The sequence below is a fragment of the Rana temporaria genome, chromosome 2, assembly GCF_905171775.1.
Source record: "Rana temporaria chromosome 2, aRanTem1.1, whole genome shotgun sequence".
In the NCBI taxonomy this organism is placed as follows: domain Eukaryota; kingdom Metazoa; phylum Chordata; class Amphibia; order Anura; family Ranidae; genus Rana; species Rana temporaria.
The window spans coordinates 72,673,124-72,745,212 of NC_053490.1; the positions used below are offsets into that span (position 1 = coordinate 72,673,124).

Here is a 72,089-nt window from a genome sequence, read left to right on the forward strand (position 1 = left end):
GATTTCCATCTCTCCCAGGGATTGCTCAGGTATGAAATATGCATACTCACACTGGTTGAAGCTGGGCCAATGCAACTAGGCAATAAAAATCATACCTAACGTTCAGCTCATACTGGGATCAGCCTAAAACCGATTTAACACCAAGGTTGTAAGTGTCCATAGACCAACATTCAAAGTTGTCACAATGTAGGAGATTGATCCCAGTTATTTTTCATTTGGAACAATTCAGTACAAGAATACAACCAATTATTAGGAATTACACAGACTGCATGAAATATTTATATAAGAAAACCAAGTATGCTCTGCATATACTGTAACATGGAAGCACCCTGGAGCAAGTGTTTAATTGTAAAAATTGTTTATTATGGTGAAAGTCCTCTTAAAAGAAAATCATTGGTGGTCAAACATAATTTTTACAAGTTTAAAAACGAGCTTTTACAGATTGTTGTCCCTGCTCAGACTTCTGTTACCTGACCATGGTTTTTGAATTCCCTGAGGACTGCAAAACCCTGTATGCAACAAGGAAGAATCTTAACAGCACATATAAGCGAGCCACACACTACAATCTGATTGTGTGATCTTCTTTAGATTTACCCAGAAGTTTTTTTTTAATATCTAGTTTGAGGACCTATCTAACTGCATATCTAACCGTATACACATAGTAACTATGTGTATACGGTTACACAACTCACAGTAGACACATTGTCTGGCCATTCCCTGTCCCTGCTGAAGAAAAGTATCCCCACCACATGCTGCTGCCACCACATTTCACAGTGGGAATGGTGTGTTCAGGGTGATGTGCAGTGTTAGTTTTCCCCCACACATAGAATTTTGCTTGTAGGCAAAAAAAGGAAAATCTTGGTCCCACCTGACCAGAGCACCTTCTTCCTGGTTTGCTGTGCCCCCCACATGACTTCTCGTAAACTTCCATAAAGGCCAGATTTGTGGAGAGCACGACTAATAGTTGTCCTGTGGACAGATTCTCACACCTGAACTGTGGATCTCTGCAGCTTCTCCAGTTACCATGATACTTCTTGGCTGCTTCTCTGAGTAATGCTCTTGTTGCCCGTCGGGTCAGTTTAGGTGGACGGCCATGTCTTGGTAGGTTTGCACTTGTGCCATACTCCATTTTTGGATGATGCATTGAACAGTGCTCCATGAGATGTTCAAAGTTTTTTTTTTTTTAATAACCTAACCCTGCTTTAAACTTCTCCACAACTTTATACCTGACATGTCTGGTGCATTCCTTTGTCTTTATTCTGCTGTTTGTTCACCAAGGTTTTCTAACAAACCTCCAAGGGCTTCACAGAACAGCTGTATTTAGACTGAAATTAAATTACACACTTTGTACTCTATTTGTGGACTCCATTTACTAATTTGGTGACTTCCGAAGGCAATTGGTTCCACTAGATTTTAGTTAGGGGTATCAAAGTAAAGGGGGCTGAATACAAATGCACGCCACATTTTTCACATATTTATTTGCAAATAATTTTGAAAAACATTTATAATTTCCCCTCTACTTCAAAATTATGTGCCACTTTGTATTGGTCTATCAGTTTTTGGTTGTAACATGACAAAATGTGGAAAATTTCAAGGGGTATGAATACTTATTCAAGGCAATGTACAGGGTGGGCCATTTATATGGATACACCTTAATAAAATGGGAGTGGTTGGTGATATTAACTTCCTGTTTGTGGCACATTAGTATAGGTGAGGGGGGGAACTTTTCAAGATGGGTGGTGACAATGGTGGCCATTTTGAATCCAACTTTTGTTTTTTCAATAGGAAGATGGTCATGTGACACATCAAACTTATTCGGAATTTCACAAGAAAAACAATGGTGTGCTTGGTTTTAACGTAACTTTATTCTTTCATGAGTTCTTTACAAGTTTCTGACCACTTATAAAATGTGTTCAATGCGCTCTCCAGTGACATGCGGCGAGTGTTACGCTGTGGGCTCTTGCTGAATGAAGCTAGGACTGCCACTAATGTTTATTCATTAGTGACAGATTTCATGCGTCCACATTTTGGCAAATCCAACACTGAACCAGTTTGACGAAACTAAGCAAGCAGTTTGCTAACTGTAGCATTGGAGATGGGTGGTCTCGTCTTGCATTGAAATCTGCTGCAATGACCCGGTTACTGAGTTCACCAGACATCAAAACAATTTCTATCCGCTCCGCACGTGTTAACCTCAGCGACATGTCAATGGTTGTAAACAAAGAGAAACTTGTAAATAACTCATGAAAGAATAAAGTTACGTTAAAACCAAGCACATCATTGTTTTTCTTGTGAAATTCCGAATACGTTTGATGTGTCACATGACCCTCTTCCTATTGAAAAAACAAAAGTTGGATTCAAAATGACCGACTTCAAAATGGCCACCATGGTCACCACCCATCTTGAAAAGTTTCCCCCCTCACATATACTAATGTGCCACAAACAGGAAGTTAATATCACAACCACTCCCATTTTATTAAGGTGTATCCATATAAATGGCCCACCCTGTACATTAAGGGTCTGAATACATTTGTCATGACAATACCCAGATAAAGGTGGGATTCACTTTAATATCTTGCTATTCAAATTGCCACTAGGAGTACTTGATTTTAATAGATATCCAGAGGCGGAAATATAACAAACTGAATATATTCCATTCTCCATGCAAACCCTTTAAGAGATTGAGATTGGTTTATATTGTTATAGTTTAACAATAACAGACAATGACAGGTCAAAAATGTAATTGCATTGAAGTGATGTTTCTTTAGGCTGACAGCACCTGCATTCCTCTAGATCACATAATGATGAACTAATATGGGTTAGACAGTCAGTCATGTTATATCAATATCATGGATAAAAAGTGTCTGTATGACTAGAACCAAACCAGTGCTAACAAACTAGAACCCAGGAAGAATGTATACAGGGATGTCTGTCAGGGTTCATCCTCCATGTCACCATCACAGTGTGAGTTGCCAAGGGAACCGGCTCCACTGCCGAAATAATAATCAGCAGGTGGAATAAAGGACCAGGAAGTAATTCTGGTTACAGCTGACTTTACACATTTGCTTAATGGGTCCCATATGGTGACATTTGGAACTTCAATGTGCAATTGCAAAAACATGTGTTTAAAAGTGTATGAAACACACTGCAGACAAAAGGATGATTGCTTATCATATAACAAGTGACTAAATGAAATGAGTGCTATTCAGATGGTAATGTTAAAACAAATCCTGCAATCAACATGACAATGCTTGTATAATATCTGTGAAATGCCATGTTGTTGGTAGCTTGGAAAACGTGTGTTGGTTCATCTTTTCAGAAAAAGTAGAGGCAAACTAACACTGTGCAACTACCCCCCCCCCCCCCCTATCCGTCCCTGCTGTACTTATCTATGATGCTGAGCTGTCAGGGACATGAAATCCTCACTCTTCTCTGCAGCGCTCCAACGCAGACCAGAACAATTCTGATTGGGCAGCACCTGCTCAGTGAATTGCTTTGATCTGTCCCAGAAGCATTGCACAGAAGAGTGGGGATTTCAAATCCTCAGACCGCTGGATCAGCTGTGTGGGGTACCAACAGGTCAGCATCCCCAGAGGTGAGTACAGCAAGGACCAGAGGGGTAGAAGGGTGTACGGCATTAGTTCACCTTTTTATTTTTTTACTTTAAAGCTAACAGTTGATAGAAAAGTACAACGCCATAAATGCAACCCAATTGCAGACCCCTGATGATGTCTGCCAGTATTCCTATTATTCCTTATATTGTTTCATATGCTTTACAGGTACACACTTTATACAATGGCCTGTTGCTTTGAATTAAGCTTCGTACACATGATCCAATTGTTGGCCAACCAAGCGTCAGATTTCTGTCTTCAGGGCATGTGCCTGGATCTTGTCTTGCTTACCAACGGTACACAATTGTCAGCCAACAAACACAAACGTAGTTTCACATTATGAGGGATTTCAGCTCTTGAGCGCCACCCTTTGAACCCCTTCTGCTAATTTTGTGCTTGGTGAGCATTGATTCCGAGGATGCATGTTTTTCCTTTTGTGTGACGGATTTGTGTACTGACTGTCAGAAAATCTGACAACAAATCGTTGTCTGCCAAAAATTTACTAGCATGTAATCCAACATTTGTTGGCTAAGAGTTGGACAATTGTCCAACGGTGAGACTTTAGAACAACAGTCTGTCAACAGACAATCCCCTGCCAACAATCAGATCGTGTGTACTAGGCTTAAGGCTTCATGTACACTACAGCACTACATGTACACTCAAGGCTTCATGTACACTCCTAAATTTGAGGTTTTTTTTTTTGCCAAAGCTCCTAAACTTAAAGGAGTTGTAAATAAAACAATTTTTTTTGCTGAAATGACTGTTTACCGATTCCTTTTAAAAACGATTAAAAATTGATAAAAATCAATCATATAATGTACCTGTAGTTTCTAGTTTCGTTTTTGCATGTTGTTTCCTGCCTCTCTGCTGTACAGAGCCAATACAGGGCAGTGATGGTTTGGAAAACGAAACTGATTGGTGCTGTGGGGTTTTAGACGCACAGTAATCACACCTCCTTGATTAGTGACCACAGAGAGAAAGCTCCCAGCACTGTGGTTATCAGGAAACAGACAACCAGGAAGTGTGGAGATCAGAGAAGAATTACAGCAACTTGAGAGCAAAAAATGAACAATGAGGAAATGAAAACAGCACTGCATTAAGGTAAAGGAAACTATTAAAATAAAATAAAAATGTTCTTTACAAACCCTTTAACTGCATAAAAGCCTATGAGGTTTATTTACTAAAGGCATATATACTGTGCATTACAAGTGCGCTTGGAAGTGCAGTTGCTCTAGATTTGAGGGGAGGCTCTGCATATTTCTATCATGCAAGCAAAAATGCCTTAGGTTGGGCTCCAGGGCTCTGTACCTACCAACCCATATATGTCATTACATTTGACAATTAAGCTTTTTTTTTTTATCTATTTCATTTCAGTTGCATGAGTCACTTGAAAAGTAAAATCACCTACTAATCCTTCTCCACATTCATGGGTATTAGTTTGGAAAAAATACTGCAGAAGTAATAATATTCAGTTATGAAGATGTTCAAACATATTAGCACGCTAGAAGCAAATACATCAAGGGTTGTTTACTTTGAAATTATATATATATATTTATATATATTGCTGTGCTTTATACAAGTAATGAAATGTATTGTACGTGTTACAGAGGAAAGCTGGTCTAATGGAAAAAACTAAAAAAAATGTTGTTTTTTTTATCAAAGAACTCTTGAAATCATAAAATAAATCCACATAACACCATTTCCTAATTTTACTTTCAGAGAGAAGAAATCAAATTTTGAGCCCTGTACCTCACAGTAAAACTTGTACAAGACAAATCAGGGGAAGGTTCAGTTGCATCCTCAAACAATCATTTATATTGGGGTGTAGACATGCAGGTATGTTCTACTGGATTAACCACTTAAGACCCAGACCATTATGCAGGTAAAGGACCTGGCCAGTTTTTGCGATTCGGCACTGTGCCGTTTTAACTGACAATTGCGCAGTCGGCGATGTGGCTCCCAAACAAAATTGGCGTCCTTTTTTTCCCAATAAATATAGCTTTCTTTTGGTGGTATTTGATCACCTCTGCGGTTTTTATTTTTTGCGCTATAAACAAAAATATAGCGACAATTAAAAAAAAAAAAAAAAAAAAAAAAAAACAATGGTCCAGATTCACCGAAAAAGTACGCCGGAGTATCTGCTGATACTCCGGCCGGCGTACTTTCAAATTTGCCGCGTCGTATCTTTAGTTTGAATTCTCAAACCAAGATACGACGGCTTCTGGCTTCGATCCGACAGGCGTACGGCTTCGTACACCTTCGGATCGTAGGTGTAATACTTTGGCGCTCGCTGGGTGGAGTTCACGTCGTTTTCCGCATCGGTCATGCTAATTAGCTGTTTACGGCGATCCACGAAGGTACGCCCGGTCGTCGCATTCTCTTATGTCGTCGCTAGTCGGCTTTTCCTGGCGTAAAGTTACGGCTGCTATTTCGTGGCTTATATTTAGACTAGCCATGTTAAAGTATGGCCGTCGTTCCCACGGCAAATTTTTAATTTTTTTTTTTGAGCAAGTCGTCCGTGAATAGGAAAGGACGTAGCGCACTTCGCCGTTCAAAAGATTACGTCAGTGCGACGTCATTTCGCGCAAAGCACGGTGGGAAATTTCAAAACGGAGCATGCGCAGTACGTACGGCGCGGGAATGCGCCTAATTTAAATGATACATGCCCCATTTGAATTAGGCGGGCTTGCGCCGGATGGATTTACGCTATGCCGCCGCAAGTTTACAGGCAAGTGCTTTGTGAATCAAGCACTTGCCCGTAAAACTTGCGGCGGTGTAACGTAAATGCGATACGTTACGCCGCTGCAATTCTATGTGAATCTGGCCCAATATTTTTTACTTTTTGCTATAATAAATACCCCCCAAAAAAGATATAAAAAAACTTTTTTTTTCTCAGTTTAGGCCGATACTTATTCTTCTACCCATTTTTGGTTATAAAAAAAAAAAAAATCGCAATAAGCGTTTATCGATTGGTTTGCGCACAATTTATAGCGTTTACAAAATAGGGTATAGTTGTATGGCATTTTTAATAACAATTTTTTTATTACTACTAATGGCGGCGATCAGCGTTTTTTTTCCGTGACTGTGGCATTATGGCGGACACATTGGACAATTTTGATACATTTTTGTATGATAACTATGAAATGTGATATTGTTAATGTTTGTAAATGCAGATTTATGAAATAGAAAGTATTAAAAAAAAACAACATGTAGCAGAATACAAATTGGCATAAAATGATGAAAAAAAATTAGATAATATATATATATATATATATATATATATATATATATATATATATATATATATATATATATATTGAATACGTTTTATAGCAGAAAGTAAAAAAAATATATATTTTTTTTTGGAAAATTGTCACTCTTTCTTGTTTAGAACGTAAAGAATAAAAACTGCAGAGATGATCAAATACCAGCAAAAGAAAGCTTGATATGTAGGAAAAAAATGTTTTTTTTTCTTATGCTACGCTAACAAATTCAGGACTAAAGAACTAGTTATTTCCCACCATTTTATTTCTCTACAAAAAAAACTGAACAGCAAAAACAGTGGAAAATTAGCTTCTAAATTATGTATGTGAACCAAATCACATTAAAAAAACTGTGCAGTAAAATTGTGGAAGGCAGAATACACTCACATCCTATTAATGGCAGACACACCAAAGACTATAAAGGAAAATGCATGAAAAATTGACTGTTGAGAAACATATTTTCAAATTTCTGCTTTCAATACCATTTTCTGACACAATTTTTATACATATAAAGTCCCTTACAAACACAGAAATCATTTAATCTCTGGGTCCTTTCATTTAGTGAGCAGCAGAAAACTGGAGTGATCTCAACTTATCAATGTGGAAAGTCAGATCATTAAAACTGTGCCACCAGCGCAGTTTTATTAGGTTAAATAGAAAGAAAAAAATATGAAAAAACTAAACATAAGTAAATGTAACCCAATTTCACAAGATAAAAAGTTATATTCCTCTTCCACTGTATTAGAATTTTCTGTACACAGCCAGTGTTACAGTTTAAACATACACTACGTTCTTTTATACACATTAACGTTGACAGACTTTAGAGGCGCCAGGGCTATATGGTTTTAAAGACATCTGAAGCCATAATTAAATCTTCCAAATCTTTAATCTTCAAAGTCACTTTGATTTTAAAGGAGAACAGGGCCTGACTGAATTAAATCTTAAATTAAAATTCAGAGTCTGATCTTTTTTTAGGCCCTCAATAAATATGTTCTTTCCATGTTCCAGAAAGCAAGACGTCCAGAAGGTATTAAGAGCTGCCCACTCGGTCTCTGGGAATGAGCCGGAGTTCAGAGCCGTGTTTGAGGAAAACATTTCCTGGAAAGAAAAAAAAAAAATTACAAAATGTAGGTCAAAAACACCATATTTTAGATTCAACAAGGATTCATTGTGAAATTAAAGTGCATATTCATTCAAATGTTTACCATTTAGGTTTGGATAGTGGAGAAGGATGATAATTCAAGTCAGGTTTTTAGCTACTAGTTGGGGCTCCTATTGAAATGAATGGGCATTGCTGCCGAAGCACCTGCAAAGCGGTGCTACATGGGCGTTATTAAACCCTTCTTCAGCCGCTAACAGGGGTTAAAAGCACCCCGATAGCAGCCGAAAAAATTAAGGTAAAGCACTGCTAAAACTAGCAGCACTTTACCGCTGACGCCCTCACCGCCCCTGTGTGAAAGTAGCCTTACAGAGAAAAAAATTGTTAGGATAGCGGATTGTGTGCAATAGGCATAGAATGAATGTGCATACAGCATAGCCATTTTTTAGGTAATCACATTCATTTGAATTTGTTCTGTAATGTTGAAGATGTCATGCTGCCTCCTCAGCTCTAAGCGTCAGGAACATACTCCAACATTTAAATATCCACTTGAGCGAGCTGGAGAATGAATTGGCCAGCGGCGGCATTTACCATAGAGAATAAGGTGAACCAGATGGTCCCCGGCAATCTCTATGACCTTCGAAGGCCTGGGCGTGACTTCATCTGCCCTAGGGAGACGTAAACACTGCTGTTTTTTTACCTGGCAAGGCTGAGATCGCTTTCTTTCTTTTTTTTGATCTCGTGCTCGCATGCAGATACGGTCGTGCCCGTATATGTAAATGGCATTCAAATCATACATGTGAGGTATCACTGCAAATGTTAGAGCGAGAGAAACAGTTCTAGTCCAAAATATCCTCTGTAACTCTAAACTTTAAAGCGTCGCCTATGGAGATTTTTAAGTACCAAAATATTGGCACCATTCCTTGACTGTACGCAAACTTAAAGCATGATATGTTAGGTATCCATTTACTCTGCATAGCACATCATCTTTCAAATTATACAAAAAAAAAGAAAAAAAAAAAAAAACGGACTAGCTTTAGTTTTATTTATTTTTTATTCATGAAACAGTTAAAGGCCCGAGTCCATCTGTGTCAATTGACGCAGCAGCAGGACTCGTTGGCGAGCCCGCACGGGTGTCCCCATGGAAAGCGGCTTTCCGAAGGAGCCTGAAGCGCCACTGGGGCACCCCAGAAGAGGAGGATCGGGGTTACTCTGTGCACAATTCTTTCACAGAGCAGATAAGTATATGTTCTTTTTCCATAAAGAACACAAACCTTTACTTTAAATATAATTACTAGCTATACCATGTTGTGTAGAAAATTTGAATCTTCAGATACATGTCCGTCCCCACAAACAGAAAAAAAAAAAGCATTTGTAATTGCATTGTTTATGCAGTAACCGTACAGCAAAGTCCCCACACAACAACCAAACAAATTCATGGGTGCCACATTCATTAACACAAATATGTACAACATAAGCATTAAGGGAATTTAAAACATCACATTATCGAATTAGGTAAGCTCCAAATTCATTTTAATTTTCATCTTCACATAGGATATAAAAATACAAAACTTGATAATTAAGCATATATCTACAGGCCATTATCTACCACATCTATACAATACCAACTAAAAATGCTAACATTTGTCATTTAACTATCCAAGCATTTATAATTTCTATGGTATGCAAAGACAACAGTTGTACTGGGGAAGATTATGCACAAAAACATATTTTATTGCAACGACTGTACCTTTTCTTTTGAGAACAAAAATACAATCCGTTACAGTACATTTAATACGGGGCAGGTTCATTATGGAATTAAATGACAGGTATATTAATTACCCAGCAAGAAGCCGGAATTAATTGGTTCATGCATGTTGAAATTACATCTTCATTTTAATCTGATCTGCAGGGCCATTTACCCACTGTTGCTAGGCTGCACCCTGTTGCCGAGAGTAAATATTTAATAGAAATATGAAGAAACCATCCGGAGGAATTTTAAATTATCCAAGATCAGAAGGTCTAAAATTAATTTTCCTAACTAGTGGGTTCAGGGAAATAGAGTCGGCTAAAGTCGATTACCATGCCCTCCAACAAGCTACAAAAAGTATACAATTCTACACACATGAGTAATTGAATGTGCTTGTCTTAATTTATCCAATATTCATTTTCAATTAAAACTGGCAACACACACACACACACACACGTGTAAACTATGCCTCTATTAAAGACACAATACATAACCATTTTTTTTGGTTAAAATATAAAAGATGATGTTACGTCGTTGAGTAAATAGATACTAAACATGTCATGCTTTAAAATTGGGCATGTCCGTGCAATGGCGACAAATGCTGTAAATTTTACTATTCATAGGTGATGCTTTAAAAGCCTTTACAGGTTACCACTTAGGCTGCAGTCACACCTGAGCGTTTTGTCGCCTGAAGCGCGACGATCAAATACGCTAGAGGGGAAAAAATACATTATTCCCTATGGAGATGGTTCACATCTCCACGCCAATACGCCTGACGCCGAACGCCTGAAACTCAAACAAGTTCCGGACCCTTTTTTGTCGCGCGAATCGTGCGGTTTGGGCGTATTTGAGCGTTTCCATTTTCCATAGAAAGTAATGGAAATGCTCGATTCAGCAACTAGCGCGACAACGATCGTTTGCTACGGGCGTTTCGTCGCTTTAATCAATAGAACTTTTCACCCAGGCAGAAGATTAAAAAAAATCTACCAACATAGCAACAAGTGATGAAAAGATGATAATTTTTCCTATTGGCTAAAATAAAAAATGTCGAAGTACAAAAACGTCGGACGACGCTGTATGCAAACAAGCATGAATACGCGCAACAAAACGCCGGAAAAAAACGCCAGAATAAACGACCGACGCTCAGGTGTGAATGCAGCCTAAAGATTATAGCTGGCCATACAATTTTCTTTAGGATTTACCTTCAACTATGTAGTGCGAGGGCCTGCCTGATTGCATACAAATTCAAAGTATTTAGGTATGACCTTATATTCTATGGTTTTGGTAAATATAAAAGGAAAGTTGTACAAGAAAATAGTATAATGTATGGCCAGCCTTACACAGAAGGTCTCATGCTAAAATTACTGCCCATGATCTGACATTTGTGGCGATACCTCACAACGATAATATGCTCATTTTATTGTAAACATCCCATTTTTAATGTAAAAACATTCCTTGTGACAACAATAGGCATGCAACGGGTACTTTTTATGGAGACCCCAGATACCTCCCCTCTTAAAAAGCATTTGATTATATTAAAGCGGTTGTAAACCCGCATGAATTATTATTATTTTTTTCCTCCTGTAAGGGAAAAGTCATAATGAGCTAATATGCACCGCATATTAGCTCATTATGAAATACTTACCTCGGAACGAGGTGCGTATCACTTACCTGGTTCACGCCGAGCGAGATTTCATCTTGCCTCGGCGTGTCTTCCGGGTATCGCCGCTCCAGCGCTGTGATTGGCTGGAGCGGCAATGACGTCACTCCCGCGCGTGCGCGCGGGAGATTTAAAACCCGGCAAGGTCCGGCGGCATTGCGAGGGGAATATCTCCTAAACCGTGCAGGTTTAGGAGATATTCTCCTTACCTACAGGTAAGCCTTGTTATAGGCTTACCTGTAGGTAAAAGTACAAAAAGTGGGTTTACAACCACTTTAAGGTTGATGTAATCAAATGCTTTTCATTTTTGAAAATAGCGGTGTTGACGTCCTGGGAAACCAAAAGTAATGCTTCCGAGTTCCTATATCAAAAAGGCGATCAAAGCTATTCTGGTCTTAGATCGCCTCTATGCGCTGGCTGGTTGATCATAACTTCTGGTGGGATGGGAGATGCCAGGTAAAGTCACAGAAGACAGCTGCAGGCATCATCCCGGTATAACCCCTTGAAGTCTTACAGTATACGGATAAGAAAATAGGATTTTTTACTTACCATAAAATCACTTCTGGAGTTTATTACAGGACACAGGAGAAGTATTCAGTTACATGGTTCCTCAACCTCCCTTTAGCAACATGCTAATGACCTTTTTGAATAAAACCTTTCCTTTTTCAGGACATGCCTTATTTTAAACCCAGTGACGTCCTCACTGGGTCTCTGTGCTTAAGGCATATCATGGCTAGTGCAAAGGGCTGTACATAGCTTCCTGTAAAACAGCAATCCACCCTAGGCCACACCCAGATGTAATATTCCATATACAAAAAAAATAAAATCCAATGAATGAAAGGTAGTGGGGCTAGCAACAGTAAGGCTGGGGAGAGAAGTGAAGGGCTAAATAGTTCTGGGCGTCCTCTAGCCAGGAAATGAGATGGGATCCATCTGACTTGCTGCAGCTACTAATGCACATTGTGGGAAGCTCACAGTGAAGTAAAACTAGAGAAAGCTATTTCAGTGTAACAAAGGGGCCTGTACAACTGTAATACTGATTGGAGTTCACATTTAAGGCCACCAACTCAGAGACCCACTTCAAAGAAGTGAAGGTGGCAAGAAAGGCAACCAGGGTGAGATCTTATGGGCACACTGGGTATGGAAGGAACAATATGACCGATACCTTGTACAAAGGCATTCACTAAGGAGCGAGAGGCAAGCAGTCTCTGAAAAAGAATAGTGATGTGGCCTACAAGGGTACTCCATGCCAAATGTCGATCCAGACCAGAATGGAGAAAAGACAGGGGTTGTGCCACAAAGAACTTGCTTGAATTGAACTTGCCTTAGATTACACCAGGAGAAATAGGTCTTTCAAGTGCAATGGTAGACTTTGCGAGACATCTACTTCCTAGCCTTCAAGAGCATAGGGATGAACTAATCTGCAAGGTCATTAAAGCCAGCGACAGAGAAGAGACCACAGAGAGTCTGCCAGAAGACCGAGGAAGTCCAAGATGGAGAGCAATCCGGTTTCACTGTAATAACCTCCAACTTGATTCTACAGAGTAGGCGAGGAATGTGTTTTAGCAATTAAAAAGGCATAGACTGTTCCCAGAGTCACCATCAACAACTACTAAAAAGGCTGGAGGACGACACCTGGATCAGGGGACAAACCTGCTCAGGTTGTTATTAATCCTAGAAGCCAGAAGCATGTCCCCCAGCTGTGATAGAGATTGAAACACCTCGGGGTGAAGATACTATTCTTTGGAGCCTAGATGTCGGAGACTGAGAAAGTACATTTGTCAATTTTCCTTAACTGGGATGTGGACAGCAGACAGGGCTGCAATGTGAACTTCTGCTCAAACCAGAATCAGATCCACTTCCCTGAAAGACACTAACTTGCCCCAATGGTCGATGTAAGCTCTGGCATTGTCTGACTGAATCCTGGTCGGGTGACCTCACAGATCAGAGATCAAGCGTTTAAGGGATAAGTAATTCGTCCTGAGTTCCAGAATAAATGGAAAACAAGCTTTCACCAAAGAACCAGGTTCCTTGTCCTGAGATGGTATTTAGAACTCATTTGCAGCTTAATAGGACAATATCTGTCATGAGAACCTTCCAAACAACTGGCAGAATTCAAGCACCAAACTTGAGACCCAACATGCCAGGGCACGTCTGGTTCTGCTAGTCAGATGTATGGGACAATCCAGAGACCATGCTTGCTGTTCTCACACTGCCAAAAACTTGAGTTGCAATAGTCTAGAGTGGAACTGGGCATATGGAAATTAATTGGTCACCATCAGGCCCAAAACCTTCATGCAAAGTTGGAATGCTCCTGGACTGTAGTGTCCAAACATAGGATCAGAGAGTTTGCAGTTTGTCCAGGGGAAGAAAGCCCTTGGACAGGGTCAAAATTAAGATTAGACCCAGATATTTAAAACAATGAGATGGCTCCAGAGTCGAATCCTGGAGGTTAAGAATCCACCCAAAACTCTGGGAGGTCTGCACACTTTGTTAGCGGTCAGAGTCAACTGTTTACTCAGAAGAAAGGAGGGAATGTTCTGCACCTAACACAGAGTCTAGTGCCCAGAAAGCATTCCATTTCACTTGAAATCGTGTATTATGGCCTGCAGGGCTATAATAAGGATTAGCCAATTCAGAAGCAAAAAGAAGCTCCAGAGTCTCTGCAGTAACTGTAGAAACAAAAGCAAAAATAAAAAAAATAAAAAAAGTTTTGGTTCTTTTGGATGAGATGAGATGAGAGAAGGCACCTAGTCTACTAAGGCACAAACCATCTCCTAAGGCAACAGCATAACCCCATGTACCCAAATACTTCTCCTGTGCCCCGTACTGTACGATTAACAAAGGTTAATGATATACCAGTTGTGATACTATCCTAATTCGTTAATTTGTGGGGGAAGGGTGAAAACTACTGGAGCATGATCTGATTTAAATCAATTTGCGATTACAGCTTTGAACAATTTACTTTGCAATATGTCTTCATTAAAAAAAAAAAAGTTTACTTACCAGCTGTCTGTGCTGGATTTAGCCCTACTCCATCTGTAGGATAAATTCAAATTATTAAAAAAAAAAAAAAAGCACACACATTGAAATAAACAAACATGCAATGTTCAAATTTAAATGATGGAAAAAGGCTGCACTGACACTGACAGTTTTGAATTCCCTTTATTGTCGTGTAGCTTGTCAGAAAATGCAGGCTTTGCTAAACATGCATTGTTCAAGAGCAATGATACGCAATTGATGATCGTTGGGAGCTGCTATGATATAGGTACAGATCGGCATATTTTTTATATAACACAGACACAGGGACACTTCTTGTTATATTACAGAGGAGATGGGATGATTTGATATCAGTGGCTTAACAACCACTTAAAAGCTTCAAAAACACATAACAAAATGCACGTTAAAGCGATAGGAGATTTGGGCCCAGATTCTCAAAGGAGATACGACGGCGTATCTCCAGATACGCCGTCGTGTCTCCGAGTCTGAGCGGTCGTATCTATGCGCCTGATTCTTAGAATCAGTTACGCATAGATTTCTATTAGATTAAGTCTCTTACGCCGTCGGATCTTAACGGCATATTTACGCTGGCCGCTAGGGGCGTGTACGTTGATTTACGCCTAGAAATATGTAAATCAGCTAGATACGCAAATTCACGAATGTATGCCCGGCCAACGCAGTACAGATACGCCGTTTACGTTAGGCTTTTCCCGGCTTAAAGTTACCCCTGCTATATGGTGGCGTACATGCGGCGTACCAATGTTAAGTATGGACGTCGTTCCCGCATCAAAATTTTAAACATTTACGTTGTTTGCGTAAGTCGTCTGTGAATGGGGCTGGACGTCATTTACGTTCACGTCAAAACCAATACGTCCTTGCGGCGTACTTTGGAGCAATGCACACTGGGATATTCCACGGACGGCGCATGCGCCGTTCGTGAAAAACGTCAATCACGTCGGGTCACATAACATTTACATAAAACACGCCCCCTGTTCCAAATTTGAATTAGGCGGGCTTACGCCGGCCTATTTACGCTACGCCGACGCAACTTACGGAGCAAGTGCTTTGAGAATACAGCACTTGCCCGTCTAAGTTGCGAAGGCGTAACGTAAATAGGATACGTTACGCCCGCACAAAAATACGCCGATCTACGAGAATCTGGCCCTTATTGTGTGTTACTAATCAACGCTGTTCATCCAGTTTTTCAGCTTGGTTAAGTCTTTCTACATCTGGTTGTTTGGGGATGGGGACAAAAAAAAGCAATAGAATTTGATCTGATGAAACTGAAATCCTCAATTATAACCACATTTGTACCGATAACTCTAAAGCCGGCAACTCACAAATTTAAAGCTGAAATTAAGCTAAAAAAATAAATAAATAAATATTTGGTATGCATCTCCAGGGACATAACTTACCTCTAATGAAGTGTGCCCCACATCCAACTGACTACTCCATACTGTAAAAATCTTCTGCCCATAGCATCGATCCTCAGGCAATGCAAGGGTTAACATCAGATTCTGCAGGTGTAAAAGAGTTGCGCTGCTTGACCACCCCTTCCGCTCACCTACACCATTCACAGAACTCATTATTCTTTTCCAAAATACAAAGCATTTGGTGAATGGAGGACAGGATCTGCCTCCTCCAATTACAGAACACTGCATTCTGGTGAAGAATAATATGAGTTATATCACTGCAGGAGGCAGGTAGAAAGGGCAAGCAACACAACTCTTTCATACTCACTGCGGATGATGTTAACCCCAGCAGGGCAGAGGGTCAGCATTGTCAGGAGGACCCAGAGGCAGTGCGTAAAAGATTTCTACACAATGCAGCAGCCAGTCAGACATGAAACACACATGATGGACATTCATGAGTCGTAAAATGTCCCTTGGTGCTGCATAGAAAGAAAACATAACTAAACTTTAACAACATTTTTATTTAAGGACAAACCTAAACAATCCATCCAATTAGTATGAAATCAGACAGGCCCTTGTACTACATAGCTGATGGTAGATCCAAGGCAGATTGTATAGTCAAATTGTATAGAGAATGGCTAGCTTGAAACCAATGTGTTCCTCTCTAATTAACTATTCAATTAAAATGTATTATCAACTACATTCATCACTTTGTAGATTAAGCTTAATCTCTTATACAGGCAGCCACAAATCAATACTACTGCATTAATGGTAATTGGATAAGACAATGGACAGCGTCAGCATTTATTTGCAGTATGACAAAAAGACATTACAGTGGACTTTACATTGCACTGCTGCCACTTTCTGAAATTCTGTTTTAACCTGCAGGAGGGAAACAGGTTAGTATACTTACCTTTCTCCTGACTTATGCAATCAGCACCTAAGTGAGGTAAATATCATCCTTCTTCTGGCGAGATTTGGGGAATGGCCAGTACTACAAATCTTGCCAAGAAGATAATCTCAGCATTGTGCTGCAGCCATTCCTGAGGATCTCTTCAGCAGGATGACGCCATGGAAGCCAGAGGCATGAAATAGGAATAAAGCATATCGCTCTATAGCAGTGTTGGCAAACCTTGGCATCCCAGATGTTTTGGAACTACATTTCCCATGATGCGCAACTACATTGCAGAGTCCATTAACATTATGGGAAACATGTGGGGTGCCAAGGTTCGCCATCACTGCTCTATAGTGTGTGTGTGTGTCAATTAACCACTTCCAGACCACCGCATGTACATATACGTCGGCAGAATGGCACGGACAGGCACACTGGCGTACCTGTACGTCCCTGCCTAGACGTGGGTCCGATCGGGACCCCCCCCCCCCCGGTACATGCGGCGGTTCCCGTGGCTGTCCGAGCGATCCGGGACGAGGGCGCGGCTATTCGTTTCTAGCCCCCCCCTCGCGATCGCTCCCCGGAGCTGAAGAACAGGGAGAGCCGTATGTAAACACGGCTTCCCCGTGCTTCACTGCATCGATCGAGTGATCCCTTTTATAGGGAGACTCGGTCGATGACGTCAGACCTACAGCCACACCCCCCTACAGTTGTAAACACACACTAGGTGCCTAACTCCTACAGCGCCCCCTGTGGTTAACTCCCAAACTGCAACTGTCATTTTGACAATAAACAATGCAATTTAAATGCATTTTTTGCTGTGAAAATGACAATGGTCCCAAAAATGTGTCAAAATTGTCCGAAGTGTCCGCCATAATGTCGCAGTCACGAAAAAAATCGCTGATCGCCGCCATTAGTAAAAAAATAAATAATAAAAAAATAAAACTATCCACTATTTTGTAAATGCTATACATTTTGTGCAAACCAATCGATAAACGCTTATTGCGATTTTTTTTTACCAAAAATATGTAGAAGAATACGTATCGGCCTAAACTGAGGAAAAAAAAAAAAATGTTATATACCGTATTTATCGGCATATACCGCACACTATTTTGCCCTGAAAATCAGGGCAAAATCGTAGGTGCGCAATATACGCCGATACCCGTTTTCCCGCCACGAGTTTGAATACTGCGCCGGCATATACCGAGCGCAGTACACTCGTGTATCTTCGGGCAGTCTCGGCGCCTCTCTCACTGACGTCCTGAGCATACAGGACGTCAGCGCGACAGTTGCCGAGCCTGCCCGACGATACACGAGTGTACTGCGCTCGGTATATGCCGGCGCAGTATTCAAACTCGTGGAGGGAAACGAGCGGGAAGGACGCGAGGACGCCGCAGAAGGACGCCGGACCCGCCGAAGAGGACGCCAGACCCGCCGAAGAGGACACCCGACCCGCCGAAGAGGACACCCGACCCGCCGAAGAGGACACCCGACCCGCCGAAGAGGACACCCGACCCGCCGAAGAGGACACCCGACCCGCCAAAGAGGACACCTGACCCGCCAAAGAGGACACCTGACCCGCCGAAGACGGACGCCGGACCCGCCGAAGAGGACACCCAAAGCCGCAGAAGGACGCCGGACCCGACGAGGCCGCCACTTTAGGGGTGCGCGGTATACGCGGGAGCGCATTATACCGCGATAAATACGGTATGTTTTTGGGGGATATTCATTATAGCAAAAAGTAAAAAATATTGAATTTTTTTTCAAAATTGTCGCTCTATTTTTGTTTATAGCGCAAAAAATAAAAACCGCAGAGGTAATCAAATACCACCAAAAGAAAGCTTGATTTGTGGGGGAAAAAAGGACGCCAATTTTGTTTGGGAGCCACGTCGCACGACCGCGCAATTGTCTGTTAAAGCGACGCAGTGCCGAATTGTAAAAACCCCTTGGGTCATTTAGCAGCATATCGGTCCGGTCCTTAAGTGGTTAAGAGTGCCAAGTGTAATTTCTGTCTGTTGCTTTGTTCCTCTGCTATCAGCATGAATCACTTCTGACATGTTTTCCTGTCACCAGGGAAAAAATGATTGACAGCGGCAGCTGTGTGGAGGGGGTGTGTCCCTTCCTTCCAATCAGCTCTCCTCACTGAGCTCTGCAGAGTGTAACTTCAGATCCCCGCCCCTTTTTTCTGATAGCTCAGACAAGCTTTATAAATTGTGCACTTTGAACAGACACAGAGAAGGCTGCAGATAAACAGGTACAATTTATGTAGGAGGATTTGTTTCCTCTCTGTGAATCACCTGAGACCAGTCAGTTCACTGGGTATATGCGAGGTCCTACAACCATTTTAGGCAATTAATACAATTGGGCTTTAAAATGTACTTTAAAAAGTATTTTTGTTTGAGCGGAGGAGGGGGGATGTTGAGGGTTTAACAAGAAATCTAAGATGTAATGGAATATTAATTTACAGTAGTATTAGAACTCTGATGTGTTACACAGTGCTAACCAGAGTACATATGGTAGAAGTACATACTTCGGCACCTGTCCCTTCTAGAAGCTCACAGTGTAGGAACATTACTACACTTGTATGCACATCAAGGGCAAATTGAGAAGAAGCCAAATAATTTAACAATGTTTCTTGCACTATTTTGCACATGTATATACTTTTTGATCACATGAACTTTATTTTATATTGGAAGTTACCGATTCTTCATATTTCTTATAGAATGTTTCAGGACTGTGGGAGGAAACCCATATAGACTGGCAAAACATACAAACTCCATGCAGATGGTCTCCTAGGTTGGATCAGAAGCCGAGACCTGGAGCTGCAATGCAAACTACTTTGTCCAGGTCCCCTGTATTGGGGTTAAAACCCACCTTGTCCAATCTCTGTATATTTTTCCTACAGGTCCATAAGGCTGGTAGTAATAAGGATACAGTGCCTTGAAAAAGTATTTCCACATTTTGTCATGTTACAAACAAAAACGTTAAAGTAGAAGTCCACCCCAACACTAAAACCCTGCATCTACAGACAGCCAGGATCTAAACACAAACCTATCTAGCCCTGTAAAGAAGACATGAGTGAGTATACATACTTTTTTTAAAGCTAATCCAGTCCGGTCTCCAGCAGTGGAAGCTCCAACACTTGCTGTGAAATGAATGGGAAGTGACGTCACCCATAGAGTTACTATGGGACTTCCGTTGTCGATTTCCTCCTCTGCACCCGCCTTCACTGCAAAGCCGCCACTGACAGCTCAGCCTGGGATCGGAGGGGGGGGGGGGGGATCAGCTTCAGAAAAGTTATGTATACTGATTTCTTCTTTACAGGACTAGATAGGTTAGGTGTTAGATCATGGATGTCTGTAGATGTAGTCATTTTAGTGTTAGGATGGACTTCTACTTTAATGTATTTTATTGGGCTTTTATGTGATAGACCAACACAAAGTGGCACATAATTGTGAAGTGGAAGAAAAATGATAAAACTGTTTTCAATTTTTTTTACAAATAAAATATCTGAAAAGTATGGCGTGCATTTGTATTCAGCCCCCTTTACTCTGAGACCCCTAACTAAAATCTAGTGGAACCAATTGCCTTCAGAAGTCACCTAATTAGTAAATAGAGTCCACCTGTGTGCAACTTAATCTCTTTATAAATACAGCTGTTCTGTGAAGCCATCAGAGGTTTGTTAGAGAACCTTAGTACACAAACAGCATCATAAAGGCCAAGGATCACAGCAGACAGGTCCGGTATTAGGTTGTGGAGAGGTTTAAAGCAGGGTTGTGTAATAAAAAAATATCCCAAGCTTTGAACATCTCATGGAGCACTGTTCAATCCATCATTTGAGAATGGAAAGAGTATGGCACAACTGCAAAACTACGTAGACATTGCCGTCCACCTAAACTGTCAGGCCGGGTAAGTAGAGCATTAATCAGAGAAGCAACCAAGAGGCCCATGGTAACTCTGGAGGAGCTGCAGAGATCCACAGCTCAGGTGGGAGAATCTTTCCACAGGACAATTATTAGTAGTGCACTCCACAAATCTGGCCTTTATGGAAGAGTGGCAAGAAGAAAGTCATTATTGAAAGAAAGACATAAGAAGTTCTGTTTGCAAGAAGGGGTTCTGGCCAGATGAGGCCAAAATTGAACTTTTTGTCCGAAAAGCATAACGCTATGTGTAGCGGAAAACTAACTCTGCATATCACCCCGAACACACCATCCCCACCATGAAACATGGTGGTGGAAGCATCATGTTGTGGGGATGCTTTTCTTCGGCAGAGACAGGGAAGCTGGTCAGAGTTGATGGGAAGATGGATGGAGCTAAATACAGGAAAACCTGTTAGGCCGCGTACACACGATCAGTCCATCCGATGACAACGGTCTGAAGGACCGTTGTCATCGGTTAACCGATGAAGCTGACTGATGGTCTGATGTGCCTACACACCATCAGTTAATGAACCGATCGTGTCAGAACGCAGTGATGTAAAACACAACGACGTGCTGAAAAAAACTAAGTTCAATGCTTCCAAGCATGCGTCGACTTGATTCTGAGCATGCGCAGGTTTTTAACCAATGCTTTTGCATACTAACGGTTTTGACCTATCGGTTAGGCGTCCATGGGTTCAATTTTAAAGCAAGTTATCTTTTTTTTAACCGAAGGATAACTGACCAATGGGGCCTACACACGATCGGTTTGGACCTATGAAACGGTCCTTCAGTCCGTTTTCATCGGTTTTGACCGATCGTGTGTACGTGGCCTTAGAGTCTGCAAAAGACTTGAGACTGGGGCAGAGGTTCACCTTCCAGCAGGACAACGACCCTAAACATACAGGCCGAGCTACAATGGAATGGTTTAGATCAAAAGCATAATCATGTGTTAGAATGGCTCAAAGTCCAGACCTAAATCCAATTGAGAATCTGTGCCAAGAGTCGATTGGCTCTCCATCCCATCTGACAGAGCTTGAACTATTTTGCAAAGAAGAATGAGCATACATTTCACTCTCTAGATGTGCAAAGCTGGTAGAGACATACCTAAAAATACTTAAAGTTGTAATTTCAGCAAAAGGTGGTTCTACGAAGTATTGACTAAAAAACATTTATCATTTTCCTCTCACTTCACAATTATGTGCCACTTTGTGTTGGTCTATTATATAAAATCCCAATAAAACACATTTACGTTTTTGGTTGTAACATGACAAAATGTGGAAAATTGCAAGGGGTATGAATACTTTAAGGCACTGTATATATTGTCATGACTGTGTTTTATCAAACTGCAATAACATGTAATACTTACATTTTTTTTTATAAAAGTGTACTCATGTGTGGCTAATGGGAGAATCAATTCCTGTGACAGCTTCCCACCAGGAACCAGAAAATGCCTACAAATGGTAATACCGAATTTATGTTTATGATCTCTCAAATTGGAGGGTGTAGGGAGAAGAATGTATTTTCTCTTTAACGTAGAGGCCTGTAACATTATAATTACTTGTAGAAATAATCTTTATGGTTTACAGTCTATTGGGATATGTTTACATCTGCATTTGAGGTAACAGGGACCGCCAGCTAACATCTGATGTGTTCAACACCAAAACTATTGACTAGGAATGAATAGTCACCATCAGCGGTCAAGATCTACTAGAAGTTGTTACAAATGAGAAATCCTGTATTCAATGACCAGGAAAGCAACTTACCATTTGTGATTATCGCACTTGTCTCTGGAGGAACCTTAAACTAAAGAAACAAAAAACATAATTTAGAATTTCTAAAGACAATGTGCTTTTTTCTTTAGTACTAGAACAAAAGTATAACATGATCATATTTTTCATAGCCCAGTTCCAGATCCAACCAATGAAGAAAAGAAGGTTATTATAACCCTTTGGGACACTTACCGGTAACTCCTAAATAAAACCTTAAAGGTGTTGTAAAGGTTTGTGTTTTATTTTCTAAATAGGTTCCTTTAAGCTAGTGCGTTCGTTGTCGGTTCACTTACCTTTTCCTTCGATTTCCCTTCTAAATGTTTTTTTTTTTAGTTTTCTTTGTCTGAATTTCTCACTTCCTGTTCCTCCTCAGTAAGCTGTTCTGGCTGACTAACCCTCAGCCAGATGATGGTGGAAAGCTTACTGAGGAGGAACAGGAAGGGAGAAATTCAGACAAAGAAAAAAAACATTTAGAAGGGAAATCGAAGGAAAAGGTAAGTGAAACAACAATGCACTAGCTTAAAGGAACCGATTTATAAAAAATAAAATAAAAAATGAACCTTTACAACCCCTTTAACCACTTGAGATCCGCGCTATAGACGAAAGACGTCAAGTGCCGGGTGGACGTCCTGTTTACATTCCCGCTGGGGGCGCGCAGCGGGGAAACACTGTGCCCAGCGAATCGCCGGGAAGCCGATGCGCGTGCCTGGCGGCTGTGATGTCCGCCAGGTACCCGCGATTGGCAGGGACGTGGAGCTCTGTGTGTAAACACAGAGCTCCACGTCCTGTCAGGGAGAGAGGAGACCGATCTGTGTCCCTTGTACATAGGGACACAGCATCGGTCACCTCCCCCAGTCAGTCTCCTCCCCCCCACAGTTAGAACACACCCATGATACACATTTAACCCCTTCCTCACCCCCTAGTGTTAACCCCTTCACTGCCAGTCACATTTATACAGTAATTAGTGCATTTTTATAGCACTGATCGCTGTAAAAATGTGATCAGTCCCTAAATTGTGTCAAAAGTGTCGGATACGTCCGCCGCAATATCGCAGGCCTGACAAAAAAAAAAAAATTGCAGATCGCCGCCATTACTAGTAAAAAAAAAAAAAAATAATCATAAATCTATCCCCTATTTTGTAGGTGCTATAACTTTTGCGCAAACCAATCAATATACGCTTATTGCGATTTTTTTTAATAAAAATATGTAGAAGAATACGTATCGGCCTAAACCGAGGGAATTTTTTTGTTTTTGTTTTTTTTTTATTGGAATGATGTAACAAAAAAGTAAAAAAAGTGTTTTTTTTTCAAAATGTTATGTCTTTTTTTGTTTATAGCCCAAAAATTTTTAAAATCGCAGAGATGATCAAATACCACCAAAAGAAAGCTTTACTTGTGGGAAAAAAATGATAAAAAAATAAAAATTTGGGTACAGTGTTGTATGACCGCGCAATTGTCATTCAAAATGCGTCAGCGATGAAAGCTGAAAATTGGTGTGGGCACGAAGGGGTTTTAAGTGCCCAGTAATGAAGTGGTTAAAGAAGTCTGTATTTCATACATTTGACAGCTACAGTCATACCTCCAATTAATCAATGCTCCTAGTCTTTGTGGGTAAAAAAATAAATAAAAAATTCCAGCACATTTTAAAAGCACAGCTATGTTATTCATTGGCCTGCTTCAGGGCTCTTAATTCTAATGAATGGAGGTGGGATTTGATAGGTTTGCCTCCTATTTGGGATTATTCTCTGAAGCATTATGCAGAGAACACTGTGCTGGAAACTGCAGGCTCTACACTGTACTCTGTATTTAATACATACAAAGTAAAACACATGCCCAATGTGGAATAATCAGAGCAATTTTCTGTGGTGAGCAAACCACATTATCTGTTGGACACTTTCCATTAACCAATAGGAGTATTGGAAATCAATGGACAGCAATGTGTCCCGAGTATGGCCTACTTATCAGCCAAATAACATTTCCAGCACCAAGGACCTAAATTGTTTGGGGAAAATACACTCAGTACCATTTATGCAATACAGACACAACTCCCAGTTTATCTCTTATAAATATGCTACAAGTACAGGAAAATTCCTGTTGATCCTGCCAGAAATGCAGAGAGTTTCAAACTTCCCATAGGGAGCTGACAACACAGTGCCCACTGCCGCACTAAAAACGCAAAAAGTATTTTCACCCCTGCCTGAGGTTTTTTCCTACCCCTGTCCTCCTCCCTATCATCTCTTAAGCATAAGGGGCATGTTCTTTAGTCCAGTAGTGAATAACTAGGACAGGGCTGATAACACAGCTTGTGATTGGAGTGCAGCAGAGATAGAAATGTCAGCTCACTACAGGCAGAGGCACTCACTGCTTTTCTGTCAGGATCACGTTATATTTTTGAGCTTGCAGCGATTATAAAGAGGGGGGGGGGGGGGGGGGGGGGGAGAAGTACAGATTTTAGAGACCTGTCCGATTTTTTATTTTGTCTAGACATACACTTTAATGTTCTTTGGTAGGTGAGCAGCCCATCTTCTGGAACCCAATGTAGTCAGTTTAGATCAGTGATTCTCAACCTGGGGGTCGGGACCCCCTCGGGGGTCAAATGATTATTTGCCAGGGGTCACCAAATCCCAGGCTGTTCCTTAAGCCCACGCCGCATTCCCAGCATTTTCGCGGCCGCCCAACAGGGCTGTTCCTTGAGCCCGCGGCCGCCCACTCAGCCTCTTCGCAGCTGCCCATTCAGTTCACGGCATGGATGTGGGGCGTAGACTAGAGGTCAGCTGACTGGTGAGGAATGTGAAGTGGGATGGGCTGGAGGAGACCCCATCTCCTGATTTTGGCATAAGGGTCACTCCTGCGAGACACCATTAACCCGGAGACACAGTGAGTAAACACTGCCTGTGATTATAGTTGCCATTAAAAGTCCCCACTACAGTTCTCAGATCAGCAGATCACCTTGATCAAGAGCACCTAATTTGGCTGATCAGAACTCCCTCCAGCATGGCTAGACTTCCCATTCCCTCCACCGTCCGTCCCCGTCCCCCCCCAACAAGGAGTAAGAGAAGGAATAAAGAGAGAATACATGGAAGGGAGAGGAAAAGAGGGGGAGTAACAAAGAAAAAGGGAGAGAAAGAATATAAGAGAGAACAAGAAAGACGGCGAGAGAGCGAGATGGGGAAAAAAAATTAGGATAGAGAGTGGTACATCCTAAATTGTGGAGTGGAAGGGGTTAGGGGAGCAAATTTTTTTCTGTTAGGGGTCCCCGCAACTTCGCAAATTTTATTAAGGGGTCACGGCACTAGGAAGGTTGAGAACTACTGGTTTAGATACTGAAACATTACTTCTTTTTTTTTTATTATTATTATTATTTTGCTCAATCAGATGGTTAATAGAGGTATGAGCCGAGGTACCTTTTAGTGCTAATCTGTTATACTAGAGAGTTACTTTTTATTTTTTTAAGATAGAAATCTTTTGAACATTTTTTTTTTTACTTGAAAGTTTTTATTTGAAAATAAACAAGACATAGCATACAACAGATAAGGCATTCAGTAAGCATGACAAACAAGATAAGGCAATCTTTTGAATATTTAAGGTTTTGATCATTTTTATGAAATGAGAATTAAAGCAGCAAATATTTCGGGGAAGGAAAAAAAAAAAAAAAAAAGTAATTCTGGAAAATAGTTTAAGCCTGTACCGAGAATAATGCTCTGCATGGATTCACAAAGAACTGACACAGAATATTACAGGCATAGAATTTGCTACGGAAAATCGGTTACAAATTTAAACCCAGGAAGAGCAAATGGAGAGAAGGCTGTCAGGGTTCTTCATGTCATCATCACAATAGAGGTTGCTATGGAAACCTGTTCCTGCATTGACATTTTAATCAGCCGGGCAAAAAGGGACCAGGAAGCAATTCTTTACAGCCGACTTCCCTCATTTACTAAGTCTGCATAGAAAACCACATTACAGAAAGTCAAATATGCAATAGGAAATAATCCTGCAAATTGGGTTCTCAAATGGGAATGCACACAGTGGAACAGCAGGGGTATCCGCTAACAGCTGACTAAATCAGATGAGCGTCACTTGAATAGTAATGCTGTAAAGAGTGCTGCCATAAAATAAAAATGTTTACCATGCTGTCAACTGCTAAAAACTATGGGCCAGATTCACGTAGGTGAGGGGCGGCGTAACGTATCGTAGATATGTCACACCGCCGCAAGTTTTCATCGCAAGTGCCTGATTCACAGAGAACTTGCAATGAAAACCTACGCCGGCGGCCTCCGGCGCAAGGCGGGCCAATTCAAATGGGCGTGTGCTCCCGCGCGGGACCTACTGCGCATGCTCAGTTTCGCAATTCCCGTCGTGCTTTGCACGCTGTCACATCATTTTTTTGAACGGCGACGCGCGTAGCGTACTTCCGTATTCCCGGACGTGTTACGCAAACGACGTTAAATTTTAAATTTCGACGCGGGAACGACGGCCATACTTTAAACAGCAATACGTTTGCTGAGTAAAGTTAGGGCAGGTCAAACGACGACTAACTTTGCGACGGGAAACTAGACTAGCAGCGACGTAGCGAACGCGAAAATCCGTCGGGAATCGCCGTAACTCCTAATTTGCATACCCGACGCTGGTTTACGACGCAAACTCCCCCCAGCGGCGGCCACGGTACTGCATCCTAAGATCCGACAGTGTAAAACAATTACACCTGTCGGATCTTAGGGATATCTATGCGTAACTGATTCTACGAATCAGTCGCATAGATAGAAATAGAGATACGACGGTGTATCAGCAGATACGCCGTCGTATCTCTTTGGTGAATCTGGCCCTATATACCAAGATATCCTCTGTACTAGCAATCGACCAAAATTGACAAACGTTCCCACCATGGAAGTCATTACAAAGTCGGTCTTCCAAGAACTGGTATTTTCATTATGGATAGAAGGATGGAGGACACAATCAATCATTGTTACTGATACAGAGATCTCTGTACCTGTGTTCCCTGCTCCACCCACTTGTTGCTGCTGCCACTGCATATGTTGCTGCATTCTCATTTTTAGAAAGAAGCGTTGCATTGAAAAGATCAATTTTATTTTAGGTTTGCATTTTTAAACAACTTGTAAGTTTAAAAATAAAATAAAAAATCATTGAACATTCAGTATAGTTAGTGTAAAAAATGCCTCATTCACATAAACATTGAGGCCCGTAGACCATGAATGGGCCGTGTTTATGTGGGTTGAACCACAAGGTGCTGCATGCATACGGTCCATGTAAGCATCCGTTAGTCATAATTTGACAGCCCTGCAGATGAGCGACCCCAAACTCACAGGAGTCGATTTACTAAAACTGGAGTGTGCAAATGACAGTGGTTCTAAAGGCAGAAGGTTTTTTAATTGTATGTATTCTTCGGTGTGCAACCTTCTGCGTTTTCCGGTCCCCCCCACACCTACCCCCAATACTTACCCGAGTCTGAACTTTATCCAGCAATGTATATGACAGCAGCGTGTCCCTCTCTCTTTATTGGATCAGACACAGCAGTGGGAACCATTGGTTCCTGCTGCTTTCCAATCACAGCCATGGAGGATAGAGCGGGGGGTGGGGCTGAGCCCTGTTGTGTGTGTGTCAATGGATGCACAGAGCGGGGCTCAGGAACAAGCACACACAAGTAACCCCATGGCATGCAGCTTGCTATGGGGGTACTCAACAGGGGGCAGGAGCTCAGAGCACTTGCGGGGGATCCGAGAAGAGGAGGATTGGGCTGCTCTGTGCAAAACCACTGCACAGGAAAGAGAAGTATAACATGTTTATTAAAAAAACACAAATGTACCTTTAGTATCACATTAAGATGAACGTCTCTGCCCATGCAGGCACTGCATCCCCATATGCTTACATGGGCTGCCTACATGCAGCACCTGGTGGCTCAAGTGGTATTAACATAACCCATTCATGGTCAACAGGCTTGCGTGAATGAGGTCATAAATAAACAAAAAAAATTAAGTTAAAAAAAAAAAGGTGACAAATCATTAGAAAGTCACAATTGCATTCATTTTTTTTATTTTTTTTAAACTGGCATGCTTAAATAGAAGGCCCGGCATTGCCAACATGCTCTTCGGACATCCCTGTCATATTTAACAGATTACTCTCTCTGTCGGGGAGAGAAAATGCCTTCCTTCCTTCGTTTTTTTTTACACAATCGCTGTATGAAAGAGCCTTCAGAGAGCGCACAGCTCACCGCCTGCTGGGCATAAGTGCTAAATATTAAATGTTAACATGCTAGATTTCACATTTACAGTCATGTGAACTAAAAGGATGTATGCCACATGGAAACTGGACAAATGACAATAATTTGGATTATGAAAATGAAAACACCAAGTCATTTGTATGTGTACTTTGAATGAATCCAATATATGTCTGCTCAACTATTTTAAAATAATTCAACACTTTTTATGGTGAGTACTTACTTCTTCACACAACTGTACCCAATTAAAAAAATAATCATAAAATAATTTTCCAACAATTGTTGATTGCCGGTATACCACAGCCAAGGTGGGACAGCTACCAGCTGCAGCATAAAAAATACCAGCTTCCTCTCCAAAAAAAAAAAATCAGTGGGTGGCTCAACCCTCGTCAGAAGGAAGTTCACCTCTCCCCCTTCCCTCCCTACAATCTTCTGGGACTTGTCACAGGTCCCAGAAGATTGCCCGGCCATTCACAGCGTAGCTCATGTATGCGCAGTTGGGCGCCCACAGTTACAATGGCGGCGCTGCAAAGAGGAGTGAGGCTTCGTACTCCCGCATTGCTGGACCGTGGGACAGGTCAGTGTCCGATTATTAAAAGTCAGCAGCTACTTTTTGTAGCTGCTGACTTTTAAATGGGTGGAACTCCGCTTTAAGAACCGGGCCTATTTTTCCAACTTGTTGTTTGCAAGTTGAAATATTTTTTTTTGCTAGAAAATTACGAAAGGACTCCCAAACATTATATATATATATATATATATATATATATATATATATATATATATATATATATATACACACATACATATACACATATACATATACACACACAGACAGAGCAGGCATGTCCAAAGTCCGGCCGGGGGCCGTTCCAGTTTAATGTGGCCCCTCTGGTAATTTGGATATATACTGTATTTATCGGTGCTGCCTCGGAGGGGACAGGAAGGGGTGAGGAAAGGGTGCTGTCAAATTACATACAGGAGAATCTCCTGTTTACTCTGCGGCATCTGTAATAGGAAGTCTTGTCTCCTGGGCTGCCATTGGACAACTCCTCTGTCTATCATAGGAGGCGGGACATTGTATTAAAGAGGCTGCTGTGTAAACAGGAGATTCTCCTGTATGTAATCTGTTGGCGCTCGTCCCGCCTCCCCTCCGAGGCTGCAGATGGGCATCGATCAGGCTACATTCATGGCAATGGAGAGGGTACATTCATGGCAAGGCTGGATTCATGGCAATGGCAAGGCTGCATTGATGGGCAATGACCCTTATTTTTCTTCACAGTTCTTTATTTACATTTTTTTCCTGAAACTTCCCTCCTAACGTTAAGGTGCGTGTTATACGCCAATAAATACGGTATATCCAAATAACACGCCTGAGGTCATCTCTTCACCACACACAGCCACAAAGTAAATAGAATTCTTGTTGGGCAGTGTATTAGTGCTCGGGCAAACACACTTAGACCAAATTTTAATGGTTCAAAGAATGCCAGCAAAATGTTTGGCCCTTACGCATGTTCACTTCATCAAATCTGGCCCGCTTTGAAAAAAGTTTGGCCACCCCTGCCCTAGAGAATAAAATGGTGATCGTTGCAATACTTTGTCACACTGTATTTGCGCAGCGGTCTTACAAGCACAATTTTTTGACAACAGTAAAGTTAGCCCAATTTTTCTATATTGTGAAATAATGTTACGTCGAGTAAATTGATACCCAACATGGCATGCTTCAAAACTGCGCTCGCTGGTGGAATGGCGACAAACTTTGGCACTTGAAAATCTCCATTGGCGAGGTTTAAAAATGTCTACAGATTACAAGTTTAGAGTTGCAGAGAAAGTCTAGTTCTAAAATAGCTCTCCAACGATTGTGGCGATACCTCCCGTGTGGTTTGTACAGTTTTCATATGCGGGCGTGTCTTACATATACGTTTCCTTCTGTACGCGAGCTTGGCGGGACACTTTTTTTTTTTCTTATTTATTTCACTTTATTTTTATACTATCCTTTTAAAAACAAAATAATAATAATAATTCGGGTCACTTTTATTAATGTAAACATCCCTTGTAATAGAAAAAAACACGACAGGACCTCTTTAATGTGAGATCTGGGGTCAAAAAGACCTCAGATCTCATATTTACACTTAAATACAATAAAATAAATGTCTTTAATAAAAAAAAAAGCCCCTTTTAAGACCATTGGGTGGAAGCGACGTTTGACGCCGCTGTCATCCAATGTTATGGCGCTGTCTTTCCCTCACTTGGCCTGTGAGGGGATAGGATCACCTCCGCTGCTACAGACGGCTCCGGTAAGCAGCGGAGATGACCAGAGCAATGGCGGGAGCGCACCTCTCCCACTGCTGATAAAAGTGATCTTGCGGCGAGTCTGCCACAGAGACCACTTTTATTTCAAAGTGGACCGCCCGCCGTTTAAGAGGATACCAGGGTTATGGCAGTCAGCTATTGGCTGCCATAACAACCATATTCCACATCAAAGTACCAACGTATAATGACGACTGGTCCGTAAGTGGTTAGAAAGCCAGTCATTTCAAGTTGTAGATGTCAGCAGCAGAAATGACAATTATAACACATGCAATTACCAGTTATTGTTATTTTCTATTATCCTTTCTCCTTGTACTGGAGGAGAAAAATAAGAGAAGACCTATCAAAGTTCATAAGTGACTTCTTGACCGCTGTGCAGACACTTCTTGTTGCTGCAAGGCATTTCTCAGGATGGGTTTCCTGATGAGGACCATGCCTACATAACGTCTTTTAAAACTGCCACTTGTAGTCCCCATCAGAAGCCTGTGTGACAGGGTGACAATCTAGGAGAACAATTAATCAAGAAAAGAGTGTGATCCACCCGAACCGGAAGTGCCTGCACATGTATCTTGGGCCAGATCTTTTCTTTTTAACGCAAATTTCCGGCGTTCAGAAAAAAGCCCATAAACTCCACTGCTCATTAATAGGGATGAGCTCCAGCGTGTTCGCATCGTACACGTGCAGAGCCCGCCAGGAAGTCTGCATGGCGCTGCACTAATCATAGCCAGGGAGACATTTTCCGATCTCTGCAGCCGAGCATCGGGACAATGTCTCCCTGCCTGTGATTAGCGCAGCGCCGTGCAGACTTCCTTGCGGGCTCTGCACGTGTACGATGTGAACACGCTGGAGCTCATCCCTACTCATTAACACTAAACAACTTCCCTGTGTGCATGGACACATAGGCTAACATAGAGTGCAGTTAATGGGCCTTAAAAAAAAAAAAAAAAGCCAAAACGCCAATAAACTACAGTTTGTCAGCGTCAGTGTGCATGGAGCCTAAGCCTCATGCATTGGGCATAAAAAAAAAGCCACTTATGCGTTAGACATTTTTGTTCTCTTTCAGCCTGTAGCAACTCTATGTGAGTCTATTTGTCAATTCACATTTGGGCATTTACAGGCTGAAAAGAACAAAACAAAAAAAAACATCACAAATGTGTTTTTGAGAGCAGCTTTCAGGCAAAAAAATGCTTGATGTGCGTAAAACGTTAGGCACGTCAATCGTTTTTATGTTTACATTTTGTCTAGTGTTTTGGGGAAAATGTTTATAAATGCGTGTACAATATGCTCCATATACATGTTAAAGCTCATATGAGATTTTAGGCTTACATATACTTTAAAGAGTCAATCCAATAAAAACAAACATCGCTCATTTTTACAATGACACGGTGACCCAAACGGTCAAATATCTTAAGCCATAATTTTTCAGGGTTAGTTGCCGGTCACCTTGCACTGTCACTTGTCCATATACACAGGAGGGATTCTGAGCGTTTCCATATCATTATTTATACTCTCCATGGGTTATATGAAATCCATCAATGAGAATTAAACCTCATAAATGCTACCAGTGATGACTTTCCTCTAAAACTAGAAGCAATATTGCTTAATACAAATTACAGACACAGGCTTACCTCTTCTGCTGCAAACTTTAAAACTGCAGTAAATGGCGTAGATTCAGGAACACTTAGGCTGAAGAATAAACAAAAGAAATATACATTTATCTTCAGACATGTACATGTTTGTTTTATTTTGCAGAGGTCTGTGCACCATCTGTAATGTTGGCTTTTAACATCTGTCATGTCCTGAAGACACGGAAGACTTAGGACAACGTCACACTAGTAATCCTGTCACTAGCGAGAATTAGCAAGTGATAGGATTGCCAGAAAATGCAAAGACATTGCATGCCTACTTTGTATATGTCGATTTCTTGCTGGCTTGAGCTATGAGGCATTGTTCTCTTGCTACTGAAAATGCTGAAATACCAACAGGAGAGTGCCATGTCACACATCCAGCTGGTGAGGGAGCAACACATACAAACAGGTCAGTGTTTTACCACCCGTATGTGTCATCCAAAGCAAACCTGACGCAGGCGATTTCTCGCCAGCATCAGGATGACTAATGTGACATGGCCCTTAATCGCTGTGAAATCGTAAATGGATGCTGTAGCCATATAAACATGCTAATGTTCTAACTAGTTACGAGTTAGTCAACATTACTACAGCAATACTTAAAAAGTTAGTTCAGCTTTATCAAAAAACGCCTCATGCAGAGAAAGGGTGCCTGTAGATATAAAAAAAAAAAAAAAATATATATATATATATATATATATATATATATATATATATATATATATATATATATATATATATATATATATATATAAAAAGACGGAAAAAAATGGGCAGCTTTGACAAAGATTAAATAATGCCCTTACTATAAGTGTGGGCCATTTACATACCTCCCAAAGCCTGGCTGAAAAATGCCTACAGATGGCATCATCCTGCCCTGCCTTGCAAGACACTCCCAGTTGATTCAAACCCCCTTGCATGTGCTCTCTCACCCTAGATGCAGTAGCTCTGAGCTCATCAATGCTGAGACACAGGAGATGGACGACACGTGATGTTGGGGGTGTGCAGTGGGATTGTCTTAGCAATGATGCAGGATGAGAGGATGCCATTTCAGGCAGTTTTTCAGTAAGGCTTCGGGAAGTACAAAAAACAGCCTACACTTATAACAAGGGCATTATCTAACTTTAGTCAAAGCTGCACAGCTTATTTTTATCTACAGGTGCCCATTCCTTGCATAGGCAATTTTTTGGTAAACTAACCCTTTAAAAAAATAGACACAATTATCTTGTCCATGCAATGCATAGTGACATGTCTCTATAAAGGAATTCCCTTTACCCCGATATACTCACCTTACCTTCACTTCCCTACAGCTTCCTGCTTTTCAGCAGCAGGCACTGTAATCAGCTGTCAGCATCCTAGTAGGGCAGCGATGCGACAGTGCTCGGCATCCCAGTAGGGCTGTGATACGACAGTGCTCGGCATCCCAGTAGGGCAGCGATGCGACAGTGCTCGGCATCCCAGTAGGGCTGTGATACGACAGTGCTCGGCATCCCAGTAGGGCAGCGATGCGACAGTGCTCGGCATCCCAGTAGGGCTGTGATACGACAGTGCTCGGCATCCCAGTAGGGCAGCGATGCGACAGTGCTCGGCATCCCAGTAGGGCGGTGATGCGACAGTTCCTCGGATTTAGTGAGTGGCTGTCAGGCCTAGTCATTATCACACTCCCCCTTATTCTGGCAGTGAAGAAACAAGTAGTCAATAGGCAGTGTATAGGTGAGTTGAGTATAAGGAGATCAGGGATGCCCTATGTAAAGACACAGTCACTTTGCCCTCTAAGGTGATGGTGTCTCTAACCACTGGATATGCTTAGAGACACTGGGCCAGATCCACATACATTTAGATAGGCGCAGCGTATGCGAGATACGCTACGCCGCTGTAACTTACTTTTGAATTCTTCGAATCCACAAAGAATTTGCGCCGTAAGTTACGGCGGCGTAGTGTATCTCTCGGCGCGTAATTCAAATCAGCGAGTAGGGGGCGCGTTTCATTTAAATGAAGCGCGTCCCCGTGCCGAATGAACTGTGCATGCGCCGTCCCTAAATTTCCCGCCGTGCATTGCGCTAAATGACGCAACAACGTCATTTTTTTAACTTAGACGTGAATTACGTCCATCCCTATTCACGGACGACTTACGCAAAAAAAAACTAGTCTAACTATACGCCGCAAAATACCAGTTTTAACTATACGCCGGAAAAAGCCGACTAGAGACGACGTAAGAGAATGCGACGGCCGCACGTACGTTCGTGGATCATCAGAAAAAGCTAATTTGCATACCCAATGGGGAAAACGACGCAAATTCCACCCAGCGGAAGCCGAAGTATTGAATCTACGATCCGAAGGCGTACGCCTGTCGGATCGAACCCAGATGCCGTCGTATCTTGGTTTGAGGATTTAAACTAAAGATACGGCGCGGGTAATTTGAAAGTACGCCGGCGTATCAGTAGATACGCCGGCGTACTCTCTCTCTGGCCCTCTGTCCCCTTTACAAACCAAATATTGTTATCATTCTCAAGTTAGCCAAATACAGACCTAGCTCAATATACGCGTTATTACTCTTACACCTTTATCTAGTTTCTGTGTTCCTTTAGCATTTCCGGTAATATTTTACATCTCAGGATATATTAAAATGCCGGCTGCTGTCCCAACAGCCTAAATAATGTCAAAGAAAAACAAAAATCGACAGTATATACTCGAGTATAAGCTGACCCGAATATAAGCAGAGGCACCTAATTTTACCACAAAAAACTAGGAAAGCGTATTGACGTGAGTATAAGCCTAGGGTGTCCATGTGCTCCACGGCCTTAGGTCCCGCAGACAACAATCTTTGCACTTGTAGAGGAAGAGTGGGGCTACATGTGTGCCAAGTTTGGGGTCCAGGGGACCTACGGCCGGCCGGTACCGGGTCCCCAAAGTCCGGGAGATCAGGCACAAAAAGGTGATCCGAGGGGGGCATTTTCAGCACAAAAAATGTGCTGAAAAACTCGGCTTATACTCGAGTATATACGGTAGTTATATTTCATTTTCATGTATAAACAGAATAATAGAGAAACACACTTACACTTTGTAAGGACACCGGGGGTCTGCCGTTTGTATAATTTTAAACGTTACTTTTGACCTAAGATTAAAAACAAAATATATATTTTACTGACAATATTGTTCAACTGCAATTTCAAATACTTTTTTGCTAAAGTCTTGAAATAAACTGGCATTTAAAACTCCTACATTACATATTTCACAATAAACCGGCAATTTAGATACACAAATACCGCTGTAAAATAACTCACTTTGTAGGGGAAGTTTCTATTTCTAAAACCATCTGCCTACTAGAACGGTCTGACTAATTGAAAGTGTTCTTGTGAAAACTTTCTTTATCAGCACGAAGACATTAAAAAAAAAAAAAAAAAGAATAATTTTACATACATACAAAAACATTTTGCCTAAGAAAAAAGAAAATTATACAGAATTTTGCCAAAATGCTGCATTTCAGTCTTGTTTAGTCGTGCAACATTGGACCAAACAGCTAAACACATGGCAGAAATACCGTACACCTGTCAGAATATCTGGAATTCTGCTCAGCCTGTTCCTCTCTTGGGGCTCCCCTTGTCTCTCCATAAGCATAGGATGAGTGGGGATCAGGATGGAGGGCAGAAGACTGGTGAACTATGTAAATTGCCTAAAGCTTTGCTAATACTCTGTAAATCATTTCTACAAATAAAACCAACGCTTATAAAAATAAATTAACCCTTTCACGCCCAGCTTACGCATATATGCGTCCTCGGCTTTCGGGGGTAATACCGGGATGATGCCTGCAGCTGCAGGTATCATCCCGGTACCGTTGTTTAGAGCGGGCGATTGGCTATCCATACATAACCGATGCGGCTAAAAGCCGCTCGGTTGTTATGCCGGAGGAGCGGGAGGGGACACCCCCCCTCCCGCCGCCTCTCTGACCGGGCCTCCCGTCCCACCGGGAGACCCGATCCTCCATCCGGCGCCTCCAGTGTCCAGGCGCAGACTGAAACGGCTTTGATTCAGTCTCCGCAATGGAAACACGGAAGCGACGTCGAGACGTCACTTCCGGGTTTCTCGGCTGCCAATGGCGCCGGATTTAAAAAAGTACACAGTATTCAGAATCGCCGTTTTCGATGATCTGAATACTTTGAAGTGCAAAGGAGGGATCGGGGGTCTTTTAGACCCCCGATACCTCCATAAAGAGTACCTGTCACCACCTATTACTGTCACAAGGGATGTTTACATTCCTTGTGACAGCAATAAAAGTGATCAAAATGTGAAAATTATTCTCTAGATTCTCTGCTAAAAAAAATTATATATATATATATATATATATATATATATATATATATATATATATATATATATATAATGTTTGGGGGTTCCAAGTAATTTTCTAGCAAAAAATATGGATTATAACTTGTAAACACCAAATGTCATAAATAAGCTTAGGCATGACAGGGTTAAAGCTTTCAGATGTACACAGCTTCCTATAACAATTTTAAACTCTCACTGGACTGTTTGGCCCAGGGGGGGTTAAAAAGCTCCTATATCTCAAACAGGTGTTTGGTGCCATCTTTCTGACCCTCATAGTCCAGTGAGAATTGTTTTTTTTTTTTTATATGCAAACATTAAAACAATAAACAGAATATTCAAACAAAATCACATTAAACCAAACACAACCCAAAAAAACGGAGTGTTTTAAATTGTTATAAGAATCTGCAAGCGTCAAGATTGTACTAAATGATTACATAAGCGTGGGTTTTGTTCATTCATCTGGGTGACTTTTCTTCTCGCAGCGAAGGGAATCTTTCTGTGTACCGGTAATTGATATAAATGAGGAGGATAAATCACTGTATTTGTAAATAATGCCCTTATACAAGCTAAAACCCATTTCTACAAGACCTAAGAGCCAGTTCACACAGGCGCTCCGCTCTGTACAATGGAACCATTCTAATAGGAGCGACTCAAGTCACTCCGACTTAGAAAAAGGTTCCTGTACTACTTTGGGACGACTTCAGGGAGACCTGCATTGACTTCAATACAGAAGTCATTGAGCAAGTCGATTCTGAAGTCGTGGGCAGATCGCCCTGCAGAGTCGCTCGGCAAGTCATGCTGCCCCAGTGTGAACCGACTATAAGGTTCCGTTCACATCTTGGCGTTATGTATCACGGGCAAAATTGCGAATTCCGCCCACAATTCGAAATGGAGGCAAATGGTGGGACGTCCGTGCGTTACCTGTCAGTCACTTTCAACAGCACCCCAAATGGGCGACAATCGTGGTAAAATCAAGCTTTTGTGCGACAGGCGTCCCGCGATTCTGTTTGCGCAATTTTTCCTACGATTGTTGCCCAACACGCCAAAATGCAAACGGAGCCCAAGTCATACACTTCCATTTCAAAGATTGGATTTAAAAAAAAGCGAACATTTATACTTACCTAGGTGGATACAGCATCGATCTGCTCTGTAGGGAGAACTAAAACGCAAAACACAGCTGATCGCCTGGCGCTCCTCTCCATTTTAAAGGAGTTGTAAAGGCAGAAGTTTTTTTTATCTTAATGCATTCTGTGTGTAGCAGCCGCCCCAGGACCCCCCAATACTTACCTGAGCCCCATCTCTGTCCTGCGATGTCCACAAGTCCCTTGGCCATCAAGGACTCTCCCTCCTGATTGGCTGACACACAGCAGTGGCACAATTGGCTCCGATTGCTGTCAAAGTCAGTTAGCCAATCAGGAGGGAGTGGGGCTGAACGGCAGCTCCGTGGCTGAATGGACACACAAAGCTGAAACTCGGCTTGGGTGCCCCCATAGCAAGCTACTTGCTGTGGGGGCACTGGACAGGAGGGAGGGGCCAGGAGCAGTGAAGAGAGACCCGAGAAGAGGAGGATCCAGGGTGCTCTGTGCAAATCCACTGCACAGAGAAGGTAAGTATAACATGTTTGTTATTTTCAAAAAAACAAAACTTTACAATCACTTTAAGCAGAAAGCTTTGACTGTCAGTCAGTGGCTCTCTGCTCAACCCTCCATCAGGCTCTCGACGGATCACAGAGGCTAAGATCAAACAAAATCCACAATGGAAATGGGGAAAGAAGAACAGCGGGGATTTGGGATACCAAAAGGAAAATGTAATACATTTTATATATAGCATAAAAGACAAATATTTTATTTAGAACATTTTTAAAGATTAATATAGCCCCTGTAGACACCACTATAGGGGGAAGTAGATGTAAACATTGTTGGCAAACAAATAAAAAGGCAAAAAAATAAAAAAATCATACAACATATAGCAATATTCCTAATTGTGAAATTTTAAGAAGCTCCAACGCGTTTCGACATTGATGGACTTCCTCAGGGTATTGCCCTTGGATAACAAATCAAGAAGCTCTCCAGGGTACAAGTATGCATAAAGACAGCGGTACAAACTGAAGTTTCTCAGCTGTTTTATCAGCTAGCTTCTTTTTTGGCACCAACTGCCCCACCTACATTGGCTCCTACGAGTCGTATGACTTTCTCTTATTTATATCTCACGCCACTCCAGCTTCCCCCAGAGCGGGTGGAACACGTAGGAGGTCTGATAACTACTGGGCTCCCTATGGTTCTAATGCTAGTCTTGTACGCTGGTAAGTTGAAGCTTTGGAGGCTTCTTTGGCTGAAGTGCTGAATTTTCTTTTCCCTTTGACATCTAGTTTCTCTCTCCATGGTCTTTTAGATCTTAGATGGTGGGCTTTCATTTCATGGCCTATTAGTAGACTAGAGGATGTTTGCCATGCTGTTTGTTCGCCTCATGGTCATTAATCCAGTAAATACCTATTGGCATTTTTAAAGGTATGGACCCTGTTCTATTTGGTTATTATCTTTTATATTTTTGTCAATACTTCCTTTATTGCTATACCTTTTTTATTTTCTATTCATCATAGCTTTTTGTCATATGTCCCATTTTTCGGCCAGGAAATTCCATGCCATCCGACTAGCTGTTATCACTTGTGCTTGGGAAACACATACTGGGCAGTGAGGAAGATGCAACTCTTTTTTCCTCCCCCTCCAAGTCTTATTTTCTCTGTGGACCTTCAGCATCACATAATCTGCTCTGTTTGCTATAGATCATAAACTGTGTAAGTGTTATTATGTTCATTATATGGTAGACTGCTTACAGGCAAGTTTGTACCACTGTCTTTATGCATACTCATTGTACTTTTGTACCCTAGAGAGCTTCTTAATTTGTTATCAAAGGGCAATCCCCTGAGGAAGACCATCAAGGTTGAAACACGTGGGAGCTTCTTGCAGAACAAACTGCAGTTTGTAATCCATTGGAGAGGTATTGTCAAAAAATCTTTAAAGTCTAATTTCTGCATGCATAATAATAATAATAATAATAATAATAATAGAGGAAGGATCATATGATAATGTAATTTTTTTTGTTCTACTACCAGCAGGGTTTCAATTTGCAAAAAAGCAGTTATGTATGCATTCTAAAAAAATATATTTACTTGTTTCAAAAGAAACCAGTAAGCTAGCCATGCATAAGAAGAAAAAAAAAATAAGAAAACAACTATTTCTCCATTCTCACTATATAATCTTCATCTATGCCTAGTGCACTTCAATCAACATGCTTAAACAGTGGCTGCATCTGTTCAGATGCAGCTGCTTTTCAGCTGCCAGTTACTATGATTTTTCAATCAAGTATTTGTTTTTATTATTATTTCCAATAGCATTTTTTTTTATTTACTTACAATGTACCTTAGAATTTGCTGGAAAATCTGACTACTCCAGGTAGAGTCAATTCTCTAGCACAGCTCCTCCCACCTTGCACATTATAACCCTCTCCTCCTCCTCTAGGAGTGTCTAATTACTTTCTCTGCTGGCTCAGATCCTCCACCCTTCCCCCTCATACATTGTATATATATATATATATATATATATATATATATATATATATATATATATATATATATATATATATACACATACACACACACACACATATATATATATATATATATATATATAGCTGCTGGGGGAGAAGTGAAGGAGAATAATACAGCGCGTCATTTTAATAAAAATTCTGAGTCTGCTGACATCACATTCAAGATTGTAGCAGTGGCAAAGCTTTTGGATGTCTAAATGACGGCTTTTTACAGGTAAACGATGTTCCTAAAATATGCTAAATGCACATATAATAATATAATAGGAGGATTCTAGCTTAATATTAATAATCTGGTGACAGGGTCTTTCTAAATCCCCGACTCAGAATGAAAATGCAGATAAGGATGGCCTGCGCAATCCCAATTTGCATACTTGATCTGGGTCAGTGAAAAAGTAAAAGTGGTACATTTAGTGCCATCCATCACTGATCACAGGGAGTTCACAGGGTCGTACTTTGGGTCAGGTTTAAAGATCAGTGGTACGGCAGCAAGAGAGATAAGTAATAATTCGTTTTTTTCAGAGGGCACATGATTGTAAAGTTTTATTTTGGCGACAGAGTTTCTTTAAAGTAATATTATAGGTACGGTTTAAAAAACAAACATGTTATACCAACGTGCTCTGTGCAGTGGTTTTGCACAGAGCAGCCCCGATCCTCCTCTTGTGGGTCCCTCGACTGTGCTCCTGGCCTCTCTTTCCTGCCAAGTTCCCCCCCACAGCTCCTGAGACGCTCCTCCATGTGTCTATTCAGACACAGAGCGGAAGCTTGACTTAGCCCCCTCTCTCTTCTCATTGGATCACTGGCTGTGATTGCAAGTAACAGGAGCCAATGGCTCCCACTGCTGCCTCAGCCAATGAGGAGGGAGAGTCCCCAGAGAGCCAAGGCTCCCATGTACATTGCTGGATTGTGATGGGGCTCAGGTGACTATAGGAGGGGGAGGAAGCTACACACATAGAATGCATGAAGGCTAGAAAACCTTGAGCCTTTAAAACCACTTTAAGACTAAACTCTCAAATTTTGTTAGATTGGGAAAAGGGTTAGAATCTTTGCCAGGTATTTTATATATTTCTGGGTGACCACTGAGGGGGAGGGGGATTTCCCTCTACTATCTGTTACAGCTGCCTGAATGATAGGAGTGATGCCGCCGTCACTGCTTTTGTTCCGAGCACAAGCATCACACAGTGCAGGCTCCGATGGCTGGTGGAGGGAGGATTTTGCTTCCCCTCCCTCCAGCTTCGAGACTGGCAGTTTCAGACTCTGGCTGCTTGTTGTGTGGGCGGGATGGGGATGCAAAATTTTTTGAATCCCGCCCACCGGCCTGAATTGTCTGCCTGCTGACCCGCCCGCCCAACTGCCTGAACCGTCGACCCGTCCACCTGCACTCCTGAAAGAGGGAGATATGACCGAGTGTGTGCTGAGGTAAGCTCAGCCAACTACTTGTTTCATTGCTCCGGCTCCCTGTCCATCACCATACCGTTAGGGGAATGGAACTGAAACAGGCTGAAATTGAGGAAGGGGTTAGCATTGCCATGTCCACCAATGCAGGTGGGGGATGTGGTAGTAAAAGTTAACCCCCCCCCCCCCCCCCCCACATGCATTGGTCTTTATGGCAGTGAATGTTAACCTCCTCACCCCCCACCCCACCATGCATTGGTCCTCATGGCAGTGAAATTTTAACCCACCACCCCCTTCTGCATGTGGTAATGTCAGTGAAAGTTAATCCCCTCCCCACACATTGGGGGTCATGGGAGGAGTTATATTTTAATGCCACTAACCACCAATGTAAGAGAGGGGGATATTAATACCGACACCTGCGTTAGCGGTTATTAATGCGTCCACTGACTTCAATGCTCGAAGTTACTAATTCGTCGTCTGATACCAGTGTTGGGGGTTAATATGTTGTCCACTGACATCAATGCTAGGGGTTATTTATGTGTCCTCTGATACCTGCGTTGGGGGTTATTATTGCGTCTGGCACCAGTGCTGGGGTTTTTTAATGCATCCACTGACATCAATGCTGGGGGTTATTACCACAGCCTCTGATACCGGTTTTGGAGGTTATTATAGCGTCCACTGACACCAATGCTGGGGCTTATAATTACGTTGTATGTTAATTTGAGTTTAGGGGCGGGGCAGGGTAGTGGTTGGGTGGGGTAACTGGTGGCAAGGAACTCTTAAGGCCTGGCTAGTAGCTCAGGACTTGACATTTTAAACCCTGGAATATCTCATTATTGGCAGTGAACCGAGCTGTACTCAGATGGCTCCTATATATGTAAACTTCCATTTGCCTCCCAATGTGACCTGTAAATTAATCCCCATCTCCCTTAGGCTGCATTCACATTGTAACGCCGCTTACGCGGCGTATTTTGCCGCGATTTGTTTACTTTTTTTTTTTTACAAAGAATTTCCATTGATGTCTATGCCCGAACGCCAATGCCGCCTGAAAAAAAGGGCCTGGGACTTGTTTTCAGGCAGCAGGCGTTTCGGCGTGAGATGTGAACCATCTCATAGACATCAATGGAAATTCGCCCCTCCAGCGGCACGAGTGTCGCGCTTCAGGCGTTTTGTCGCCTAGGTGTGAATGCAGCCTAGTTCTGCACATCTGTAATTTAACCCTTATTCACTATCCTCCAATTGAATGCAACCAGTACATTAAAGCGGAAATAACCCATCGATTTAACAGTTTCAAAAAACAGTTACATTCCTGGAATGCCAACTGTCACATCAGCTTGTGTCCTCAACCAAACTGTCAAACCATGGCCTTGACAAATGGGAGGTGTCACAACTGATCACATGTGTAGCACCATGGCAGTTGAAGATCAAACAGATTCCAAGGTGGCAGCTTCTTTGGCTGAAAACAAACGAGGGGGGAAAAAAAAAAAACAATTTAAACAGCAGCAGTTATTTACCACTTGCCGCCCACCATAAAGCAAAATGAAGGCGGCAAAGTGGTTCTGTTATCCTGACCAGACGTCATATGACGTGATCAGGATAACAAGCCGGTGCGGCGTTGTCAGTCTGACACACCGCAACTCAGGTCTAGATAAAGAGTCTCTGACGGAGACTCTTTATCACGTGATCAGCTATGTCCAATCACGTCAGACACAAGTAGAGGAGAGCCGATCAGCTCCTCTGACAGGGGGGGGGGGGGGTATGTGCTGATTATGAGGGAGCCCCCCATCCCGAGGATCCCCACAATGAACCACCAGAGATGCCTACCTATAGTCACCAGGCATGCCACCCATGGCCACCAGGGATGCCAATCAGTGCCCACAATGGATGCCAGTGCCAAACAATAATGCCTGCCAATCAGTGATGCCCATCATTACCAGCCATCAGTGCCATCTATCAGTCCCTATTCATGCCTATCCGTGCTGCCCACCAGTGCTGCCCTGTGCCACATATGTGTGCGCCCATCAGTGCAGTCCCACCAGTGCCCATCAGTGAAGTAGAAAATGTACTTATTTACAAAGTTTTGTAACAGAAACAAAAAAAAAAAGCGTTTTCTTTTATAAAAAATTAGTCTTTTATTTGTTTAGCAGAAAATAAAAATCCCAGAGTGGATCAAATACCACCGAAAGAAAGCTATTTGTGGGAACAAAATGTTACAAATTTAGTTAGAGTACAGTGAAGCATGACCGCGCAATTGTCATTCAAAATGCGACTGTGCTGAAAGCTACAAATTGGCCTGGGCAGTAAGGTGCCCTGTATTGAAGTGATTAAAGGAGTTGTAAAGGTTAAAAAAAAAAAAAAAAAAAAAAAAGCTTCCTTTACCTTAGTGCAGTCCTCCTCCACTTTCTTCTGAGAAATCCTCACTTCCTGTTCTTCTGTCTGTAATGCCTCACAGTAATGCAAGGCTTTCTCCCTGGTGTGGAGTGTCGTGCTCGACCCCTACCTTGGGCTACAGGAGAGTCAGGACGCCCACTGACACACAGCTCCTTTCTCTATCTGCAACGTAGAGAGCGTCCTGACTCTCCTGTAGCCCAAGGGAGGGGGCGAGCACAACACTCCACACCAGGGAGAAAGCCTCACATTACTGTGTGGAGTTACAGACAGAAGAACAGGAAGTGAGGAATTCTCAGAAGAAATAAAAGGACATTTAAAAGCAAAATTGAAGGATGAGGTAAGTGAAGGAGGACTGCACTATTTAGGGAAAAATACCTTTACAACCCCTTTAACCAATTGCCGACCAGCCGCCACAGTTATACGGCGGCAGGTCGGCTCGGCCGCGCGAGATCACGTAACTATACGTCATCTCGCGATTCAGCCAATAGGGGCGCGCGCGCACCCCCCCACTCGCTCCTGGTCCCGACGCGCGTGCCCGATCACCTGCGATCGCTTGTTACAGAGCGAGAACTGGGAGCTGTGAGTGTAAACACACAGCTTCCGGTCCTGTCAGGGGGAGAAATGCCTGACCGTCTGTTCATACAATGTATGAACAGCGATCTGTCATTTCCCCAAGTCAGTCCCACCCCCCCTTCAGTTAGAACACACACAGGGAACATAATTAACCCCTTCCTCGTCCCCTAGTGTTAACCCCTTCCTCGTCCCCTAGTGTTAACCCCTTCCCTGCCAGTGACATTTTTATAGTAATCAATGCATTTTTATAGCACTGATCGCTATAAAAATGCTAATGGTCTCAAAAATGTGTCAAAAGTGTCCGAAGTGTTCGCCATAAGGTCGCAGTACCAATAAAAATCACTGATCGCCGCCATTACTAGTAAAAAATAAAATAATAAATATGCCATAAAACTATCCCCTATATTGTAGCCGCTATAACTTTTGCACAAACTAATCAATAAACGCTTATTGCGATTTTTTTTGGGCGAAAAATATGTAGAAGAATACGTATCGGCCTAAACTGAGGAAAACGGTTTTTTTTTATATATTTTTGGGGATATTTATTATAGCAAAAAGTTAAAAATATTCATTTTTTTTCAAAATTGTCGCTCTATTTTTATTTATAGCGCAAAAAATAAAAACCGCAGAGGTGATCAAATACCACCAAAAGCAAACTCTATTTGTGGGGAAAAAAGGACGCCAATTTTGTTTGGGAGCCTCGTCGCAGAACCGCGCAATTGTCAGTTAAAGCGGCGCAGTGCCGAATCGCAAAAAGTGGCCCGGTCATCGACCAGCAATATGGTCCGGGGCTGAAGTGGTTAAATACCATCAAAAGAAAGCTCTGTCCCAAAAAATGATATAAATATATTTGGGTTCATTGTTGCACCGAGTAATATTCAAACTACCACAGTATTGAAAACTGAAACATGGCCTGGTAATGAAGGGGATTTACAGGCTGGCACAGAAGTAGTTAACACAACAGCATCCAATTTTGCATAAATGCCTTCTGACTATTCTAAAGCAATATCTTTTGAATAAAATATTCCAATCAGCTACAATATTACATAAAAGTGTATTTGATGACTTCTGCTGATTACTATGTACATTTGAATCTCCCTTTGCTAGACCACCGAGTGCCGCTAATCAGAGAAGAGATCTTGAAAATAAGACAAGTACCGTATCTAGTTATTTCCAACACTGCGAGAAGTCACCCTGCGAGCCAAGTAGGAGATGCGCAATGTTGGTTTATTCTTCATGAATTGCTCACAGGTACAAGGGTGCTAAGAAAGTGCTCAAGCTTGTGTAGCTCAACCAAAGTAAACCTTTATAATGCCGTCTACAGGGTTCAACTACTTAATCCCGACCACTTGACTAGCATTACACTTCAGAGTATAAAGTAGGTTTATAGTTTATTATTCAATTCACCAGAACACCCCGATAATGAGTATATGAATGTAAATTTATTCAGCTGCAATCAAGTTCTCACCTAGCGTCTCTTAAGCCTCGTACACACGATCGGATTTCCATCGGACAAATCCGTGGAATTTTGTGCGAAGGGCGTGGGCCGTGAACCTTTTCCGCATACAGCCAACATACACAAAACGACGTGTTTTTTCTGCTCTTAAACACTTGCCGCCCGCCAATGACAGATTGACGGCGGCAAAGTGGTTGTAGAATCCTGACTGGACGTCATATGACGTCCTCAGGATTCTGAGCCGCTGCGCGCCCCCGGGGGCGCGCATCCCGGCGATCGTTGTTGCAGGGTGTCAGTCTGACACCCCATAACACCGATCTAGGTAAAGTGTCTCTCACGGAGACACTTTACCACGTGATCAGCCGTGTCCAATCACGGCTGATCACGATGTAAACAGCAAAAGCCGGTAATCGTCTTTTCCTCACTCGCGTCTGTCAGATGCGAGTAGAGGAGAGCCGATCGGCTTCTCCTCTAACAGGGGGGGTTTGTGCTGATCGATTATCAGCACAGCCCCCCCTGAGGATGCCCACTGGACCACCAGGGATTCCACTAGATCACCAGGGATTTAAATCAAAGGTATGCCACCCTAGACCACCAGGGATGACACATAATGGATGCCAATCAGTGCCACAATGGATGCCAATCAGTGCCCACAATGGGCATCACTGATTGGCAGGCATTGTTTGGCACTGATTGGCATCCATTAGTACAACACATTAGTGCCCATCTATGCCCATCCATGCCGCCTATCAGTGCCCATCCGTGCCGCCTATCACTGCCCATCCGTGCCGCCTATCCCTGCCCATCCGTGCCGCCTATCCCTGCCCATCCGTGCCCATCATCAATGCCACCACATCAGTGCCACCTCATCGTTGCCCATCAGTGCCACCTTATCAGTGCCAGTCAGTGCAGTACCATCAGTGCCCATTAGTGAAGGAGAAAACACTTATTTACAATGTTTTATAACGGAAACAAAAAAAATGTTTTTTTTTCAAAATTTTCGGTCATTTTTTATTTTTTTTCTGCAGAAAATAAAAATCCCAGAGGTGATCAAATACCACCAAAAGAAAGCTCTATTTGTGGGTACAAAATTATAAAAATTGAGTTTGGGTACAGTGTAGCATGACCGCGCAATTGTAATTTAAAGTGCAACAGCACTGAAAGCTAAAAATTGGTCTGGGCGGGAAGGTGTATAAGCACCCTGTATGGAAGTGGTTAAGCACCACCCTTTGGGCAACTTCTGCTAATGTTATGCTATGGTTAGCATTGGCTCGGAGCATGCGTGTTTGTGCTTGGAGTGTACACACGATCGGAGGATCCGACGGAACACATTTTTTCAGAAAATTTGAGAGCATGGCTATCCCACATTTGTTGTCGGAAATTCCGACAACAATTGTCCGATGGAGCGTACAGATGGTCGGATTATCCGTCAAAAACCCTGCCATCGCACAATTGTTGTCGGAAAATCCGATCGGGTGTACGGGCCTTTAGCCATATTTACAAGAAGACAGCTAAAACAGCAACGTTGACTCCTTGTTCATTCCTGAGGGTTTAGCAGCAAAACTCATTGAAGAGCATGAAATTATCTCTCACACAGCTATATACCGATCAGTTACAACATTATGACCACTGGCAGGTAAAAAAACGAACATTAACTAAAGGGGTTGTAAAGGTACAATTTATTTCCCTAAATAGCTTCCTTAACCTTAGTACAGTCCTCCTTCACTTACCTCATCCTTCCATTTTGCTTTTAAATGTCCTTGTTTCTTCTGAGAAATCCTCACTTCCTGTTCTTCTGTCTGTAACTCCACACAGTAATGCAAGGCTTTCTTCCTGGTGGGGAGTGTCATGCTCGCCCCCTCACTTGGACTACAGGAGAGTCAGGACGCTCTCTATGTTGCAGATAGAGAAAGGAGCTGTGTGTTAGTGGGCGTTCTGACTCTCCTGTAGTCCAAGGGAGGGGGCGAGCACGACACTCCACACCAGGGAGAAAGCCTTGCATTATTGTGTGAAGTTACAGACAGAAGAACAGGAAGTGAGGATTTCTCAGAAGAAATAAGGACATTTAAAAGCAAAATGGAAGGATGAGGTAAGTGAAGGAGGACTGCACTAAGGTAAAGGAAGCGATTTGTGGGAAAAAATGAAAAAATAAAATAAAATGTACCTCTACAACCCCTTTAACTTGTTACAATTTCATCTGAAAGTAGGTGGGATATAGTAGGCAGCAAGCGAACACGTTATCCCTGAAGTTAATGTGTTGACAGTAGAAAAGAAATGGGAAAGCGTAATGATTTGAGAAACTTTGACCAGGACAAAATTGTAACGGCTAGATTGACTGGGTCAGAGCAACTCCAAAACAGCAGTTCTTGTAGGAAGTTGCTGGTCTGTGGTGGTCAAGGCCGACCAAAAGTGGCCCAAGGAAGATAAACCAGTAAACAGGTCATTCATGGGTGGCCAAGGCTCATTGATGTACATAGGAGTGAAGGCTGGCCGGGGCAGTTCAAATACAATAGAATAGCTACTGTGGTTCAATTTGCTAAAAAAGTTAATGTGGATTCCAAAAGAAAGGTATCAGAACACACAGTGCACTGTGTATGGTAGCCAGAGTGGTCATTGTGCCCATGCTAACCAATGTCCACAGCCAAAAGCACCTACTATGGGCACATGAGAATCAGAACTGGACCATGGACCAATACCCCAGTCCTGGCCCAGATAGTAAGTGATTCACCCAAGCTAGTGGCACGCCGGGCAAAAAGCTTTGGCGACATGGATACTACATGGCTTTCTAGCTATCCTCAGACACTAGGCATGTTTCCATGCAATAAATGCCAGATATGTCCATATGTACATCGGACATCGACATTTACTGATGCCCATGGACACGGTTCCTTTGAAATCAGAAATCTAATTAACTGTTCCTCTTCACGTGTCATTTACGTAATTACCTGCCCATGTCCAAAAATCTACGTGGGCAAAACAAAACGATCTCCTAAAATCCGGGTTGGTGAGCATTTGAGGGAGATTAATGACAAAGAGAAGATACCAGTCAAATCATTGGCAAAACACTTTGCGCAATGCCATGACAGGAGTTCCAAGGGACTAACAGTGAAAGGCATTTATGCCTTAAAATTACCGAAAAGACGGAGGCAATTAAGACCGCATTCTCCTACAGAAAGAGAAGTGGTGGGTCTACCGTCTAAAATCTTTAGTGCCTGCTGGCCTAAATACTGAATTAAACTTACAGGTCATCTTGGACCCCTGACAAGGCATCACCTCAAAATCCAAACTGATATGTTTTTTTATCAGCTAGTCTAACCTATCGATACTTGTATATGTACCTAGAGATTTTCATATACACGACAGTGACTAGCTGCACTATCAAATAGTGTAATATATATATATATATATATATATATCTATCTATCAATGGACTCTTATTCTTCGCTTCATTTCTTTCAAGATGTCCTCTCCCAATTATGTTCATCCTAATGATTCCCAAATGGAGCGAGTTCACTATATATATATATATATTAGATCGTGCATCGCTCTTGATCTCAAATTCAGCCTATTGCTATCTTCTCCCCACCATGTCTTTATCGCTTATTTAATAAATCCCAGCATTTAACATTGGTGATAAGCATGTTTTTCCCTATTGTCCAATTCCTCTTGTGTCAATTTCCTTTTGTTACCTGTCCCCATACCCTTCCCACGATATCTATAAGTATTGTATTCCCTATCCCCCATCCCCATGAATGGAATAATGATTCTTGACAGCGGTCAGGCCATGGACGTAGTAGCACCGATAAAGTAATAGAGACCGCCTACATTTTGTGAAAATCTAGTACTTTTTCTACTTCCCTCCAAAACGGTTCTACGATGATATAGAACAGGGATAGGCAATTAGCGGACCTCCAGCTGTTGCAAAACTACAAGTCCAATCATGCCTCTGCCTCTGGGTGTCATGTTTGTGGCTGTCAGAGTCTTGCTATGCCTCATGGGACTTGTAGTTCTGCAACAGCTGGAGGTCCGCTAATTGGATATCATTGATATAGAATTAAGAATAATTGCCATAATGGAGTACTTCGGTACTCCTTATAACGAGACTTGATCTGTTTTTCAACTATTTTTCACTTTCCCCCTGGTGATAATCACCAACTGATCCCTGCAAATAAATAGGCATAGCAGCTGGTGACAAGCAACGTCCGAGATGAAGCTACGCCATTGAGAATGGTGAAATGCGTTGATGTCATCACCCGGCGCTGTCACGTGACGTTACCTCCATGTGTGAGGGACAGGGGTAAATTGCGGTGAAGGAGCCGTGAAGAGCTGAGCAGTACGAGCGGAACAGTACAAGCGGAATTGCTAGCACACAAGGATACCGTCTGATGCATGGAATACACAACCTGGATTTGCTGCCACTTGCTACCAACATGCGATTTCCATGGACACTTATTGTTGCCATTTCATCTAAAGGTCTGTAGTAGTGAATAATTCACCTGTAACCAACATGCTTTGACGTTTCGTTTGGATGACAACAGACAACAAGCTGGTAATGTACAGACAACAAGTGGGTAATACACTAGCATTCCAGTCATTGATATTGGTGTTTTTGTGGCTACCTGCGTTTTTAAACCATCCTCAACGCTATGAACAATATGTTTATCCAGTCTTGATTAGCCAGCGTTACTCTACTCCTCTCACCATTAACAATAGAATTATCCATGCATGGTTGACATAATCTTAAGCTGATTAACTCCATCCACTCCTGCTCAGTAGATACTAATGGATCTAACAGGAACTTGCTTGTTAAAGTGGGGGTTCACCCGAAAAACACATTTTTAACATTAGATTGAGGCTAATTGTGGGAAGCACAATCGGGTGTTTTTTTTTTAAATCAATGCAGTACTTACCGTTTTAGAGATAGATGTTCTCCGCCGCTTCCGGGTATGGTCTTCGGGACTGGGCGTTCCAATTTGATTGACAGCCTTCCGACCGCTGCATACAGCGCGCCAGGAGTTGCCGAAAGTAGCATTCCAGTCGGCGTTCGGCTTCTTTCGGCAACTCGTGACGGGCTGTATGCGACGGTCGGAAGGCTGTCAAAGAGGAACGCCCAGTCCCGAAGACCATACCCGGAAGCGGCGGAGAACATCTCTCTCTAAAACGGTAAGTACTGCATTGATTTTTTTTAAAAAACACCCGATTGTGCTTCCCACAATTAGCCTCAATCTAATGTTAAAAAAAAAAAATTCGGGTGAACCCCCGCTTTAAGACTGCCTTGACTAACACCACTAATTTACTTTCTGCTGCATTACTTAAACCAATTGAATAGCTCTTCAACTCCGTATACTCTAGGACCACTACAATCAATACCTTCCAAAATTAGTGCATTCACATGACCTTCATTTTCTATATATGAAGATGAAGTAATTCAACAGGCCCTCTAGGTACATTCCCATTTCTCTCCGCTCCTCCCCCCCCCTCCCCCACACACTGGGTTCAGCCACCTGCAAAAGCACTTATTGACTTATTTAAGAAGGGGCTATTAGGCATTACCTTCCTGAATTATTAATAGCTCTCATGATTTTCTTGTTAGCCAAATTAACCAACTGATTACATGAAGTGCATGGTTCTCGTGGCTGAATCCATAAACGTCCAGACTAGTGTCGTGTTTTTGTGTTGTTAATTGTGAGTCCTGTTTGTTATACTCGTTTATGGACATTCATTCCTTTTAAATGATTCAATTTTTCCATATAATTCGTCAATGACTGTACTTTTTATACTTATGATACCACAATAAATCCTTTTGTATCAGAATATCTTTTAGATCATTATTTGTTGCTATTAGTAACCCCTTTCAGGCCTTCCTTTAGGCCATTCCCTTTCCCCTATTCCCCCTTTTTAGTAATGGAAGGTGGCCTGATGAAACACATGTTCTTTTACATTATGTGGATGGTCATGCAATTCGCGTGCCCAGGGAAGAGATGGCACCAGGATGAAATATGGGAAGAAGGCAAGCAGGAAGAGGCAGTGTGATGCTTTGGGCAATGTTTTGCTGGGAAACCTTGGGTCCTGCCATTCAGAGGTTACTCGACTTGTACCACTTACCTAAACATTGTTGCTGACCTAGTACACTCCTTCATGGAAAAGATACTTCCCTGATGGCAGTGGCCTCTTTCTGCAGGATAATTCACCCTGCCACACCGCAAGAATGGTGTGAGGAACACAAGTTTGAGGTGATGGCTTGGCCACCAAATTCTCCAGATCTCAATCCAATCGAGGATCTGTGGGATATGCTGAAAAAACAAGTCTGACCCATGTAGGCCCCACCTCGCAACTTACTGATGGGTTGCAACTGGATAACACAGCATACCACCTTCAGAGGTCTAGCGGTGCCCATGCCTCAACAGGTCAGGGCTATTTTGGTGGCAAAAGGGGACCTAATGAGTTTTAGGTAGGTGGTCATAAAGTTACCACTGATTGATGTATTTCAGTTTCTCTGTTTAGAAAAAAAAACTTTATTTTGTGGTAATAAAGTGGCTAGCTTTTAGACTACAGATAATAAAATAGATAAAACTTTATAAACAGCAACAGTTTTGATGGACAATTTGGTCACTTAACCACTTGAGCTCTGTAAGATTGTACCTCCTTCTTGACCAGGCCATTTTTGCCATTTAGCACTGCGCTACTTTACCTGGTAATTGCTCGATCATGCAATGCTGTACCCAGAGGAAATTTATATAATTTTTTTTTCTCACAAAAATAGAGCTTTCTTTTGTTGGTAGTTGATCACCACAGTTTTTTTTGCGATATAAAACAAAAGAAAAAAACAATACTATGGTATATATATATATATATATATATATATATATATACACTTTTTTTTTATACTACGAATGGCATTGATCAGCAACCTATAATGGGACTGCGATAGTGTGGCTGGCAATCTAAAACGAAATGACTCTGGGGGGGACAGATTGCCACTGACATTAAAGCGGGATTCCACCTGCAAATTATTTTTTTTTAAAAGTCAGCAGCTACTAACACTGTAGCTGCTGACTTTTAAGAAGGACACTAACCTGTCCTACTCGCCCGCGCTGATGGCCCCCGGATGCCGATCCCTCGATCGGTGCAGGTCCCGCGCCGCCATCCACACTAAGGGAAACAGGCAGTGAAGCCTTACAGTTCTCTGCCCGTTTCCTACTGCGTATGCGCGAGTCTCGCACCGACTTGTGAATGGGCAGCTGCTCTCTGGGATTACACACAGTTCCCAGAAAGCAGCGCGCCCCATTCACTAGAAGTGGATGCAGAAGAAGACAGACCGTGGTTACAGAAGAGGCAGATTACGGACTTCCGCATAGCAACAGGTATTTCGGGTGAGTATAAACATTGTTTTTTTTTCTATTTTTTAGGATTGTTTTTGTGAAAAAAAAAAAAATTCTGGGTGGAACTCCACTTTAATACAGTGATCTGTGCTAATACTACACACAGTCACTGTACTGGGAAGGGGTTAACATCTAGGGCGATCGAGGGGGAACATGTGTGCCTAACATGTAATATGTGTTAACTACAGATCTCTGTTTCTTATCCCTGCTTCTCAGAGATAAGATCATTCCCCCTGTACAGAGCTTTGTGTTGATTGTCAGCACAGAGCTTTGAGCTGTGAATGGACACAGCCAATCAGCAGGTCCCATCCTATTATTGGTCGGGACTTGCTGACTGACTTCTGCTGTGTACAATCACAGCGGGTGTCACCAGGGGCACATGCGTGCCCTACACCTGGAAGCAGGCAGCGAAATACCGCTTCCAAGAAGGAGTATACTTGGTGTAAACAAGTCCTTACATACTGATCAGACTTTAAAGTGCTTTTGGGGTTTAACCACACTGGGTGGAGATCATAGGATGTCCTACCGAAACGCACCTCGTGTGCGACCCAAAGGTTGTGCTGCAGCGTGTCTGTCAGTGGACACGCTGTCGGTACCACGTAATCAATCTCAGCAGATCACATGACAACTGTCAACCATCAATGGCTTTGATTCATGCTATTCATTGTGTACAATTGTTGATAGCTGTGATTGGTCACAGTGATCACATGTTACAGACATGACCAATCACAGCCCATCCGTACCATGTGATTAGCTGTGGCTTATCACCGCTAATCACAATAATACACACTGAATCAATTTAATTCAGTGAAAATGGTTGCTTATACCAGTGAAATTCACTGGTATAAGCAATCATAATGTGCTCTGATCACAGTGTGGTAAAAATAAATTTAATATATATGTATGTATGTATGTATGTATGTATGTATGGAGTAGGACCAGCCCTCCTCTGGTCCTACTCCAAACCCTTAAGCCGCGTACACACGACCGTTTTTCATGATGAGAAAAATGCAATTTTTTAAAACGGTCATTAAAAACGATCGTGTGTAGGCTTCAGAGCATTTTTCTCGACGTGAAAAATAGCCATTAAAAATTTAGAACATGCTCTAATTTTTCTTGTTGTTTTTCTAGTCGTGAAAAACGGTCATGTGTACCCTTTAACAACATGAAAAAAACGCACATGCTCAGAAGCAAGTTATGAGATGGGAGCACTCGTTCTAGTAAAACTAGGGTTTGTAATGGAGATATCACATTCGTCGTGCTGTAACAGACAGAAAAGCACGAAGACTGAAAAGCGCGAATCGTCTCTCACCAAACTTTTACTAACACGAAATCAGCAAAAGCAGCCCAAAGGGTGGCGCCATCCGAAAGGAACTTCCCCTTTATAGTGCCGTTGTACGTGTTGTACGTCACCGCGCTTTGCTCGAGCATTTTTTTTCACGATCGTGTGTATGTAAGGCAGGCTTGATAAGAATTACGTTGAGAAAAACGTTTTTTTCCATGACATTAAAAACGGTCGTGTGTATGCGGCATTACTTTCTGCTTTCAAGCAATACATCTAGCTTCTTCCCAGCAGCAGCATAAGGTAAGGGGGGTGCACTGTGATGTAAGGGAGAGCGGGGGACTCAACTTCTGATGGTGGGGTGGCTCTTGACATCTAATGTAAGGGGAGGGGATGGACAGCTAATCTTATAAATACAACCGGCCCTTTTGAAGGCAATCATAATGCTGGTGCGGCCCACAATGAAATTGAGTTTGACACCCCTGATATATATATATTCACCACCTTGCATTCAAAAAAATTGTGACAAAAAAATTGCCATTCCTCTTACTAAATACCTTGGACTGTCTACTCTCCAAAAAGGGATCATATGGGGGACATTTCCGTCCTGGCATTTCCAGGGCCACAAGATATGAGAGAAAGTCTGTCAGTACATCAGGATTGATCAATTTTCAGATAGATCCCATAGTTTGTGGATTCTATAACTTTCCTACAGACCAAATAATATACACCGATTTGGGGTTATTTTAACCAAAGAGAGCAGAAGGGGCCTTAGAGTTGTTTCCAGAACTCTGGGGGCAAAAAGTCAGGCCATTCACAAAGCACAGCAGGGAACCGGCTGTGAAGTCCGAGAACCGATTAAATAATTGGCTTGGGGGACGACACCGTGGGATCCCTGAACAGGTAAGTGTCCTTATATCAAAAGCCAGAAGCTGCAGTATTTGTAGCTGCTGACCTAATTTTTTCTGAAGGAGCACGGAGATCCGCTTTAAGTACATATCTGGTCAAATGCAAAATCTACATAGTGTCCCTATCCCACTGATGATAGCAAATCACGGCTGCTGGAGGTGCTCACAGGACTGGAGGAGATGTAGAGGCGCCCTCAAGCTGACACCACTTCCGCTCTATACCCACAGGGGTCCCCAAACTTTTCCTCCAGTCCGATGAGCACCTCCAGCGGCCGTGATTTGACATCATTGGTGGGACTGGGACACTTATGCAGGATTTGTATTTGAGCAGACACGTATTTAACCACTTGCTTACTGGGCACCTATACCCCCTTCCTGCCCAGGCCAATTTTCAGCTGTCACATTTTGGATACAGCGTTGCATTACCGTGCAATCGTCTTTCAAATGAAATGTTTATATATTTTTTTCACACAAATAGAGCTTTCTTTTGGTGGTATTTAGTCACTGCTGAGTTTTTTATTTTTTGCTAAACAAACCAAAAAATAGAAAAAAAATGAAAAAACTTTTTTCATAGTTTGTTATAAAATTTTGCAAACAGGTAATTTTTCTCCTTCACTGATAGGCAGCACTGGTGTGCACTGATCAAGAGGCAATAATGATGAGGCACTGATAGAAGACACTGGTGGGCATTAATAGGTGGCACTGGTTTTCAGCACTGGTGGGTAGTAAGGGGGCTAATGTCCCTCTAACAGAAGCCAGTTAAAGGCTTTCTTCTCGCTGGCAGCGTGAAGAAAAAAAAAAAAGTAACCAGTAAGGATGAGCTCCGGCGCATTCACACACCCCACATGCAGAGCCCGCCAGGAAGTCGGCACTGCGCTAATCACAGGCAGTGAGACATTTCCCAATCTCTGCAGCCGTGCATCAGGAAATGTCTCACTGCCTGTGATTAGCGCCGACTTCCTGGCGGGCTCTGCACGTGGGGTGCGAATGCGCCGGAGCTCATCCTTAGTAACCAGCTTCTGTTTACTTCCATGATCAGCTGTCATTGGCTGACAGCTGATCACATGATAAAGGGCTCGCTGTGATTGGCCCTTTACCCTGATCAGTCGAGTCCCCAAGAACTCTGTAATCACAGGGCGCACGAGAATGAGAGGATGTAACTCTTTTGGCTATAGCGTGAGCATCAAGTGGTTAATGTGACTTAAAGCGGGAGTTCACCCGGATATTTTTTTTTTAACATTAGATTGAGGCTCATTTTGTGAAGGGGAATCGGGTGTTTTTTTAAAAACGAAGCAGTACTTACCGTTTTAGAGAGCGATCTTCTACGCTGCTTTGTTTTTAAAAAAACTACCCGATTCCCCTTCACAAAATGAGCCTCAATCTAATGTTAAAAATTTACATTTCCGGGTGAACCTCCACTTTAAAGGGGTTGTAAAGGTAAAAAAAAAAAAAAAAAAGTTTCCTAAATAGCTTCCTTTACCTTAGTGCAGTCCTCCTTCACTTACCTTGTCGTTCCATTTTGCTTTTAAATGTCCTTATTTCTTTCTGAGAAATCCTCACTTCCTGTTCTTCTGTCTGTAACTCCACACAGTAATGCAAGGCTTTCTCCCTGGTGTGGAGTGTCGTCCCTTGAGGGGGGCGAGCAGGAGAGTCAGGACGCCCACTAATACACAACTCATTTCTCTATCTGCAACGTAGAGAGCGTCCTGACTCTCCGGTAGTCCAAGGGAGGGGGCGAGCACGACACTCCACACCAGGGAGAAAGCCTTGCATTACTGTGTGGAGTTACAGACAGAAGAACAGGAAGTGAGGATTTCTCAGAAGAAATAAGGACATTTAAAAGCAAAATGGAAGGATGAGGTAAGTGAATGAGGACTGTACTAAGGTAAAGGAAGATATTTAGGGAAATAAATTGTACCTTTACATCCCCTTTAACCACTTCCCGCCCGGCCTATGGCCGATTTACGTCCGGGAAGTGGTTATGAAATCCTGACAGGACGTTCTAGAACGTCCTGCAGGATTTCATGCCGCGCGCGCCCGTGGGGGCGCGCATCGCGGCGATCGGTGATGCGGGGTGTCAGTCTGACACCCTGCATCTCCGATCTCGGTAAAGAGCCTCCGGCGGAGACTCTTTACCACGTGATCAGCCGTGTCCAACCACGGCTGATCACGATGTAAACAGGAAGAGCCGTCGATGGCTCTTCCTCACTCGCGTCTGACAGACGCGAGTAGAGGATAGCCGATCGGCGGCTCTCCTGACAGGGGGGGTTAGCGCTGATTGTTTATCAGCGCAGCCCCCCCTCGGATCGCCACCCTGGAGCACCAGGGATGCCCACCCTGGAGCACCAGGGTGGGCAAAAAAAAAAAATGGCAAAAAAAAAAAAAAAAAAAGTCTAAAAAAAAAATAAAAAAAAAAGCATAAAGAAAAAAGATGCCAGTCAGTGCCCACAAATGGGCACTGACTGGCAACCTGGCAAAAATAAGTGCTGCCACCCCAGTGTCCATCAGCGCCACCCCAGTGTCCATCAGTGCCACCCCAGTGTCCATCAGTGCCACCCCACAGTGCCCATCCATGCCCAGTGCCCACCTATCAGTGCCCATCTGTGCCACCCATAAGTATCCATCAGTGCCGCCCATCTGTGCCGCTTATGAGTGCCCATCTGTGCCGCCCATGAGTGCCCAGTGCCGCCTATGTGTGCCCATCAGTGCCGCCTATGTGTGCCGATCAGTGCTGCCTATGTGTGCCCATCAGTGCCGCCTATGTGTGCCCATCAGTGCCGCCTATGTGTGCCCATCAGTGCCGCCTATGTGTGCCCATCAGTGTCGCATACCAGCGCCGCCAATCAGTGCCACCTCATCTGTGCCCGTCAGTACTACCTCATCGATGTCCATCAGTGCCATCTCATCGGTGCCCATTAGTGCCGCCATATCAGTGCCCGTAATTGAAAGAGAAAACTTATTTACAAAAAAATTAACAGAAAAAAATAAAAACGTAATTTTTTTTCCAAATTTTCAGCCTTTTTTTAGTTGTTGCGCAAAAAAAAAAAATCGCAGAGGTGATCGAATACCACCAAAAGAAAGCTCTATTTGTGGGGAAAAAAGGACGCCAATTTTGTTTGGGTACAGTGTAGCATGACCGCGCAATTGCCATTCAAAGTGCGACAGTGCTGAAAGCTGAAAATTGGCTTGGGCGGGAAGCTGCGTAAGTACCTGGTATGGAAGTGGTTAAAGGAGAAATCAAGCCTGGGCCACAGAAGTGCACTTTGTTTTGCACTCCTGTGACCCGTTCTCAGCAGAGAGTGGTCTGAAGTCCGCTGTTTGCTGACATCACAGGAATCAGTCCAGGCACTGCACCATCCCGACAATAAAGTCTGGATCTGCCAGGTGTCTGGTATGCTAGCAGTCTCAGCCTCTCAGTGAGCCACTGATACGGCCGCTCCCCGCCCCTCCACAGCTCATCGCTCCAATGAGCGAAAGGAGCAGAGTGGAGAGCAGCTGATTGACAGTGAGCAGCTCTCCTCTGGAGGAGCTGAGAGAACTGAGCCATCGGCGGTGTTCGTGGCTCGGTTCTCAGTGCAGAGACCCCGGGGAACAGATGCAGCATCCAACTAGGAACTATACTTCTCCTTTAAAACATTTTTTAAATAAACTACCCAATAGATGGAGCTTCCCTTTCTTCACACACACAGTAGCGGTGGGGGAAATCGCACTGCATTCCTGTTCAAATCGCATGCAATTCTTTGCAGTGCGATTTGCACCCATTTATTTTGTATTGACGCAAATCGCACCGCCAAGTATTGGTACTCGCTGATAAAAAAAAAACAGTATTGTGCATCCCTAATTTCCTCTTACTTCCTGTTACATCTTTGAGACAGGAAATGAGGGGGAATGTCCCCAATAGACACAGGCAGCAAAAGATGAAAAGGCTGGAGGGGGGGGGGGTTAACCCTTCCATACACTATCCAATACTACATAACCAATCTGTGGCTACATATAGGACTTCAGCACAGCCAATAGTGTGCCTGGGCCCCAGACAGAAACGTGAGAGCTGCCATTGCAGGCTGTGGGCCTTGTACACTGAGTGTCAGCTTGCTGGAAAGGAAGGAGGAAGATGACAGTACAGGAGCAAACACCAATGCCAGCCTCCTGCCAGGCTCACCACATTCCAACACATGGGCAGGCAGCAGATGTCCGCACTGGGTGGGAACGTCTGCTGCCCAGCTGTGCCCGAACGTCTATGACCCCCGCCATTCCTCCACCAGCCCGCCCTCAGACCCCCCATTACTTACATCTTGTACACACTCCTCTCCTCACTCACTCCACACAAGATGCTGTCACACCGGGACTGATGTCACTCGCGCAGGCTTCCTCACTTTAGGGCTGCCCGAGAACACGCCTGACCTATTTCATCGACCTAACTGCAATAACAAGAGAACTATTCAATCACGCTAGCTTCATCGTACTATATTCTGACTGATATTAATTCTGCAGCCGGCTTAGCTTTCATAGAATAAAGTATAATAGTTTCCCTATTTGGCAGGCGCATAGAACAGCACCCGGCACTGAAGGACCCGTGGGGTCCTTCTATGTTTCTACGTGTTCATAAGAATATGAATCATCGTAAGGCATGACGTCGGCAGCGGTGTGACCGGCGCGGCCATATTTGATAAGGGCAGAACTTGTATCTGTATAGTAGAGGATTTGATAGAGAGATATATATTCAATAAAAAAACGGTAAAAGTGAATACTAGCTAAGGCTGCATGAAGCTGAAGTGTTTTATTATTAAAGTGGTTGTAAACCCTTTTCAACCACTTTAACCTACAGGTAAGCCTAGCTTAAGGCTTACCTGTAGGTGCTTGAAGTATCTCCTAAACCTCCACAGTTTAGGGGATATTTACTAAAATCAAGGACGCTGCTGTCTACAGCGCATGTGCTATAGACAGTGGCGCAGGCGCACTGTAGCGTGCTGTTCCTGATTGAGGTTGTGTGTGCCGTCACTGGCAGCTCCCGTGCGCAAGCGTGGGAGTGACGTTACCAAGAAGTAACCCCTGGCCAAGATGTCAGCTGCCCGAGCGTTGGAAGAGGACGGCTTATGGGGCTTTGATCTGAGGTGAGTATTACATAATGAGCTAGGTTTTCTTCCTCTTTAATATTATTTTGGAATACAGAACCATATACTGTATATTAGTAATGTGTAATTATATGCGGGTGACTGTTTCTGCTAAAAAAAAAAAAACTTCCATGTAGTCCTCCATAGCTGCTGGATACTGTCATGAGAGATGCCTTGCAGCACTGCTAAGGTTAACATGTTTGTAAACCTTTGATTTAAAAATAAATAAAAATAACAAACATGCCTATACTAACCTGCTCTGTGCAATGGTTTTGCACAGAGCAGCCCAATCCTCTTCTTCCTCTCGGTCCCCCTCCTCTTCATCTGGTGCCTGCATGGAAAGTAGGGTTGCCACATCATCCCTTTAATCCAGGACACACATTAATTACACAGGTTCTGTGGCTGATTAAGGAGGTAATTAAACTCACTTGGTGCCTTATCTGCATTAAATCAGCCTTAGAACCTGCGTAATTCATGAGTCCTGGATTAAAGGGATGATGTGGCAACTGTAACGGAAAGCCGCTTTCCCTGGGGGCACCCGTGCAGGCTCTAGGGTTGCCACCTGTCCCGAATTAACCTGGACAGTCTGGGATGTAAATTGTGTGTCCAGGTTTCAGACCGACTGAAACCCGGACACATTGTTCAGAATACACTGCAGTTTCCCAAGTAAATGAATACCACAACCACCAAGTACATAGGTGTGCGCACGGGCCCCACCCCCATACATGAACAGGAGAGGGGAGAGCGCTCAAGGTAGAAGATAGCAGCACCAGGAACACATCACACTAATAGTAAATCATGTATGTCCCTTATGTTGATTTTTGTTCTACTAAAGTAAGTAAACTAAAGGAGTTGTAGATTTAAAAAAAAAATTCACCTTAATGCAATCTATGCATTAAGATGAAAAAACATCGCATAACGCCACCCCCCCCCCCCCCCGAGCCCCGGTTATTCTTACCTGACCCCTCGAAAGTCCCGCGCGGTCCTGAGATCCTCTTCGCCGCTCAGCCTGGCCGCTGATTGGCTAGAGCGGATGGGATTGAGAGCAGCGCCGCCATTGGCTGGCGCTGCTGTCAATCACATCCAGTGGGGCCGCTCGCTGTATCACGGGAGCTCGCCCGCAATTACTCACTTGCATGACTGTGGTTACTAAGAAGAAGTTACCCCAGAAGACGTGGATCGGGGCCACTCTGTGCAAAACGAACTGCACAGTGGAGGTAAGTATGACATGTTTGTTATTTTAAACAATTTTTTTTTTTTTCCTGTACAAACGCTAAATGCTTCAACACTGAGAAAAGTATTAAGCCTAAAAATTTGATATATTGTTTCTTACCAATTCTGAGATGTGGTGGCTGCATTAGATATTCCTTTAATATTTATTTTCCTTTAATTTCACCTGGTGATTTGGCCAGTAAGGCTGCTTTCACACTGAGGCGTGCAGCCGCAGTGACGGTATAGCCGCGCTATTTGTAGTTGTATTTGCGTTGCGGGCGGTATTACTGCGCTTTCCCATTGATTTCAATGGGAAGGCGCGGTATAGGAGCGGTGAACACACCGCTCCTATACCGCGGTAAAGATGCGGCTAGCGGGACTTTTGGTGCGCTCCTGCTAGCGCACCGCTTCAGTGTGAAAGCCTTCAGGCTTTCACATTGAACACTACAGGGCATGATTTTTCATGCGGTATAGCAGCGCTATTTTTAGCGCTGTACCGCATGAAAAACGCCCCAGTGTGCAAGGGGCCTAAGTCTGTTATTTTTCAACTTCCTTTAACAGACCAAGATGTCCAAACAAAAATGGCAGTTAGAGGGTTGAGACAAACTATTTAAAGCAAAATTAAACTCTTCTATTGTTTTCAGCCAAGGAAGCGGTCATCTTGGTCTCTGTTTTATCTTTAACTGCCATAATGCTGCACATATAATCAGTTACAACACCAGCCATTTGATGGTTTGACAGTTTGGTTGAGGACACAACAAATGTGACATTTATATCCGAGGCAGAGACAGGGGATATAACTGTGTTTTGAATTTGTTAAATAAATGGGTTTAGTTCCATTTTAAAGCGGAACTAAATCCATCTATTTAACAGTTTGAAAAAAAAAGTTATATTCCCGACATACCAGTATTGCTATCTGTCATATTTGCTTGTGCTCTCAACCAAACTGTCAAACCATCAAATGGCTGTTGGTTTACGCTCTTTGGGCCAGATTCACGTACAAGAGCGCCGGTGTAACGTAACCCATTTACGATACACCGCCGCAAGTTTCCAGTTTTAGTGCCCGATCCACAAAGCACTTACCTGGAAACTATCGTAAAGACGTCCGGCGCAAGGCGGGCCAATTCAAATGGGCGTGTGCCATTTAAATTAGGCACGCTCCCGCGCTGGACCTACTGTGCATGCTCCGTTTCTTAACTCCCACCGTGCTTTGCGCGAAGTGACGTCATTTTTTCAAACGGCGACGCGCGTAGCGTACTTCCGTATTTCCGGACGTGTTACGCAAACGACGTTAAATTTTAAATTTCGACGCGGGAACGACGGCCATACTTTAGACAGCAATACAATTGCTGACTAAAGTTAAGGCACCCAAAACGACGACTAACTTTGCGACGGGAAACTAGACTAGCGGCGACGTAGCGAACGCGAAAATCCGTCGTGGATCGCCGTAACTCCTAATTTGCATACCCGACGCTGGTTTACGACGCAAACTCCCCCCAGCGGCGGCCGCGGTACTGCATCCTAAGATCCGACAGTGTAAAACAATTACACCTGTCAGATCTTAGGGATATCTATGCGTAACTGATTCTATGAATCAGTCGCATAGATAGAAACAGAGATACGACGGCATATCAGGAGATACGCCGTCGTATCTCCACTGTGAATCTGGCCCTTTAAGTGTAATTTAACCTTCTCTTTCAAAAGTTGGACTTTAGTTCCACTTCATCTGGTTTGCCTCCAACTGCCTCTAACTATCATTTTGTGAACTGACTTTAACTGCTATTTTATGCAGTATTTACCAAGCTTATTTGCTTCATGCTTTATGCAATAGTGAATTGACATTTTCAGGATCGCATGCGGTATTTGGGAAAACACCTAAATATTGCATGCGATCTGATTTTGGAATGGAGCCCATTGTACCTACATAGCTAGATTCAGGATGGTGAGCGCATACTTGCGGCGGCGTAGCTTAAGGCATTTAGGCTACGCCGCCGTAAGTTAGCGAGGCAAGTACATGATTCACAATGTACTTGCCTGCTAAGTTACGGCGGCGTAGCCTAAAGCGGGCGGGCGTAAGGGCGCCTAATTCAAATTTGGCTGAGGGGGCGTGTTTTATGATAATGAGGCTTGACCCGACGTGATTGACGTTTTTTTGCAACTGCACATGCGCCGTGCGCCTACATTTCCCAGTGTGCATTGTGGCTAAGTCCGCCGCACAGGCCTATTGATTTCGACGTGGACGTAAACTACTTAAATCCCTATTCACGGACGACTTACGCAAACGACGTAAAATTTTCGAATTTCGAAGCGGGAACGGCGCAAGCCGTCGTATCTTAGATAGGTTTAAGTGTATCTCTGTTTGAGAATACACTTAAACTTAGGTCGGCGCAGATTCAGAGTTAGGTCGGCGTTTCTACTGAGAGCAGGCCTAACTCTACCTGAATCTAGCTAACAGTGTCAGTATGAAGCCCCTGTAAATAGTTGAACATTTAGGCCCAGATTCTCAAAGGAGATAAGACGACGTATCTCCAGATACGCTGGCCTCTAGGGGCGTCGAAAGCATTAGCTTCTTGTGGGTTAATTTGGAGCATGCGCACTGGGATACTTTCACGGACGATGTATGCGCCGTTCGTAAAAAGCGTCATTTACGTGGGGTCACATAAAATTAACATAACACACGCCCACATCTACCACATTTGAATTAGGTGGGCTTACGCCGGCCTATTTACGCTACGCCGCTGCAAATTTCGTTTGAGAATACGGCACTTGCCTGTAAAAGTTGCGGAGGCATAACGTAAATAGAATACGTTACGCCCGCACAAAGATACGCCGCTGTACGTGAATCTGGGCCTTAGAGCCCCGGTGCTTAACCCTCCTGGCGGTATCCCCGAGCGTGACTCGGGGTTGATTTTTTCTACCAAAATCGGTATTCCCGAGTCACGCTCGGGGTAGATATGCAGAGCCTGCAGCGCGCGCTGGCTTACCTTCTCCTGGATCCAGCGATGTCACCGCGCTGTGTGAGCGAGCGGGACCTCGCTCGATTCACACAGCGTCCTCCTGTGCCGCCGATCTCCGTTCCCTGCGACGTTACGACGCACGGGAGCGGAGATCGGCGCCAAATTCAAAAAAGTAAACAAACACTATACATACAGTATACTGTAATCTTATAGATTACAGTACTGTATGTAAAAAACACACACCCCCCTTGTCCCTAGTGGTCTGCCCAGTGTCCTACATGTTCTTTTATATAATAAAAACCTTTCTTTCTGCCTGAAAACTGTAGATTGTCCATAGCAACCAAAAGTGTCTTTTTATGTCAAAAATGGTTTTAGATCAGCTAGAAAACAGCGATAATAAATTATAATCACTTGCAGAATTGTGCGATTTGCGGGGAAATTCGTCATAAAAAAAAAAAAATAATGACAGCAACAATTCTGCAACTGAGCAAATTTCAGTGATTTTGAGTTGATTACATTATTGAATAATTTTTATTTTAATTATATTATTACTTGCTATAATTATTTATAATTATTTATTATATTATAATTTAAAATTTTGTTTTTAAAAAAATGTCATACCCGGGATGCCTATTAGACTCTTGTTTGGTCAGATTTAAGTGAGTTATTCCTAAAAATCACAGGCCTACAGTATAAAACACCAAATTTCCTTGCAAATAATTGTACCGCTTTCAGCATGTTTTTTCAGAAAGAATCATACCGCCAGGGAGGTTAAAGTGGTTGTAAACCCTAATTTAAAAAAAAATAACGTTCTAAAAACTTTTTGGAGTCTTGCAACTCCAAAGCGTGTGCAGGAGGTTTCCCGTTTGCTCGTTACATTTCCAACAGATGTCGGATGCTGTTGGATACATTTTGGATAACTTGTATGGTGTTAAGTACCATCTATTAATTATTTTTTGGGCATTATCCCAGTGTTCAATGCAAGAGGATGAATTACTTATTGTTTGAAATGCTTTAATCCACTGAGTCGGGGAAAAATTCTGGTCCAGATCTCTTTCCCATTTCAGCATATTTGTGTTTTTGGTAAACTCTATCTCATCCTTTATCGCCAATCTTACGGGTAACATAACCAAGCTTACTCCTACCAACGCATTATTAGGTATAGATCCAGACAAATACCGCACTTTGTATAGGACTATTGTCTTACATATATTGATAGCCTCAAGAATTACAGTGGCCTCTCTATGGAAATCCGCAGATGCCCCAAACCTACCAATGGTCATCACCAGATTAAACACCCAAGCTCAATTAGAACTATTATTAGCCTATAAGAATGATTCTATAATCCCCTATCGTAGAAAATGGAAAATGTGGTTAACCCACCCGAAAGCTTCCAAATATTTAAAAGATTCCTTACTTTAATAATCTTCCTATAGTCTGAAGAATAACAGTATAAAATACTGAATCTTTGGTATAGATAATGACTAACGGCAGCCTTTATTTCAGTTTTCTCCATCCCTTCCCCCTTCCTTTATTTGTATTTACTTTAGCTATATAGGTGTACCACTGATCATCTTGGTGACCTCCCAGTCCTACAGTTTGTACCCAATTGAGGTAGGCTGGCCTAGGTCGCTGAGTACCGTATTCTTTTTCTGTTAAATGTTTGCCTGTACAAGGTGATTATACTACTTAAGTTGTATATTGAATGCAACTACCTCAAGTGTTGTAAATTGATAAACCCAATAAAAATGTATTGATAAAAAAAAAAAAAAAAACATGCCTATACGTACCTGCTTTGTGCAATGCTTTTGCAAAGAGAAGCCCCAATCCTCTTCTTCTGGGATCCCCCATGGAAAGCCGCTTTCCCTTGGGGCAGTCTCTAACAATCTCTTGTATCATGTTTGCAATCTTTGACCATCTCCTGTACCACATCCACAATCTCTGATCTTCTATCATATTATGTCCACAGTCTCTGGCCATCTCTTGTATTATGTCCATAGTGTCTGACCATCTCTTTTATTATCTCCCCAGTCTCTGACCATCTCTAGTATTATGTCTATAGTCTCTGACCATCTCTAGTATTATGTCCACAGTCTCTGACCATCTCTAGTATTATGTCCACAGTCTCTGACCATCTCTAGTATTATGTCCACAGTCTCTGACCATCTCTAGTATTATGTCCACAGTCTCTGACCATCTCTAGTATTATGTGCATAGTCTCTGACCATCTCTAGTATTATGTCCACAGTCTCTGACCATCTCTAGTATTATATCCACAGTCTCTGACCATCTCTAGTATTATGTCCATAGTCTCTGACCATCTCTAGTATTATGTCCACAGTCTCTGACCATCTCTTGTATTATGTCCACAGTCTCTGACCATCTCTCGTATTAAGTCCACAGTCTCCTGACTATCTCCTGTATTATGTTCACAGTCTCTAATAATCTCTTGTATAATGCCCAGCAACAATTCTGCAACTGAGCAAATTTCAGTGATTTTGAGTTGATTACATTATTGAATAATTTTTATTTTAATTATATTATTACTTGCTATAATTATTTATAATTATTTATTATATTATAATTTAAAATTTTGTTTTTAAAAAAATGTCATACCCGGGATGCCTATTAGACTCTTGTTTGGTCAGATTTAAGTGAGTTATTCCTAAAAATCACAGGCCTACAGTATAAAACACCAAATTTCCTTGCAAATAATTGTACCGCTTTCAGCATGTTTTTTCAGAAAGAATCATACCGCCAGGGAGGTTAAAGTGGTTGTAAACCCTAATTTAAAAAAAAATAACGTTCTAAAAACTTTTTGGAGTCTTGCAACTCCAAAGCGTGTGCAGGAGGTTTCCCGTTTGCTCGTTACATTTCCAACAGATGTCGGATGCTGTTGGATACATTTTGGATAACTTGTATGGTGTTAAGTACCATCTATTAATTATTTTTTGGGCATTATCCCAGTGTTCAATGCAAGAGGATGAATTACTTATTGTTTGAAATGCTTTAATCCACTGAGTCGGGGAAAAATTCTGGTCCAGATCTCTTTCCCATTTCAGCATATTTGTGTTTTTGGTAAACTCTATCTCATCCTTTATCGCCAATCTTACGGGTAACATAACCAAGCTTACTCCTACCAACGCATTATTAGGTATAGATCCAGACAAATACCGCACTTTGTATAGGACTATTGTCTTACATATATTGATAGCCTCAAGAATTACAGTGGCCTCTCTATGGAAATCCGCAGATGCCCCAAACCTACCAATGGTCATCACCAGATTAAACACCCAAGCTCAATTAGAACTATTATTAGCCTATAAGAATGATTCTATAATCCCCTATCGTAGAAAATGGAAAATGTGGTTAACCCACCCGAAAGCTTCCAAATATTTAAAAGATTCCTTACTTTAATAATCTTCCTATAGTCTGAAGAATAACAGTATAAAATACTGAATCTTTGGTATAGATAATGACTAACGGCAGCCTTTATTTCAGTTTTCTCCATCCCTTCCCCCTTCCTTTATTTGTATTTACTTTAGCTATATAGGTGTACCACTGATCATCTTGGTGACCTCCCAGTCCTACAGTTTGTACCCAATTGAGGTAGGCTGGCCTAGGTCGCTGAGTACCGTATTCTTTTTCTGTTAAATGTTTGCCTGTACAAGGTGATTATACTACTTAAGTTGTATATTGAATGCAACTACCTCAAGTGTTGTAAATTGATAAACCCAATAAAAATGGAAAAAAAAAAAAAAAAAAACATGCCTATACGTACCTGCTTTGTGCAATGCTTTTGCAAAGAGAAGCCCCAATCCTCTTCTTCTGGGATCCCCCATGGAAAGCCGCTTTCCCTTGGGGCAGTCTCTAACAATCTCTTGTATCATGTTTGCAATCTTTGACCATCTCCTGTACCACATCCACAATCTCTGATCTTCTATCATATTATGTCCACAGTCTCTGGCCATCTCTTGTATTATGTCCATAGTGTCTGACCATCTCTTTTATTATCTCCCCAGTCTCTGACCATCTCTAGTATTATGTCTATAGTCTCTGACCATCTCTAGTATTATGTCCACAGTCTCTGACCATCTCTAGTATTATGTCCACAGTCTCTGACCATCTCTAGTATTATGTCCACAGTCTCTGACCATCTCTAGTATTATGTCCACAGTCTCTGACCATCTCTAGTATTATGTGCATAGTCTCTGACCATCTCTAGTATTATGTCCACAGTCTCTGACCATCTCTCGTATTAAGTCCACAGTCTCCTGACTATCTCCTGTATTATGTTCACAGTCTCTAATAATCTCTTGTATAATGCCCAGCAACAATTCTGCAACTGAGCAAATTTCAGTGATTTTGAGTTGATTACATTATTGAATAATTTTTATTTTAATTATATTATTACTTGCTATAATTATTTATAATTATTTATTATATTATAATTTAAAATTTTGTTTTTAAAAAAATGTCATACCCAGGATGCCTATTAGACTCTTGTTTGGTCAGATTTAAGTGAGTTATTCCTAAAAATCACAGGCCTACAGTATAAAACACCAAATTTCCTTGCAAATAATTGTACCGCTTTCAGCATGTTTTTTCAGAAAGAATCATACCGCCAGGGAGGTTAAAGTGGTTGTAAACCCTAATTTAAAAAAAAATAACGTTCTAAAAACTTTTTGGAGTCTTGCAACTCCAAAGCGTGTGCAGGAGGTTTCCCGTTTGCTCGTTACATTTCCAACAGATGTCGGATGCTGTTGGATACATTTTGGATAACTTGTATGGTGTTAAGTACCATCTATTAATTATTTTTTGGGCATTATCCCAGGGTTCAATGCAAGAGGATGAATTACTTATTGTTTGAAATGCTTTAATCCACTGAGTCGGGGAAAAATTCTGGTCCAGATCTCTTTCCCATTTCAGCATATTTGTGTTTTTGGTAAACTCTATCTCATCCTTTATCGCCAATCTTACGGGTAACATAACCAAGCTTACTCCTACCAACGCATTATTAGGTATAGATCCAGACAAATACCGCACTTTGTATAGGACTATTGTCTTACATATATTGATAGCCTCAAGAATTACAGTGGCCTCTCTATGGAAATCCGCAGATGCCCCAAACCTACCAATGGTCATCACCAGATTAAACACCCAAGCTCAATTAGAACTATTATTAGCCTATAAGAATGATTCTATAATCCCCTATCGTAGAAAATGGAAAATGTGGTTAACCCACCCGAAAGCTTCCAAATATTTAAAAGATTCCTTACTTTAATAATCTTCCTATAGTCTGAAGAATAACAGTATAAAATACTGAATCTTTGGTATAGATAATGACTAACGGCAGCCTTTATTTCAGTTTTCTCCATCCCTTCCCCCTTCCTTTATTTGTATTTACTTTAGCTATATAGGTGTACCACTGATCATCTTGGTGACCTCCCAGTCCTACAGTTTGTACCCAATTGAGGTAGGCTGGCCTAGGTCGCTGAGTACCGTATTCTTTTTCTGTTAAATGTTTGCCTGTACAAGGTGATTATACTACTTAAGTTGTATATTGAATGCAACTACCTCAAGTGTTGTAAATTGATAAACCCAATAAAAATGTATTGATAAAAAAAAAAAAAAAAAACATGCCTATACGTACCTGCTTTGTGCAATGCTTTTGCAAAGAGAAGCCCCAATCCTCTTCTTCTGGGATCCCCCATGGAAAGCCGCTTTCCCTTGGGGCAGTCTCTAACAATCTCTTGTATCATGTTTGCAATCTTTGACCATCTCCTGTACCACATCCACAATCTCTGATCTTCTATCATATTATGTCCACAGTCTCTGGCCATCTCTTGTATTATGTCCATAGTGTCTGACCATCTCTTTTATTATCTCCCCAGTCTCTGACCATCTCTAGTATTATGTCTATAGTCTCTGACCATCTCTATTATTATGTCCACAGTCTCTGACCATCTCTAGTATTATGTCCACAGTCTCTGACCATCTCTAGTATTATGTCCACAGTCTCTGACCATCTCTAGTATTATGTCCACAGTCTCTGACCATCTCTAGTATTATGTCCACAGTCTCTGACCATCTCTAGTATTATGTGCATAGTCTCTGACCATCTCTAGTATTATGTCCACAGTCTCTGACCATCTCTAGTATTATATCCACAGTCTCTGACCATCTCTAGTATTATGTCCATAGTCTCTGACCATCTCTAGTATTATGTCCACAGTCTCTGACCATCTCTTGTATTATGTCCACAGTCTCTGACCATCTCTCGTATTAAGTCCACAGTCTCCTGACTATCTCCTGTATTATGTTCACAGTCTCTAATAATCTCTTGTATAATGCCCATAGTCTTTGATTATATTCTGTTGTGTGTCTGCTGTCTCATGACACAATTCTATGTGAGACCTTTTGGTGATGTTGAGGGTCACACTTGAGGCCACCCTTGTCAACAAAAATGACCACCACTGATTTAGAGCAACTATGTGTGAACATGGCCTTACCCAAGAATCCTAGGTGAACATTGTGTTAATCTTATGTGAAAACATGTACAGTGGAATCTCAGATTACGAAGAGAATGCTCGTAATCCAAAGTACTCGCATATCAAAGCAAGTTTCCCCTTTGAAAGTCAATGGAAACAAAAATAATTTGTTCTGCATTGACTTCAATGGCATGCAATACCGCATGCGGGCAGAGGCGGGGGGTGCCAGAGAGCCTCGTAAATGGCCGAAAAGGCCCAAGAACACCTTGGCTGACCTTGGCAAACCTCAGAAAGACTTTTAGGTAGGACAATAGGCCCGTACAGCGTACTTAGCTGCAATGTACACTGGCAAATGTAGTCGCCCGGCGCATGCGCAGTGACAAAAAACGTCAAAAACGTGAGGTCAAGCCTCATTACCATGAAATACGCCCCCCCCCCAACCCTTTTAAATTAGGCGCCCTTA

The 72,089-nt window shown here is 42.4% G+C and overlaps 1 protein-coding gene across 1 annotated transcript; it reads right to left on the bottom strand.

Moving 5' to 3' along the window:
- Positions 1-7,118: 7,118 nt before the first annotated feature.
- UFM1 (ubiquitin fold modifier 1) lies at positions 7,119-60,280 on the bottom strand. The gene is made up of 6 exons (XM_040340374.1): positions 60,145-60,280; positions 35,598-35,654; positions 32,543-32,600; positions 22,371-22,410; positions 14,390-14,422; positions 7,119-7,972 (listed from the first exon to the last, which is right to left on the bottom strand). Coding segments are annotated over exons 1-6 (258 nt in total). The 5' UTR covers positions 60,147-60,280; the 3' UTR covers positions 7,119-7,904.
- Between the last annotated feature and the right edge of the window lie 11,809 nt (positions 60,281-72,089).

Bases quoted from the DNA above. Each gene is read 5' to 3' on its own strand.
- UFM1 (XM_040340374.1), bottom strand. The intron at 32,601-35,597 runs GTAAGTGTGTTT...TTTATTCTTCAG, and splicing joins CCCCGGTGTCCTTACAAAGT to CCTAAGTGTTCCTGAATCTA. The intron at 14,423-22,370 runs GTAAGTTGCTTT...TTTATCCTACAG, and splicing joins AAGTGCGATAATCACAAATG to ATGGAGTAGGGCTAAATCCA.